Genomic DNA, 68,558 nt, shown 5'->3' on the forward strand with positions numbered 1-68,558 from the left:
ATTCATACACAAGCACCTAGTTAGTACCTGCACGAGCACCCAGATAAGCCATGCCTGGGCAACCAATTAATGCATGCATGAGTGCCTGATTAGCTCACACATGGGCCCCCAATTAATTCACGCATGAGCGCCAAATTAATTTATGCATGAGCACCCAACCAGTTCACGCTTCAGCACTCAAACAGCTCTATATTCAAAAAGGTGATGAGAAGTTTGTGTTAACTGACAATGAGATAAACTATGTCAAAACTCCCTGGGTCAAGATTGTTTTACCTGTAACACTACCGAGCCCTGTTCATGTAGCAGCATTGCAGCACCAAGTAGGACCTGTCACTGGGCCATGGAAGTGGGATAGAAAGAAGGCAGTGGTAGGTTTTGTCCTGATGGTGATGCTGGCATCATTGCCTGGTTTTCTGTGTAAGGGGGATCCCACGGTGCAACAGCTGGGGATGGGACCTTCAGGAGCAGCCCCTTCTTCATGCCTCTTTTTTTCCCCTCTAAGCAGCTCTCAAGATGAGTTTGGTCTCATATCCCATGGTCTGAAAGGTTTTACAAGCCTCCTCAACCTGGGCTTCTGTGGGCGTACAAACTCCAGCTGCAGGCAAATATGTTCTTTACACAACAAGCTCTGGGGTTTTTTGGCTGCCAACCTTTAATTGCTTCACAGTGAGCATATCAATAAGTGATAACCTGTCATTACTCAGTCGCTCAGAAATCAGCCATGGGGCCAAGATCTGTGTTTTGGCTGCTGTGCTTTTTAACTCATGGGGACCAGAGCATCATGACCACAATCACCTCAGCCCCGTGAGCATTATATGAAGTTGGGCTAGTTCACCAGGGGGCTTTCTGCATGGCACAACACAGCACAAGATTCTCCATCAAGGTAGATGTCAAGTCAGATTGTCACTTTCTTGCTCTCCAAAGACATGTGGAAGGTGAAACTGCTGGCTCAAGCAAATGGCAACCCACAACTAACCATTGACACTGGCCTCTGTTTACCTGTTTGGGTGTTACTGCAGTTGCTACTTATTTGATTGTTGGTTTTGTTCCATACTGCATGACCTAGCAAACATAAATAAATTACCATAGCAGGAATGAAATGACAAATAATAACCAGGTAAGCACAGCCATATTTGCACAAGAAAGAGGCAAAGTGGGTGGTGCCAACAGTGGAGGCATTAAACCAAGTTAGGAGCAAACTCAGCGTATAGTCCCATTTGTTTCCTTTACTTCGACATAGACCTGGTTCCCACTGACCTTGGGTAACTGAGAGAACTCAGCTTAAACTTAGCAAAGCAATTACAGAGCTTTACAGGTCCGATTTCAAAATTACAGGTCCACCTTCAAAACCAGGCAGTGCTCAATGCAGACACTGACCCTGGAGGCCAAATCCTGCCTTGGGCTTTGCTGCAGATGCTCCCAGACAAGGAAAACGAGTTTGGTGTGGTTGAGCCTCTGAGTGTCTCTCTGTGCCAGAGTATCCAGCTCAACACAGCAAAGCAATGGGGCTCAGACAGCTCAGGAGGGAGGGGATGTGTGTGCTTCGGTGCTCTAATGGGTGCTGAGGAACCCCAAGGTGTCCCCTTCTGTCAGTCCCTGCCTAGCCACAGATGGAGCTCCCTTGTCTTGGCATGGTCGCTTTGGGGCTGGTGCTCTAGGGGAAGGTCCTCTTGCATCCTTGATCCACCGCCTTGCAGATGATGGCTCTGACTTTGAGGGGTGCAAGGAGGATGGGGTCAAAGCTGTGCTCCTCATCCAGCTCAAATGATACATCATGTCTCATGTTCAGGAAAGGATGCAGTATTCCTCCCTCTCACATCTGCTGCCCACCTGGGATGCTGGAAAAAAAATCCATTTTTCTCTTCCCTTTTCTAATTTTTGTTGTAGGACAAAGATTGCAACTTCAAAACAAAAAGGGATGGGAAAGCCTAACTTCAGGAAATCTTAAAAAATAAATTTGAAAAATATTTTTCTCTTCCCAAAGCCTAAACTAAAAGGTGGTGTTGTGCTGCCTTTGTGGGTTTTTTTTAAAGTTAGGCCACTGCACTGCTATCCCAGATAGGTGTGAGCTGGCCGTAAGGGCTGAACAACCCTTTGCACTGACTGCCTGGCTCCAGGATGGAGCGTGGGGAAGCAGCAGGCAGGCAGCTCTGCTTGCGCAGCAAGATTTGCACGAATGCCCTGCTATCTGCCCTGCTGTCTGCCCTGCTATCTCCTACAGCTGAGGTCAGGGAGAGCTAGCAAAAACTTTCTCTCTTCCCCAGTCCAGATCTGCAACCACTCTGTTCCGGGTTTGCCAAGCACCGTGGCGGTGAGAGCTGGCAAGCCTTTCTCCAGAGGAAAGCTCCGTGGGGGCGGATGAAGATGAGAAGGGTCCTGAATTAATAAATGTAATAGTAAAAGAAACCCACACCAGGGCAGTGACTTTAATGGAAATAAGCTGCTCGACTTCGCCCTTGAAAGTTTATGGTGCTTAAAACAATTGTAAACATGTCAGTGTACATGGATACGGTTTCTATAGCAGCACAGCAACAGTTAAGGGCTTGCTCCCAAACATACCCCAAAGGAAACTAAAAATAGTGTCTGTTGTATCAAAATCTGTATACATATTCAGGAAGACATACAGAAACTAGGAATTTGTGAACCTACATCGGCTTTGGTTTTTTCCCCCTTTTCTCCCCTTTTCTGAAGAGGGACTGAGAGGACAGCAGCAGCGTGTGGGGAGGGATGAGCCTGGTGGTGACACTCCCCTCTCCGGCACTTCCCGGCCAGGGCCAAGCCGGGAAGATGCTGTGTCCTCTCCTCTGTGCCCTGGCATAAACAGACCCACTGGTCAGCAGCTGGAAGAGAAATCCACTTTTTTCCTCTCTACTCTGTCCTTATCATCACTGTGTTGCAAGCGGTGCCTGCGCGTGCCCATTGCTCTGCTGCCTCCGGGACACCAATACAGCTGCTGGTTTTTACTGCCAGCGCCAAAAGGCTCGGGTACACAGCTTACATCATATACCTCACGTACCCTTTCCTTCCCGCAGTGCAGCAGGGTGCAAAGCGCGGTGCAGTCCTGCCAGCCGCTGCAGTGAGGTGGGAAGGGCAGTGGCAACGGGGTGCAGGCTCCTACATGTTTGGGAGTTAAGAGAGTTTTCTCTTGCCTTTGAAACAGCATTTAAACAAGCTCGGGAAGCCGGTTGCTATGCAAAGCTGGACCCTGCCAGGGGTAGAAGTGCCTCCTCTCTTGGCCAGCCTGGCTCAAGGTCTCATGTTCCTTTCTAAGGTGGCTTTTTCCCACCAGACCAATCACCAGCAGCATCTGCTCCAGTAACTAAAAGTCATCTTTGAAGCAGAAGGAACAATGTTCCTGGAGTTTTGCAGCAAGAAAAAGGTAGTGATTTGCCTTCCTGGGAAGGAAGGCATGTGCTCCCCAAGAGGAGCCTTCAGAAACACTCCTGTGGCTACATGGGAGGGTTTTGCAGTGACAGCATCCTTCTTGATTAAGAGTGCAAACGTCCATTGCATTCCTAAGAGACCGTGTGTTGCATGACATAGCAAAAACCAAGACACACAACAGAGAAGCCAGCCAAAATACAGAGCAGATGCAATACATCAGAACCAGTGCCGAGAAATTCAACTTGATGCAAAGCAAGGATTTCCAAGGTAGATATAAGCACTCAGAAACTGCTGTGGGCCATCTCTTCCCCAAAGAACACGGAGGTTACATTACCATTTTTCCATGCACTTCCACAGTCAGGAAAACACCAACTATGAAGATTGAATGAAAGACTGGAATACTTAAATCCCATCCTTCATAGTTAAACCATCTCACTTCTTCCTTAGTTGGTTTTTTGTTTGTTTGGAGTTTTTTGGGAGGTTTGGGGGTTTGTGTGTGTGTGTATGGTTTTGTCTGTTTGTTTGTGGTTTTTTGGGTTTGGTTGGTTGGTTGGTTGGTTTTTGTGAGGCATCAGTTACCTCATAGCAAAGTACAAAAGACAAAATGAGAGTCAAGTGTCCAACTACCCTATGGCAGTGGCATCATACCCAGTGCATCATTCATAAATGCTGCATCTCACCAGGCGTTTGGGAAAGCCACAGGCACAAATAGTTATTCATGCCTGATACCTCGACCAGTTCTATTAATGCCAAAATGATCTTGCTTTTACAATGTAAAACCCCTATGCTTTTTATTTATTCTTAATTATAGATAGATGGCTTCTTAAGTTTTAAACAAGCATGGCATGGTATTTAATGAGTGGCTGGTCTCTGCTAATAGAATCTGCACAAGTGGATTTATTGTGGGCACTAGTTTGCAAAATAATACATTCATAAAAAACATTGCAGCAAAAAGCTTTTGGACTGTGGTCAGTATTGGGGAAAATTGCTTTCTAGCAGGCTGAAATCATCATCCTCTTCAGCCTTTTGCAGATTATAATTTGGATCCCTCAGACAAAAGTGACAAATGGTACTTAGCATTGCTGCAGCATCTTTAACTACACACAAACAGTATCCTACCTCTCTGTCTGCTTTGATTTTGCAGAGCTCAAATTCCTCTGCTTTAACAAATGGCATCACTGAAAGTTTTGTTTCTGTGTTCCCAGGGCAGCATAACCAGTGAAATGGGAATCACAAGCTGCAAACAACACATTAAACCATAAGGAAGGAAAAACAAAGCAGCTGCATCACAGCACCTAATTGTATTCACTATCTGCCTGAGATTTCGTGATGTGTTTTTCTGCATTTCACCCTGGTTTAGGGTGTGTAAAGTGTGTTTCTGGGAAGGGCAATGTGATTCCAACGGTGGCCGTGGTAGCTCTCATGAGGGTGGGACAGGGTCTGGCTTTGTTCTCCAGCCACGCAGCAGTAGTGGCTGTGACATCATGTGTCCTCCCACGCTTTGCTTTACCCTTCCAGCCATCATACCCCCTACTTTTAGGTAACAACTGCTGCCAGTGCAACATGAATTTCTGCTTGTTTGGTGAAAATGGGTGCTGGGGAAAAAAAAAATATCCTTTGGCTGAATATTGTTTATGGCACTAACTGTGTGTTTAAACAACAGGAGGTGTAGCAATGACACTTCGCAAGCCAGCTGGGAAGATGGTGCCATGAACTGATCTTCACCTGGTCCCTCTTGCACCTCATCCCCTATCCCCATTTCCAGTCATCACCCTCAATGCCAAAGAGAGAAGCTCTTCCTACCCCAAGACATCTAGAAAAAGGTCATGCTTAGCTGGGGTTGAGCCACAGCTTTGGCCTTACATTCCCAGCCACCTCCATGCAGGCTATGCCAGAGGAGAGCCCAGACACACTGTCTCCCAGCTGATTTTACTCATGGGTTATTTAAAGCAGACATTGATAGCTCTGAAGTCAAGGCAGCTGAGCACGGCTGCCAGTGGCTAATGAAGGTGAATGTCAGGAGTCATCATCGACATGATTAGTATAATTAAACTGAGCTGTGAAATGCCAGCATGAGCAGCAGAAAAGTCTCTCTGATGGGAGGTTTGCTTTGCTGGATTGAAAATTAGGTGCTTCCTTTGAAACTTCTGATGAGCTATCTATGGGTATGGTGGTTTTCTCTTTTTCCTCTTGCCCTGAGCAGTCCCTGAGTGCTGCCTGCATCTTGGCAGCTGCTCTTGCCATGACCACGGACAACCTGCTTCATTTTTTTTTTTGGTCTAACTTACCCAGGCTGTAAAGCATGGATGAAAATGTTTAGCTGCCTACCTGATAAGGCTGATGTGCAGATTAATTAATATTTCTCAAGTTCCTTGAGAATTGCCGATTATTATTGCTACATAACAACTGTTGCTATGTAGGGAAAAATTCCTGCCACCGGATCCAGGCATGGACACCGCACCTACATTTCCTGGCCTTGCAGAGGTCAAACCTCAGCTTTGCTTTGAGCATGCAGCCAGAAAAATCCTCCTTTTTGCCTCTTCAATGCTTTGCTTGTGTTGCTTCTGCAGCCTTTGTTATTCCCTTTGGTACGCTGGGTGGTGCAAGACAACGCTGTCAGATCCATGTGTGCCCCATCCTAAGGCAACACAAGGGATGATTTCTGCCAGGGTCAGAGCCCAGGTAGCACCTGATCTTGGCACGGCTGGTCTGCATCAGCGCACAGCTTGCTCCTGCTGGGCTGCTGATGCAGGGTGGCCCCACAGCAAACCCATCTTCCTGGGTGATCAGCCGTACCCAGAAACAGCATCAACACCCAGCCCTGAAAAACTGCTTGACTCCCGCCACGGAGGCAGTGAAGCAAGGGTGGACCTGCCGAGCTCTGCAGTCTGTGATACCACACCTTAGTATCTGAGTGACTCATGGAGTGTTCAACAAGCAGATGATTTTGTTTCTCTTCCTCTTTTTGCACAACAAGGGTATGAGATTTTTAAAAACCAGCATGTTTTACCCCTATTTCCTAGTTTTCCTGCTGGGAAAGCCTTGTTTCCTATGGCTATGAACCTTGGCTTGGTGGACATCACGTTGGTTACTCCCACTGAGGAGCATTGGTGTTGCCAGCATGGAGGAAGCAGAGTCAGCTTGGGTTACACCAGTGACTCTCAGAGCATCATTGAGCCTCAAAGACAATAGATACATGAATAAATTGTGTCCTGGTCCTGAGGCCAGCTGGCAACACACTACTGCTGTCAAAGTCTCCTGCAGCCCCAGACAAGGTGGCCCTGTCCAACCACCTTTGAGTGGTCCCCAGCTCACATGTTTTCCTAACCACACCTGGGCAATGCTTGAGCTCGTTGGCCGGGGCCAAAACAATGCTGAGGCCTCTGTGTGGATTATTCTATTGTCACAGGCACAGCCAATATGTTTTAGGAGCTGTTTATCACCAAGCCATTAGAACCCATTAGGTGATGGGGTCCCAGCAAAGACCACCAGTGATGGGTGGAACACGGTCACATCTTCCTCAGGATCAAGCATGACCTGATGGAGCCACCAGAGCCTGGTCTGGTGGGCAGACAGGGCTGAGTGATTGCTAGGAAGGTGGGATGCTGGCTTCTGTTAGTAAGTATGTGCTTTCACAGCTCTGATTCATTCTGGGTTGCAGCAAGCTGCCATAACTCAAGCCTGCATACACCAGACTGGGACACAGTGTTCTTCATTGTCTGAATAATATTCAGAGAAGGCTTTTTCCTCACCAAGATCACAGTGACATGATTGAGGTGAGCCCATGTAAAACTGAGGGGCTGCAGAGGGGGAGTTTTCCCAGGTGAAAGGACAAGATCACATCAAACGAAGTTCAGTGATGATAAATGCAAATTAAAGTGCAGTGGCAGGAAACAACAGGATTTGGTATCAGCTGCATCAGTCCAGGGATGAAATATGGCTATGCATGGCCAAGTGTTGACTCCAAAATTCAGCAGTGACCCTAAAAGCAAAAAGAAACCCCAAACCTGTGATAGGATCCAGAAGCCAACCCCAAGGAAAGGGCAAACACAATAGGTACTGGCTGGTCTAAAGAAGGAGTATCAAGAGCTGCTGCTGGCCCTGTCTCACAGGACCCTACAGTCAAGTGAAGAAAATGAGAGATTTGAAATATTTGCCGTAAAATCCCCAAAGTTCATTGCCCTACACCTCTGAAGTCAGCAGGAGCCTTTCAGTTGCTCCCCCAAACACATCACTCATATCACCAGTGGTGTTCGAACCTCTGTTTGGGTAGACAGTGCTGGAGATCCTGAGAGGAGACCTGATGGATCTGGTCCCAGCCAGGCCACCATTGGTCTTGCTGTAGGCATCTCACCACCCTCAAAATGGATGGAAGGGTTGAAGGTGGCTGTGCTGTGCTGGTCCCAGCGGGCTTTTAATCAGGTCCTGGATGCAAATCCTTCTTGAGCAATGATTAAACAAACCTTGTGTTGACGAAGACCGTGGTGGCTTCCTTCCCTTTAACTTCTTCCTTGGTCTGCTACCTTTCAACCAGCCAGAAGACACCACGTTAATGATCATTTTTGAGTGCAAAAGCTGAGGAAAGAGTACTAGTCTGTTACCACGCAGCCAGCTCATGTGGCTTAAATCATAGCCACAATGTGCGTTCTGGTGTATGAGTTCCCAGGCAGAAAGCACAGGATTTTTTCCATAACATGTGCAGGGGGACCAAAAAAAAAAAGCTTTGGCTGCCTATATTGAAAGCAAACAAAAATATATACACGTCCGTAGTTTTGTGTGTTTTCATGGGATTCAAGGACTCAAAAGCTGCTTTGTTTCTTCAACTAACCCATGGTTAGACAGCATGGACTTGGATGTGATGTGGACTGGTCTCTAGGCAGTAAACCAGTGAGGTGATGGTGGCTGCTCCTCTCAAAGGAGGGTACGAGAAGGCAGTCTGAATCATCTGGGTGGGAGCTGGGTGCTATGGGTGTCCCCACTGCTTGCCAGTCCTTTTAAAATATGGATAAGATACCATCTCTGCATGTCCATCCCTCATGCTTCTGTGCTGGCTGATGATACTCTGGGAAAAGCCCCTTCATTTTTCTCTGCCTTGGTTTCCTCATGTGTAAAAGGGGCTCTGCAGGTCACCTATGAAGTGGACCCATCCTATGGGCACAAGGAGCACTCACAAGCTGATGTTTATGTACTGATTTTCTTATTACATCAACCTCCAGACTGATACAGCAGCTCTAACAAGCGACACGTGGTGTTTTCATTTTGCCTAATCATGCATTTAAATATACCTTGCTAAAGTAACACCTGCCTCCTCTATTTTGCTGTTTGTGTCGTGGGTTGGGTGAGGGGGAGATGCTACCACATTCTTTTCCCCAGAAAAATGCACAGGGCTGATGTCCTTCCAGCCAACATCTTCAGAGATCGTGTTTTAGAGAAGAAAAAAAATAAACAGAAGGGGAGGGAGGTTAATTGCAAAAAACATGTATTAAAAAATATTTTAATTGTGGGAATGGGTGTCCAGAAAAGCTGAGGTGTGTGTTTGCATGGTCCACTTTCTCCCATCTCAGCCACCTGTGAGATACTCCTGAGGTGCTGCTGGTGGAGGGCTGACTACATCTAGCAGGATACAATTGGTGGGGAAATCACTGTAAATGCTAAACAAAGTTTCCCTCTAGACCCATGTGCGAGGAAAAGCAATGAAATACACTCCAGAGCCCGTGGGGTGCAATCCCCTCCGCAGAAGAGGGACAGCAGGAGGCTTCATGTGCTGCTTAAGCTCTCCTTTTATGGTTATCTTCAGAGGGACGTCCCCTAAAAGGACTGAAGGTTTTGTCCTTCATCATTAATAATGTATATCAGTGGGACTGATACCTGTCCATCCAGGTGGCTGACTGCGATGCAACCACCAGCAGCATCCTCGCTAAACACTGTGCTGATGCAACAGCTCCATTTCTCCCTCCTCTCTGCCAATATGGAATGCCCCTTGATTTTACATCTCTGCAAATACGCTTTTAGAGGGTAGACATTTGCTTATTAACTTAAAGCAAATTACATGTCTAAGAACCAGTGGAAGAACATAATTTAATCGTCACAGACGATCGGCCTGTTTGATTGCGAGTGATTGCACAGCCACCCCTGTACTCTGCCTAAGCGCAGCGCAGGTGTGAGTGCACATCCCCGCTGCCAGGCTTGGGAAAGGAGGGACTGGCTGCCAGGCTCAGGGTGGTCTGTTTTTTCTGCTGTGATTGAATGTTGAATCCTTAATGGACCATAATTTGAGTTTGTAATGAGCTGGAGCACATTCCTTCTGAAGAACTCAAAATCCGATGAACAGGGTGATAGCAGCGCTCTGGGTTACAGCATTGAGTCTTAACGTTTGACATACTCTGACCTCCTGTCAGCTGGCACTAAACATTGATCTGCTTAAAACTTCCAAAAAGGAATTCAGCATTGACTTGTAATCTTAAATATTTTCACGCGACTGAAGTCTGACTAATGACTTAATCACACCAAGCCACAGTGATTACCCACGCAGGCACCCACGGCAGCATGTTGTGGCATCAGCAGCCACCCAGTGCCCTGTCATCATGCTCAGTCCCAGCAGCTTTGGTCCCTGAAAAAGTTTATTTGTGTGTAGGTGTGAATCACCCTAAATCCCAGGGGCTGGATGAAAAAGGTGATATCAATCTCCATTTCACAGCCAGGGGAGGCAGCTGCTTTAGAGGGGCTTGAGAATGCTCCTTGGGGACACAGGTTCTCCCCCAGAAACGAGGGGCTTCTCTGAGGTTTTAGGGAGGACTTGGTGAAGTATCCTGGCAGCCTAAGTCTAAAAGATGACCTGAGCATGGCCAGGAGACGTGTTGGAACCAGAGGGGGAGTTTGGACCAGCCACACACTTTTGGGGATACATGGTGTTTAGCAGCATGGCCATTAGCCCAGCCAAACCACTCTGGTTCAGGGTCATTTAATTTAATAATATAGACAGGAGCAGTGTGGTGGGGATGAGCTGTTGGGGCTATATGTGGTTTAGAGCAGTACAGAAACCTGGCCAAGATCCTTTACTGTTTCTTCATTGCTGTGGAGAGATCACAGGACCATACGTGCTCTGATGGGAACATTAAAGGGGACCGTGTGTCATTTTCATTTGCATCTGACTCATGCCTGTTCGACATGAACATTGGAACAGCATGTGGCTGTCAGAAAACAGAAAATAATTGTTTAAATATCAAAGATTATTTCAGAGCTCCGCTTTGCTGGGTGGCAGCTCCAAGTTTCAGTGCCAGGAGGGAAAAAATGGTCTGAAATGAGATGGATCCACAGACGTGTGCTCTACCTACGTACCCTCCTTTCTCCAACTGATTATATGTGGTGCTGGGTCACCTCAGGCCAGCTTGGCTCCCTGAAAAAGACCAAATCTTTTGTATTTCAGCTCCCTGCTGTCTTACCCCTGGTTAGTACAAGCTTATGGGACATGGGGATATGGTGGGATCACAGGGAAAAACAGCCCCTAGGCCTGCTGCCAGCAGGTAGCTGAGTTATGAAGCACCAGCTTCTCCAGACCTCTGGGCATGTCACAGAGGACTGTCAGCCTGGAGTGGCGGTTGCTCTTTTTCCATAGCAAGGGACATGTGTTAAATATAAGGAAATACCAAAAGCTGCAACCAAACTCAGCTGTTTCCTCTTTTTTTTTTTTTTTAAGTGGGAAAGAAAAGCTTTCTGAAATTGTTCCTCCTATAAGAGGAATGCTTTGTACATCTGATTTGTCTCTTAAACTTCCTCTGAACTGTGTTTGAAAAAGAAATGAACCCTGAGGCAGGATGGAGATCAGAAAGGCAACTGCAGGCAGAGCTGCACCAGGGGGTTGTATGAAGGATAAATGCTTGCACAGACTTAAGAAAGGATTGGGCCAGTTAATGAAACAGAAGTCCATCAAAGGCTATTCATCATGAAGGTGCTAATTTAGAGTTGGATAAAAGAGGGTCAGCAATGGGACGTGAGCCCTGGTTGCTGTCCCGGGACAGGGCTGTGCTTGGTTCCTGCATTGCTGGCATCCGGGACTCGTCCTGCAGGCAGGAGGGATGTGGCTGTGGTGGGGATGGTGGGATACTGGAAACTCCTTATCTATGCTTTGAATTCTGCAGGAGGGTTGCATAGTGGGGAGAAATCAGGAAAAAGCCTCCCAAGGGTCGACACAACAAACCCATAAGCTACTACAGAAAAGTGCAGTGAGTGAGAGCAGCCTGGAGCATCTCTTGGTAGCCAAACAGGACCCCATTCAATGTGGCAAGAGGATCATCTGCTGTGTCAGGACACACATGTAATGGGCAAGGCAAACCCTTGTGAGCTATTCCTCTCCCCGCAGGCTTTCTTCAGCATCCTCAGTGGGTGCTTCTGTCAGCTGTGCTTAATTCCTATGTATCTTAGTAAACTGAACATGGGACAGCAGCATGATGTCTCCAGCTATCTAGCCCCAGTACGCCCCAGGCATAATATTCACCTCTCCACGCCCCCGTTTCCTCTAGTAAATTGGATAATAATGAGATCTATTAACACTGTAATGTTACATCACATGTGTGGCAAGTGATTCATTACATGCAATAGTCCCAGCATGTAAGGCAGCACGCAGGGGTCAGGCAGCACCAGGCTCATCCCAGCATGATGCCTGTGACTTTCTGCCTCTCCCCCACCTTCTTCCCCATCCCGGGGAAGGAAGCACCTGGTCCCTGAGAGGAGAGACATGGCTTCTTCCCAGGTGGGACCCAGCAGGATTTCGGTGCCGAGGCTCATGCCAGGAGCTTCTCCACCCACGCCTCAGCAACTCCGTCACCAGCCACCTATCTCCCACGTGCCCATGTGCATGCTTCTTGCTGTGCTGTGGTCAGGTACTGTGTGAAGTGACACCTTGGACAGCTATGGGGACTTGTGGGGTACGCTTCTGCTCGAGGGCAAGTGTGCGACTTGCCCCGTAGCAAAGGATTAGGGGATGCTGGTATCAGTAGCTCAGCAAAGAGGAGATTAAAGGATGCCTTGATCAGAGGGCTATAAATACCTAGGTTGGAAATAAAGCAGAGATAATGGGCTGCCAGGGCAGAGAACAAAGTTACAGCAAATCTAAAGGCAAACCAATAAACACTCGACAGAGCTGTTTTAACACCAGGCTTTGTTTGCAGCAGTCGTCAAAGGCTGGGGGAGGATTTATCATCAGGGCTATTTTTATCTCAGGTGTCAATGCTTCTTTGAAAGAAATACAGCCTTTGAGGCAAAAGCTGTCTTCAGGATGCCCGGGGTTATGCCCTGGAGGTCAGAATAGATGATCATCCTGACCCTTTTGTTTTTGTAATCTCGGAGCTGCCAGTTATATCTCTTAATCTCTCTTTAAAAATCCCAGAGCCAGTGAAACTCAGGTTAAGGACCTGAGTTACACAGCCCAGCACAACTAATTGTTTCTAACCTTGTTAACTCTTCAGCAGCTTTCTGTGTGACGGCAAGGAAAGCATCTTCATTGACTTTGTGTGTCATGCTGGGGCAGGACTGTGTTTTTTTCTGAGCGATGTGGGGGTAAAAGCCCTGGTTCCCCTTACAAATGTGTTTATTTATTTCTCACTGTGTACAAGCTACAGAAAACATAGAACAAAATCAGTTAATGTAGTCTTTCCATTGCTAGAGAAGAGTCTTTCAGCTGAAATAGTATTTCAAGGTATTTATTTCAATAATATGTTTTCTCCAAACAAATTATGATAGTTATCATTGGCAGTACTGCCAGAGCAGCCTATGATACAGAGCAATCTTGCTTAAAATATGTTTTTATATATTTATTTAAGCACCCCCACACACATAGCAAGAGTAACTTGACAGGATCAAGACAGCACACCATAAGTTATAAGATCCAGGATTATTTATTTCACTCTGGCAGAGAAATGAGGCTAAAACCCCAGAGCCAGGTGTGAGCTCGAATGGTGCTGAGCTTTCACGCCACTCTGTAGAGTTTGTATTCAATTCTGAGCCTGTATAACAGCCTTAGAGCATCACTCCTGACTCCTACTGAATGTGTTTATTATTCCACCATGCTTGATGTTGTTATTGAAAAATAGGGAGGCTCTGGTTTGCAGAGATGGGAGTAGATGCGATACATGCATATATACATAGACGTCTTATATAAATACACGTGCGTATTTATCTATAAGTGCATGCATGTACATACATATACACACACAAATATATGCACATATATATGCACAGATGTTAATATATGCACATGCACAGACATATACACCTATACTTATCTATATATACACAAACATATACACACAGCAAGTTGGACGGGGCTTTGGGCAGCCTGGTCGAATGGAAGGTGTCCCGGCCCATGGTGGGGAAGTTGGAACTAGATGAGCTTTAAGGTCCCTTCCAACCCAAACCATTCTGTGACTCGATGATATACAAATACATATACATACATTTATATACACGAGGAGAGACCTTAATGCTGTCTACAACTACCTGAAAGGAGGTTGTAGCATGGAGGGGGTTGGTCTCTTCTCCCAAGTATCAAGTGATAGGACAAGAGGAAACGGCCTCAAGTTGCGCCAGGAGAGGTTTAGATTGGATATTAGGAAAAATTTCTTAATGCAAAGGGATGTCAGGCATTGGAATAGGCTGCTCAGGGAAGTGGTTGAGTCACCATCCCTGGCGGTGTTTAAAAGACATGTAGATGAGGTTCTTAGGGACATGGTTTAGTGCTAGAGTTAGATTATGGTTGGACTCTACAATCCTGAGGGTCTCTTCCAACTGAAATGATTCTGTGATTCTATATGTATACATATATACAGACATACACACAAAAACATGCATGCATACACACATATATATGTACCTGTACGTGTGTATGTATGTACACGTACACGTATAGCCACGCACACGCGCGGGGCCGGAACTACAACTCCCGTCATGCCTCGGGGCGGGGCTCCGTCATGGGTCACGCCCCCCGCTCCTTCCGCCCCGCCCCCGCCGGTGGGGTGCGCGAGCGCGCGGCGGCTGCTGAGCTAGAGGGCGGGCGGCTCGGGGAAGCGAGGGCGGCGGAGCCGAGCGGGGAGGCCCGGGCTCTGGTGAAGGCGGGGGAGTCGGCGTCGATCGGTTTGTTCGTGTCCGGCCTCTTCCCGGCAGCTGCTGCCGTTTCACGGACGGTCTCTCTCTCTCAGCGCGGGCCCGCGGGGGCGGGAGGGAGCGCTGCGGAGGCGCCTTCCCCTCTAGCCCAGCCGGGGCTGTCGTCCTACGGGCGGCCGTGAGGAGACGGGGGCGGAAGCTGAGGCTGCCCCTTCGCCTTCACCTCGCTGCCGGCCTGCCTCTGCCGCCTCGGGGAGCTGCGACTGCCGGCGTGGGGTGCCTCGTCTGCCGCTTCCTTCCTTCCCGGGGTGAGTATCGCGCCTGTCGCGACAGAGCCCGTATCGTGAGGGGGGAGGCGGGCTGCGGGTCTGCCCGCTTCCCTGGGCCGCTTCCCCCTATTCCGCTTCCCCGCCGCCCTGCGCGCTTTGTGCTGCGCCTCCTCAGGGCTCCCTTTTTGTTAATATTTTTAAAAAAGATTTTTTTTTTTTCCCGAAGGTTTGGCCAGTTTATTGTCCTTTTGTTGTTTGGTTGGTTTTTTTAAATCTTTCGCACCCAGTCGGAGTTGGCCGAGCCCCTCTCTCGGGCTGGATGTGCTGGGGAAGCAGCTCTTTGTCATGGAGCGGCTGCCGAGCCGCCTGCCCTCGGGAGAAACATCACTTTAAATAAAAATAGAAAAAAATAAGTAGCTCAGTATTAAAACTCCGAGGTTTTGTTAATTTAGGGAGATATGTGTTTTTGGCGGTGGTGTTGTTATTTATCCTTTTTTTTCGAGGAGGAAAGAGTCCCCCTGAAGTCCAGGCTCCATTTATCCCAGCCCCTGTGCCGGAGCGTTGAATGGGAGCAGCACGCAGGCGGTGAAAACAAAACAAAGGGGGGTTTTGTTTTGCTGGTTTAACGTGCAAAATCTTGGTGGGGGAAAGCTTTATATATTTTTTTTTTCTTTTCCTTCCTCCCTTAACCATAACAAATGCGATGTTGTTTTACCTCGGAAGAATCCAGATAGCTGGTAGATAAGTTGTGTCTTTTTAATTTTAAGCTTCTTTGGGGGAATTGCGAGGTATCTTTCCCATATTCTCAGCCTTGGCTCTTTTGTGAGCAGCCTGCCATCCAGCGCAACTTTCGTCGGGTTTTTCTTTTCACTCTCTTGTTTTTTGTTTTGTTTTTTTCTTTTTGCAAGTAGTTAAATAACGCAATTTCAGGAAGAGCTAATAGCAGGGGAATATTTCTGCCTGTAACAATCATGGAGAAGATTTTTAAAAGGCAATGGAGAGGAGCAGCAGTTGTGTTTTCAGCTGAATACATTTTTTGGTTCTTAAAAGGGATAACTATCTTTTGAAGCGATTATTATATTTTACACTGAAAGCTTTTTTTTTCCGTTGTTTTTGTTTTTACTATCCCCTCAAAAAAATTGAGCTATTTCACCTCTGCAAGATGCAGCTTCTAGAATACATGCACGAAAAAGCAGTCTAGCTGTAACGCTCATGTTTCTGGCCTTATCTTTCAAAGGCCACCCGCTTGTTTTTGCTGGGACTCTTCTGCCTTGAAAACACATACTTGGAAAGTAAATTTAGGAAGCATTTCAGCTAGACAGAGCTGTCGATTCTACATCCGAAGGATGATGGGTTTATTTTTTCCATTTTTTAACGCTTGTGGGGGCTGGGGGGAGAACTGGGGGGGGAAAAAAAGGCTGTTTCCGGTTTCTGTTTAGCAGCTTTTTGTGGTTTTTGTTTTGTGTTTTTATTTTTTTTTTCTTTTTACGAAGAAACAGCCAGATGACCTGTTGATGGTACATCTGCTGTCGCTTTTTGTGCTGAAAGGCACCAGTAGGTTAGCGGAGATGAAAGTTTCAGCCGAACAGACTACACAGATTTTCATTTGCATGTGTTGTCATGTGGCCCGTGTGGCTTTGTAATGTTTTAAGCCCACAGTTTGGGAATGAGTAATGTGGTGCCAAAGTTCAAGCGTCTGCACAGGGCGCTTACCCCTCTTCCCTGCACTCTCCCCCCCAAGAAAAAGCCCAGTTTGTGGAAAATGAGCGCTCATAATTAGACCGGTTTAGTGCCGTGTAAGATAAGTGTCCTAGCTCCTTTTGAAGGTCTATGAATGGGCAGGCAGGAAGCTTTAGGGATACCTTTTAGTTGTGTATAGGTACCTTAAGCTTAAACGTCTCCTGTTTCAAATGAATGAATTAAGCTTGTAGGACAGGGGTGTCAAACTCATTTTCACCTGAGATCATATCAGCCTCGTGGTTGCCTTCAAAGGGCCGTATATAATTTTAGGACTGTATAAATGTAACTACTCCCTGTTGCAGGAGCACCTATGTTATGCTGAGTATAGTCTGTGAAGTGTGCCTAATTAATGTTTCCATTCTTACTAAACACTGTATTTCTCAATGCAGCAGATCACCATGCTAGTATTCGTCTTGGAAATGAAAATTTTGAGTAACTACTAGTATTTCACATAAAGCAGAACTTAGATACTAGTTTAAGCGTAAAATCTGTGTGCTACATCTGTTTTGTATTTTGGCAGCAATACTGGTTTCTATTAAGGAACTAGGCATGGAAAACAGGATCCTTTCACTTCAGGATTTATAACTAGAGACTGTGTGTTTTTAGGTGCAAAATAGATCATCATCTGCTTGGAGCCAGTAGTATTTAAAACTCTTATTCATTTGAAAGGAACTAATTGCAAGTATATTTTGATGTAATGTGTGTTCTCAGACAGAAACTCTGGCATACTGGAGGACAGAAAACCCAAAGGAGTTTGTAATGTTAATCTGTGTCCCAAGTTAAAAAAGGAAGAATTAGGGTGTTTCTTGAGAAATCAAAGTTGCCTTTAAGTGCATACTTGCAAGTGAAATTACACAGTTGATTAGGAATTCCTGCAGGATGCCAGTAATTGGAGGTGCTTCTTGCTAGCTGGTCACTGTGCACCTTGCTGGTTAGATCGTAAAAGTTTTCGCTGCAGGTGGCATCAACAGGAAAAAGTCCAGCTCTTTTGCTTCCCAGACGTTTGCTTCTTAATCTGCAACATTCGCAGGAGTGCTGACAAACTGTCAAAGGAAGTGACAGCAAAGAGATGGTGTAGGAAGTAGGTCGAGCACTACTAAATACTGCTGAGAGAGTTTCAGTGGAAAGAAGTAAGCACGTTTCCATCTGATCTAGTTTCTGGTTCTCATACTCCTACTGTAGCCCGCTGGTTCTAATGAAATTAACAGTGCATCCCATTCAGGCCTGTTTAGGGTACCTGGATGGAGCAATTCATGGGGAAGAAGGGACAATAGCAAAGTAGTTCTGATTCTGTGACGTGCAAATCATGTCAGTTGGGGAAAACTGAAATGAGTCTGTGTCTCCCTGGAGACTGTGGGCAGCTCGTGGGATGGATTTCCATCTCCTTGTGCTGGTGTAGGGTCTTCAGTGGGAGGCTGGAGGTGGGCTAGAGCAACACGGTAGCGTCATGCCATGTTCTTTGTGGCCTAGTTCTGCAGTGGATGTGGCAAAGAACAGTCACAACTGATTTTGTTTTTTGTTTAAAATGTTTGAATTGATGTATTAAAAAAACTGCCTTCCAGGTTAAGAATGAAGGAAGCTCATTGACATGCTGGAAATCATCCTTAAAATACAAAAAACAAATCTCTACCTTGTTGCTGCTGCCTCCTAAAAGCAGGAAAAACTATTGGCAATAACTTGATTTGCAGAAAAATTACAGCTTTGCACTATGAATATGTTCTTTTTCACGCATCCTGTATTTATATTGATTTGGAAAAGAGGTTTTGCTTCAAGTAGATAGAGGTTCTTCGATGCTTCACATGAGTGAGTGCACAGCTTATTGGTTACCTAGGTGAGCCCTGTGCCATGGACTTGTTTTGCTGACCCTTGTCATGTGCTTGGGAGCACAAACTATTGCCAGCTCCTCAAAGTGACCTGTCTAGAATAACTGTGTAGTCCTGAATGGATGTAAAATAGTTGACTGGAAACTACAGGCAAAGTCTGTTGTCCTCTGCTGGTACCCTATGCTAAAGGTAGATGGTCATCAACGCTGATCTTGCTCCAGCCTCATCTCCTGGCTGATGTACCAGGTGTAAATGCTGTGAAAGGTGGTGTTTTGGGACATGGGCTCAAGTGCAAACTAATCAGCAGCTTGTTTGATTTGGACTGAACGTAGTGCCTCAGTGGAAGCATTTGGTTAAAGATTGGTAGAATCCTTCAGTCCCTGCTGTGCAAGAGCACAGTTCAGTTCATGAATAGGTAATAAAATTAATCTGCTGACCTTGTGTCTTAATCCATGCTGCTGAATTCAGTCATAGTGACTTGATTGCCAGCCATGGCATGTACTTACATAAATGCTGAAATTTGTGCTCAAATCTCATGCGCAGAGTAGACTGAACCTTGCAGTGCATTTTTGGCTGTGATTTCAGGATCAGGAGTGTCCTATAATTTTACTGTTCTGATTGAAGGTACATGGTGGTTGTCAGAGTAGGAGCAGTCAAAAGCTCTTCCTCTGGCCCCATAATTATATTCATGTTGGGAAGAGAATTTGTTTGATTCGCACTCACATTGCAGTACCATCCTTGTTCACCGGTAGAGTATGTTGTAGAAGACTTAGGGTATGTTGTGCGGTCTCAAAATGTTCTTGATCTCCCTTGGTATTGGCTATACAGCTGTGTCAGCCAGATCTTTTCCTGTGCCAACCCTGTTTGTAGCGCATTAATTGTGTCAATGTGTTTTTACAAGGGAGAAAAGCATTCCTTTTGGGAGACTTTTTTTTTTTTTTCAGTAGTACAGAGATATTTGGGCCAGATCGGTGCTGGTCTGGCTGTGTTAGATAGAGTGGGCATGTATGTGTTGAGGGGAACAATTGCATCATCTATTTGATAAAAGTGAAGTCCCACGTGTAGGCAAGCTTTTGCCCATGGAGTGCTTTTGTCAGCCTGTTAGTTTACATATTTGATATTCATGGAGGTAAGCATGGTGCTTTTGGTAAAACAGCTTTTTTCACTAAGTGCTGCATTTTCATTGGTGGGCCTATAGCATTTTCCATAGTGGCTGAGGCTCTGTGTTGTAGACAAGCCTATAGTGAAGCACAGAAATTAACAGCAAGGAAGGCAGGAAAAAGCTGAAGTTAAATAGACTTAAACCAGAAATTATCTGCAGAATTATTTTTTTTTTTAATTATTAGAATAGTTGATAAAATGAATAGCCACTAGAGAATGTTGCTTTGTGGATTGATTGAGATTTTGAAGGAGTAGGTTATATAAAAAAATATTTTGTACATGCTTGCAGCATATGGGATTGGAGCAAGTTGATTGAGTAAGATTCTTTTGGGAATAGTTAATTGTAACTAGGACTTGAGGAGAAGATGGAAAGAAAAATCCAACCCAAACCCCCCAAAATAGAAAAACAATACACAAAAAGCAAAACCCTGCATAGCCAAAGTTGTCTTTAAGTGGACCACCATAAATGAATTTTTGCTTCTGTTGCCAATTGATACATGTGCCTGGATGTACTTTGCATACTTGAAATGCAAGCAGCTCTGTTTCTGCAACTATATAACACTTCGGGCTCCATTACAAATACATAAAAGTACTCTTTCCTGAGCTGGGATACCTGTTTTCCGTACTTCATGGGCAAGGTGGGAGGTAGAGATCAAATTTGAAGGGACTGATTTCCACCAACACCACCACCGCCACACACACACCCCGTTATGATGACTTAAGATTTGCCATTGGCATCAGTGGAGCTCAAGGCCTGCAAAAGTGCGTGGAGACATAGTGAGAGCAAACTTAGTGATCTGGTTTGAGCATCTCAGCCTGCCCTGCTTGCCTCTTCAGTGCTCCTGCTTAATTGTCTTGCGGTTTGTCTGAACGGAGCAGCAAGCAACTGGGAAGTAGCAATGGTTGAGGCTGTTTCTCCTTCCCTTCTGCCAGCTTGTCCTCTAGGATGGTAACCCCTTAACTTGGGTGAACAACATGAATGTCTCAATTGTTCTTTGGGTCAGAGCAGCCAAACTGAAATCTCTGGGTTAGATCCAGCTTGAAACATTTCTGTTCTTTGCCCAAGAAGTGATCAGCAATGATGTGGACAGTGCATGAAGCACCTAGGTGGAACTGCAAGCTTTAGGTATGGGAACTAGTGAACCTACATAGCCTGCAAATATGGTCCCCTTAACCATCAAGTCCGTTAGGATGCTGTAAGACAACATTAAACTAGTAGCGATAGTAGGCTTAGGGTATCATGTGTTTGTAATTCCTTTTCTAGTGTTAAGACCATGCCTTTCCTGCCCCAAAGTGCCTGCTTTCCCTGTCCTCAGGTCTTTCTGCTTTTAATGACCTAGCAGTATTAAATAGTAAAAGTTTGATTTTAAAATTATACAGACTTGATTACCTCATCTGTATTTTCTTTAAGACAAATTAATCATGCTGAATGATAAAAGTGGTCCCTGAAGAACTCCTGCGAAGAAGTCTCAAGGCTCCTCTTGAGTGTTCATATGTATACTGAGATTTTGTCTGGTGCTACTTTGATATTCTCTCCACTTATCTGAAGTAGTTGTAGTTCAGTACAATATTTTTTTACACAAATAAATATTGTCTTGATCATGGTTTAACACATAGTTCAACTGGGAAAATAAGTAATGGTTCTTTTGTCATACCAGGTAACTAAACTGTTTATTTGGTATGAGATTAGGGGAAAAAATCCAAAATGCATCACACATGGAGGGTTACTATAAAGTAACTCACTTCCTATTTTAGAGCTTGTTGCTCATTTTCCTTCTGTGATGTACCTCTTGGGATACACTGCTAATTTTAAAAATAAGTCAGTTCTGCCGTTTCCCACTAATATGTTTGGGGTTTTTTTGTTTGGCTTGGTTTGCCTTTTCCCTGAGCCGCTTTAAATGCTCCAAGGAATGCTCAACATGGAAGAAAAGGAACACATGTAGATGTTTCAGTTGCCATATTTCAAAGCTAGCTGAAGATGATTTTGAACTTCTGTTGTACTGTGAGAGTACAGGGACCTCAACCCTGAGCTAATGTCTCAGGTAGGGTATGTACTTTGTCTTGGATCTTCATCCTTTCTGCTGGACAAATGCTCTGCTTTGAATTTAAGTAAGAAAATGCAACATGCTGTTAATGATGTCAGGATCTTCTATAAAAGAAACTGGGAGAGTTTCTTGTGTATAGGAAACCAGAGCTGCTGACTGTGTAGGAAGATCTTCATGACCCAACCTTGATGGCAATTTGGTTTCAGGTTTAGGAATACTGCTTTCAGAACTCCACAAAAAGTGGTACCATGCCTAGAAGTGGTGTGAGTGCACTGTTTGTCCGTGCACTGCTTCCTAAGGGATGTTTTTCCTTAAACTAGATATGCTGTAGTATGATCTTTGTGCTTGAGTGGTGCGTGGCCTGACCCTGACCTTAGGGCACAATGCAGGCTTGAATGGCCAGCACAGATAAGGCTGGTAAACTTGGGGCAGAGAGGAGGAGGAACATCACTTGTACACTTGTTAAAGATTTGGTATGTTCAAGTGCTTTAATCCTCTTTTTCTTCTTTAAAAGGGGGAATTAAAACCACATGTAAAGATCACCTCGATTTTTTTACCTGGAAAATGTTTCTAGCTTGTTCTCACATTGAATGTAGGTTCTGTTTAATTGACATTGTAATGATAAAATATTTGTAATGTTAATAGTGATGATCAGAAGTTGAACAGTTAGGAGAGGATAATCGTCAAACTGTAAAACTTATCATGGTGGTAACACTTAAATATCCCCCTAACACGCACAAATTAGCAGGTGTTTGTTTAATGTACCATCAGCAAAGGGCTGGGAGAGATCCAGCTCAAGTTCTGTGAAACTTATGGGGGAAATCGGTAAAAACTGCTTCTATACAGGGAGAAAATCTAAACATTTTTAGTGCAGACCATCTGAAGGCCCAAAACCTGGCTTGAATGTTTCCTTTGTTCTGTTTTCTTTCTCATGTGATAATGTTTAAGTGAATTTGTGATGGTAGTGCTGACACTATTGATAAGGACTGCTCGTCTGGTCCAGACTGCTGTCCCTGCATCTCTTAGAGTTAAACCATTATATATATTTGCTTATATAGATACATGTACTTCCCACCCCCCCCCATATATAACTGTGCAATTCATACTGTGAGATTAACAGACCAAGTTTAATACAAATTATATGGTAATGCATATTAGTCTGAGGACAGTTGATCACCTCATTGTGCTTAGATGACTTTCACGGACAAATCATCTCTTTTTGATTCCACCATACTAGATCTTTGTTGATTTTTTTTTTTTTGTTTTGTCTTTATAAGGTAATTACTATGCTGCCGATAGCCTACATAATTTGGTTTTGCATTCATTTGGTGCTGTATGTGGTGGGTGTGAAATATCATTCCAGTATAGCTTTCCCTGTTGGTGCAGCATTGGCTGTTGGTTAAGGTTACTGAAATTCTGAAAGCTGTTGCAGTGTATTGTGGTGAGGATGGCAGCTGGGTGTTTTTTTCCTTTTGTTTTCTAAAAGAAGTCATGCGTTATTCTGTGGTGGTCAGCCACCTGCTGAAGTTGAGGAACTCTTCTTGATCTTGCAAACAGATAAATGCACAAGTTACTTTTATTTTTACCTTTTTTTTTTTTTCCTTGCACGTGTCTGCGTATCTGCAGTCAGTACTGTGGCCAGTGTATTAGCTTTGTCTGGGGCTTTCTGAGCAGCAGACATGAATGTAGAGTAGGTCCTTGTACCTCTTGCTGCTGACTGAGAAAGGCAAGGATGCTGTAGTAAAATGAGGGGGCTTATGAACCACATGTGACTTAGGTATAGCAACTGCTTTTGAATTTCTATGCTAATATCTATGTACTTTTTAATTTTTTCCCCTAATTTAAATAACTGTCCGTATTTCACTGTTCTGAGACATGTGTAGTTAGCAAGGGAAACTCCTGCCTCTAGATGTAAAGTGTTAAAAACATTTTTCCTGCAATCTTTCACTTACTGTAACTTTGGGGAGGAGCTTGTTTAAGTTGGCAGTGACGAGATAGGGGCCTGATCCAAAAGATGAGGGAAGAGCTAACCTTTACCTTAAAGCCAAGAGGGACCAGTAGCAGGGAGAAGGGAAAAGCTTATTTATTGTGTCAGTAAGCATGTGTAGCAAGCATCTGGTGTTTTTTAGTCTCCTTGAGCCCACAGTAGCAAGCATTGTGGGCATACTGTTATTATTTCATAGCTATTAATGAGGAGGATTAACATTCAGATTTTTCTGTCCCTTTTGTCATATATTTCAAAACCTCAGTGATGAAGAAATAGCAGTTTTAGAGATCCAGACAGTCCCTGGCTTATGCGTAGAATGAGGTGGCAAGAGACGTTTCTTGCTTTGGTCTGGGCAGATGCCGAGTGTAGCATAGCCTGTTTTCTCTTCTCTTGCTCTCCAGTTTCCCAAGGCAGGGCTGGGGCTGTGATCCTACTGCACCTTATACTGGTCCTAGAGACAGGAGAGGTGTATTCTCTCTTGAATACCCAGGAGATGTGGGGGAGAATGTGTAAGCCCTTGCACCTATAATAGCAGAAAACCAAACAGAGCTGGGATTGCTCTCCACTTTCTTGTCCAACTAGGAGTTCAGTGCATGGGAGATGGCAGGGAGAGGAGCCTGTGTGCTGGGATGATGGATGATGTCTCCAAAGCCCCAGATGCATGTTAAGCTTGTCTCCCTCTTTTTTTTTTTGTCCTCATTTTAATAAAGGTAAGGAACTCACAGGTTTGTTGATGTTTAATTTGCTAATGTTTGGAGGAGGTTGCTGCAGAAATACGAATTAGTATTGAGTTACTGATCAAATCATGCTCTGCTCTGACGTAAGTAAACTGAGTACCAACAAATGTGAAAGTAGGTGAAAAAAAAAATAGTGCAGTGTGGGTTCCCCAAGTTCATGTTTCCCATTTCTTTCTTCTGCTTCCACTGTGTCAGATGTTTAGAAGTGTCAGTGTGACCAAGGACCAGGTACGAAGCTTATCTGAGACACAAGCCTGATGATTTGGAACATGAGGAGGTGTATCTGATCGTAACCTTTGTAACAAGTGAAACAGATTATAAAACGATGAATACTGATTATCTGCCAATCGGCATATGCTCCATTCAGTATTGCACAAAGCACACCAATTGGTTTTAATACAAATGTTCCCTTGGAAAGATCACCTTGATTTAATTTTTTTTCAGATGCATAAAGTAGAAATGGTCCACGGTTCTCTGTTTGTTCTTTAAAGACTAAGTGCTATATTTCTAGCTCTTGGCAGACATTGTCTACAAGTACTTCATGTTCCATTGGGCTTATGCCAGATTTAATGTACTGTGTCTCCTGAAAGCATCAAAACCAGACTTACTTTAATTTTAGATTTTACAGCTACTATTATTGATTTTTCTTAGAGCTGTTCCATCCAATCTGCTATTGTTTTAATTTCTTTTCCCTGCAGGAATTTGCAGAAGGATCTTGAAAGTCTTTATCTCTGTGGCTAGGGACTGTTTATATGAGCAAGAGCTGTAGATCAGACGTCTCTGCAGTACCCAAACTCTGCATTTATAGAAGCTAAATCCCTGAATTATTTGTGAATTCCAGTCTTTAGTACTGACTAGTATGCTGTGACTAAGGGTAGTGTTATAGACAAAGTCCATCAACTGTCTTTCAAGAAACTTGAATTTTATAAAAGCCTAAGGTGGGAGGGTACTGTCAGAATGAGCTAACCGTAGCAAAAGTTCTAAACTTTAATTTTGCAATGCTCGTATGCTGTATGTGTAGAAGTGTGCCCGGAAGAACTTGAGTTCTGAAGAAGCAAGGAAGGAAAGAGATGGGGGAGAGACACAAAGCACAAATAGGAGCTGTTTCCTTCCTCTCTTTATGTACCTGAGGGTAGATACACTATACCCTATTCCTTCCCTTAGTTTAAGACAGCCAACCAACATGGGCTAGAGCGTTTATAACACTACAGTCGTCAGGCCTGCTGATCCCTGCCTGACAGCTGTGTCTGCTGGCCTTGTATTTTGGCTGTTCATCTTTTATTTTCAATACCTCAGGGCCAAGTAGCTGTGCATAAACATGGCTTCTGGCCAGGTGGCTCATAGCCCTCAGAGTAGAGCAGGATTCCCTTCCGTTGTGCATGGCACTTGGTAGAGCCTCTTTTTTTCTACCTCTGTCACTTTTACTCCTCCTGAGCCTCCTTTCATTAGATTACTGTCTGCTTTGGTTTCTGCTTTGCATCTTTACCTTCTGCTAGTGCTGTTAAAATTGCTCAGCTTTTCAAGACGTGCATCTAAGTGAGGAATAGAGCTATCTTCTTGATACAGAGAGGCTTAAAATTCCAAGGAGTTCTACATTCCCTATTATTAGTCACTATTGTAATTGAAGTATGTGGGAATTCCTAGTTAGTCTTCATTGTAGGCTTAACCGCAGTAGTCCGTAGTTTTTGCTAGACCTAACTCTTGCACTGAAGGAGTGAGTGTGGTTTTAAGTCGAACTTCGGTTGTCCAGTCCTCAACTAGAGTTTATAATTCAGACTTTACTCCATTTTAAGGATGGTGATTAGTCTTTGGAACAATCACTTCAGCTTTGACAATCTTCAGACACTATCCCACAGTCTTCAGAGACTGTTCTTCTCTTCTCCTGTCTTTTCATTGTGACTTAGCACACATGTGCTGGAGTCTCTGTTGTGACCTGTTCAGTTTCTGCAGTTTGCCTTTGCCAAGCAATATTAGAAGATGCTTTTGTAGCATGCAGACAAGTGACCAGTTTGGAAGGAATATTGGTAGAAGAGTTTTTGCAACTGGACCTGAAGATGTGTTAATGTTAGTATATCCTGCTTGCAATTTCTGTTTTAGCAATTGGTTATGAAAGTAACTTGCATAAATGTTAGCGGACAAACTGTGCCTCATTTTTGTCTCCCAAAAATGTTCTGGTAATTTATATCTTGATGGTGTTTCTCATTAGAGGAGTTAGTGCTACATCATGCTGCAGAACTGAGTAGCCTAACGGTGCTTGCCTGCCTTTAGTCTCTCAAATTGTCCCAGGTCCTAGGCCCCAAGCATAGCAAAAACAGTAATAGAAAAGTTGTACAGGAAATGACTAAACCTGATGAAGACAAAAGAAAAGGTTGTTGCAAGACTGCTTTTGTAAATGAAGCAGAACTTGGAATTTTTAGTTTATTGCTGTTACTGTACTTTTTTTCAAGCTTAATTTTCAAACATCCTTCACATAAGCTTAGTATTAACTCAATATGCATGCTAATAACATTATTGCTGTACTAAGCTGTCTTTTGGTGATGAATGTAGCTTTTGTTACCTAAAGGAACAAAATAAGTTGAATAGCAGGGTGAGTACAAAGAAAACAGAAATTAGCTCCAAAGTTAAGAATAGGAGTGGTTATGCTCTCTTATTTTTCAAGATTAAACACAGCTTTTAAGTGCTGCTGAGGAATAAAACCCCATTTTCTGTCATCTCACTATTAATTAGTCTATGTATTTTAAAAAATGTAATTTCACTCTTTCACTGGGAATGAACACAGAGATCACTATGTGTAACATAGTCCCAGCCCTCTGTTCCTGTCTTCTGTTCAGGTGCATACATGAAACCTGGTAAATCAAATTGAGGAATATATTGGCACGTGATTCTGTAGACACCATGGTTGTACAAAAACCTTGTGTCATCTAAATGCCAGGGCAGCTGTCAAGGCAGCTGCTTTTGCCAGCAGTGGTATTTTATGCCACATTAAATTTGTTTAACCACGAAACATGCTCCTGCTATATGTTAGTGGTAACAACTAAGCGCAGGCATTCCTGCAGGTTGTGAAAACAGGTGATAGATAATAATTCTGTGAAAACTCGTACCTCTGCACTAGTGGCCAAGTTTGTCAATTAATAGAATAATTTATTTTGGAAGGAAACTCTGGAGATCATGTGGTCCAGCTCACCCTACTCAAAGTAGTCTGAAGTTAAAGCCAGCTCTTTCTTCCCTTTATTTTTATTGCATGGTCTGGAGTAGCATAGTGTATGCTGACAATACTTGCCTAATGCTTACCTGCAACTACCAGTCTTCTGTAAATGTAAAACTTGGACTTATCCTCTATAATTCCAGAACATCTTTTTAAGTTTGGGTGAATCTGGAGCATTCTGAAACCAACTGGCTTACCCTAATAATTTTAAACAGTTATTTGAGTTGCTTTGCATTAGCGATACTCATTGGACGCAGGAGTATATGCTGTGTTTAAACATGTGTAAGTTGAGTTTTTCTCAAGATGCATTTATTCTAGTAGACACCAAGCCAACATTGCTAAACTTCTATGAAACCATTCTTTACAGAGGCTGTGAGCAGCAGGCGGACTTTCCACCTCTGCATCTCCCAGCTGACAGTTCTCAATTGGTGATGCTAGCCATTTGGTGCTAATGTGAATGGATGGGGCTTAACCATATGGTCTCGCTTTCTCTCGCAGTGTTGAAAAGTGTTGTCCTGTCTGCACTAGCAGCTAACTGATCTGAACCCATTGTTGACAGCCACCATCATCAACAGGTCATTTTCGCTTCAAGTGTGGCTTTTGATTATGTATCGTAAATCCAAGTGGAAGTGCGGTTACAATCTCGCGGTTCTTGGACATGGTGAGTTTGTATCTACACAGTTACTCTGAGAGTGCAAACTTTTCTACTTGCACCTTTTCTATAGGAAAAGTTTGAAGAGAGAATTCAGTAATTACGTCTAGAATTCCCTCAAAATACAATAGAACTTTTGTTTACCTCTTTAAGATGTTGATTGAGATTAGTTGCATGAAGTACAAGTGTAGAACAATACAAGCTATTAGTATTCTCTTGCTGGTACTGTCTGTAACTGTTTGTTCTCTAAACATTTTCTTTTTAAGTAGGTAGAGAGGGAATGCTTAAAATTGTTCATTGGACAGCATGTCTCTACAGCAACTACCCCCAGCTTTTATAAAACTGCAGATCATTATATTAGACACATTCCCACTAAGCTGTACCAAAGTGTACTTTCTCATGCTCTAGTGTTGGATTTCTACAGAAGGCTGTTTCCAGAGGCTCTGAGCTGGTGTAATATTTACGGCTGGCTGAGAGCGATGCGTTCTCCCTCTCATTTCCCTGTCCTGTGCACACACGTAACACCCCCTCCCCAGACCTGAGCTGGACAGCCCTGGCCCTTCTGCTCTGCTGACCAGAGTTTGTCTGTGAGCTGACTTTTCTTGCTAACCCAAGCGAAACAAGTTTAGTAATGGGCATTTTCTAAGAGGTTCAAGGAGCTGTCTTAGGTTTTGTTGTTACACTGACTATATAAGCTTCTAATGTGATAGGCTTAAAATTCTTGCATTGCTTTCCATAGCTTTGTCTGTGAATGTATCTGTAGCTTTTTCTTTTTCCTTAGCCCTCTGGTTTGAGGATAACAGGTGCTGCCTTGTCTCGCTATTGCTTCCACCAAAGTGATCGTGTGGTCTTGTAAGAACATCAACTTGCCCTTACTTGGATCAGTTTTCATACCAAATTAATGCTAGTGAAATTGAGAGTATAGCCTCAAGGACAATGGGTGTGATTAATAGTAAGAAGAGTTTTAACATTTAAATTTGAAAATCTTCACAGTTTTGTTTTGCATCTCAAGGGGTTGGAGCAAATAGGCATGAGATGCTAATCATAATAATGTTATTCGTGATCAAAAGTATCAGTACTTAAATGGCTGCTATTTTTTGTGTAAAGTGCCAAAGTCCTAAAACTGGTTAGAGCAGTCAGTATCGGTGGTTAACAGCCTGAAACATCTTAAGTGTAGAAAACTCCATTATTTCTTTCACATGAATTTGCTGAATTGAATTCATGCTGCACATTTCTTTTGGTTTTTCATCAGCTGTATATTCCAGTGTGCCTCTGGGTTTTCTGTGAAGTTTCTATGATTAATGAATTCTTATTTCACAATTACTTAACTCTACCAGTGCATTTCAAGGTGAAGCCAAACAGCACAATATGGTCTGCAGTTTTAATAGTAGTGTAGCTTTTAGACCTTTCTTTTATCAACTCTAGAGTCCCATCTGTTTGGAAGAAGTTTCTGTCTTATAAAATGAATCAGGGAGGACCTACCGTGTTTAAGTACTTGTGTATAAGCCAAAATTCTTGCAACAAGCCTTAGTAAGGGTGTCATTCTGTAAGAGTTGTAGAACACAGTTGAAGCTGGTGGCTTGAAAAAAGGTACCTGGCATTTGAGCGCTTCATCTCTTCAGACAAACAGTACACAGCTTAAATACTGTAGCTGACATGAAGCATTGTCTCTGGCACTGTAATTATTCTGAAGGTCTGGGGCTTATCCAAAATTGGTGTGGTGAAATAATTTGCATGTACAGCCCAGTTCTGCTCTAGTAGAGTCTTGCTTAGGTAGGCTGATAGTGATCTTGCTTATGCTGGCTAATTCAGTTGCCTTCAATGCAGTTGAATCCTTATTTGCACCTGCATAATTGCACTCAGGTATCAGGTTTGGTGAGGTGATCTGGCAAATGAGCAAAAACAGAATTTGGACTTCAGTTTCTTTTCCTTGCTATGCATGCTTTTCCTTTTTGTTTTTTGGGTTTTGTTTTTTTCCTTTTTTTTTTTTTCACAGTATGCCTAGAAACAACAAAGTCCTGCTGCTCAATACAATTGATCATCTGTTAAGCAGATGAGCTACAAACTTCAGTTTTATTTTAGCAAAACCTTGTGAAGGCTTAATATGATAATAAAAAGAGAAAGAGAACTCAGTCTGTTGCTACATTACTGTGCCAGGAAATAATCCTTCCTCCCTGTCCAGTTCCTTAGCTGTTCTAGCCATGGTATGATGTAGTTTTATTTTTTTAATAGTGGCTTTATTTAGATTAGACTTCTAACTAATGTTTTTGGCGTGCTTTACAAAGACGCTTAAGGAAGAGGATCTTGTTGCAGTATTCCAATCTGGGCTGAACTTACAGGCCACGAGGTTTTCTTTTTTAATTATTTAATCAGAGATTCTTCATTTGTGCCACAGTAAAAATAATCTTTGGAGCATGTCGAGTTTTCAAGCAATTATCTGAGAAGCTGAAGTTTTGAAAAAGGATGCAGTCTTCTGTGTGCTGGAGCTGTTTTAGATTAGTCTGTGCATTTCTGGTTGGAAAGAGGTTCCACGTTGCTTTTGATTAACAAGAAAGCTTTTCTTATGATCTTTGATTTCAGTTGGCTACCACTTCACTGACAGTTTCTATTGTAATACTTCAGTGCCCCTTTGTGTTAGATCTTCTGCTATCTTTGCTTTACTTTTGTATTCTAGACCTTTATGTTTGCAAGACAAGTCTTGCTGCTTTAGTGTATATAACTATAGTGGAATTGTTTTCGGGGGGATTGCATCCTTTATTTTTATCCAATTTTGAAGTTTCAGGTAGACTTCTATATCAAAAGCTAAGGAATAAGCACCATGCTCTAACTTTGGGAAGCACAGATATTTAAATCTGTTGTTAAAAAAATTGTAAGTAACATGTGAGGATATTGGGACAAAAATCGCATTTAATGTGATTCTATTAACCTTTTCATTTTGTTGAGAGAGGGAGGGTGAGCTGAATTGACAGGGCTACCTATTAAAAGAAGCCCACTACTTCATAACATCACACCCCTTAATGTCAGGTTCGCTCCTGTTCTTAAAAGAACAAGCTAGGAGAAGTAAAACACACAGTTACTCCCACAGCTGCACTTTTGCAAATCGTGATCCAGCAAATACAAGCATGCTTAGTTTTAATACCAGAAGCAGGAAAAAGCAGATCTCCGTTGCAAAAGTAGGAATGTACAGTTATTCCCAGACGTGGTGCTTTGCTCCACAGGCGCTGAGTTCCAACTCATGGTTCTCGTGTGAGTTTCAGGACTGAAGCCTTGTGTCAGCAGCTGCGTTCCTGCACTTTGGCTATGACATCTCCATCCTTCTCTTGAGTAATTGTTTCTAAATCTTATTTCTAATATGAGATAGGTACTATAGATTTCTTAGATTTTAAAATATGATGAAAGTTAGGTATCTGTATATCTCATTTTACTGATACGTCTTTCCTACCATGTTATTAAGCTATACTTTGAGTTTAGGTCACAGATTGGTTTTAAACTTGACTTTTTTTAGAAGATAGGCTTTTTATATTTGCCTGGGTTTGTTTGTTTGTGTGTCTTTGTGTGGTTTTAAATTTTTCTGCAATTGAAATGAAGTGCCTCACCTCTAGCAAGTAAAAAAGCCTCAGTCAGCCTGGAAATGATTACTAAAAGAAAAATACTTCACCTCAAAAACTAATAAAATTATGTGAGCTGATACGGTCCTCGTTATGTTGGTTTGGTAATGTTCTATCAAAGTGTTGATAGCATTCTGGAGTTGTTTGGCGCTGCCTACCTTGTATCTTTTTGTCCTAGCAGTCTTGTTTACAGACAAGAAATAAGTATGATAAAAGAGAGGCTAGAGGAGGGCAAGCTTGTGACAGTGCTGTGTTTATTTGTATAGTTCAGAGTTTATTTTGGGGACATGTTTTTCACACACTTCCATCTGTGAAATGCTGAAAGTACAGAATGACTTCAGAGTTTTAAAGAGCTTAAGTACAGGAGTGGCTGCGAAGCCAGCAAAAGCCTTTTCTTTCTCTTATGTTTAGAGAATGTGTATTATTTCTATAGCTGGTGTTGAAGTTGCTGAAGTGAGACCAAGCATGCTTGAAGACTTGTTTTTGAAATTCTAACTAAAATGTCTGCCACAAAGTTGCATCAAGGCAGAACATTCTGCTTAATGCAGCAACTTGCTTATTAGTTCTCAGCTGATGAGCCTGATGAACTTGCAGCTTTTGTCCCACTTGCCTGACATTTTGTGAACTCATAGTGGCTGTTTAGTATCAAATTGGCTACACTGACTTTGCCATTTTGATATTTAGTTTTAGTATGTCTGTTGCATAGTTAATTACTTGAATGGGCTTCCTTAATTTTTTTGTTTGTTTTTACTTTGAATTTGCACTGCTACGGGAGCTTGAATGTGGTCAGACATCTCTGCTGAGTCTGGGTAGTAACTCCTTAACATGTGGCAACTTGGTTACCTCGGTTTGTAGCCTCTGCAGCCCTTCTTCTCCACAAACAGATGATATGAGACATCATTAAGCAGGGGAGTAACTAATCACAAACAGCAAATAGGATGTGAGCAGGGCTTCTACAAACCTTTATATGCATGTGGGTGAGGCACCACTGTGCTCAGTATGAACAGCTGTTAGTAATTTGAAGAAATGTTCGTAAACAATGTCAGTCCTGAGAGGGCTTGTCTACCCTTAAAAACTTGCAGCGATTACTTCTGAAGAGCCAGAGTTCTTGAAATGAATCAGTCTGTCCTGAATGACTGACTAAAAAAGGGCAAGTGAAACAGCTCCTCCATACTAGATTATTACTGTTAGCTTTGCTATATTAGAAAAACAGAGCTTAAGGTTTCTGTGGTTCACAGAGGTACATTTGAAGATATCCGGTCATCTGTTGGTAGCCTGTATGGGTATCTGGGGTGCACACTGTGGGTTAAAGTGGAGGCTTCTTTCAACCTCTTTGTCAAGATTCAGACTCTGTAGTACATTAACCAGTCAGTTTGGTTAATAAATAAGTGCATGCTGTAAATCATGTGAAATTCATTTCAAAACTCTGTAAAGTATTACTTTGTTCTGAATCATCTGGTACTATTTAAAAAATTACTCAGTTGTGGTGCTGTCAAAACTGACTTTTTGTAGATATATGCTCTTCTTGGTATGTTTGCCCAACAGAGTTTCTTATTTCCTGAAAGGAAACATTTTTCTATGAGAGAAAATTAGTAATTCTTTACTACTTGAAGCCTGCCTCTCAGTGCATACAGGTACAAGGTGCAAAGCCAAGGTAATTGCTAGAAGTGAGTTTTCAGGTGTAAGATACTTCTGCATTTATCTTTGCATCTCAGAGAAATGCCTAAAATGGAAGAGAGATGTAGATTTTCTTTCATGCATGTGCTAATTCAAATCTAGCCCAAGCTGTAGCTGCTCAACTACACTTGGTTTTCAGGCTTCTTCAGATAACTTTGAAGTGTGAGCACCAGAGTCCTAGCTAGGATACAGTTTTATGTGTTTTATGTGGGTTTTTTTCAGAAGAAATTATTGAGCTGTTTTGCTGGAGAACATTATGTGGAAAATACGTAAACTTGCATTGAACGGTGAGAAATACATTGAGCTCGTTTCTCCAATTTTCAGTTTTAGGACTCATAAATTCCTGGGCCAAATCTTGAAGGTTTGCATTCAGGCAGATTTCTGTTAAGTTTGGTGCATCAAGGAAGAAGGTTTTTGTTTTTTAATAATCAGGAGGACTTTCCTCACTGGTGGAATTACCAATGAATCAAATTGCTTTGTTGCTAATGTAATTTCATTAGGCTTAGTTATGTGACTTAACATCACTGAAAAAACAAGGGCATTCTATGAAACTACCAGCTGAATGTGTTAATGCTGTCTCGCAATGGGTGTACGTTTTGACTATTACTGGAGAAGAGCTCTGCCGCCAGTGACCATCATTATCCCTGTATTCTACCAATTTAAAATTATTTTTCTCTTCGTATGTGAGATTTTCGTCTGATTTTTCTTTCCTCTGTGACATAGTCTGAGAGGCCAAAAAGCCATACAGATTCTGGAGAGCACTGTTATTTTAAAAACAAAACAAAACAAAAATGCCACTGTCTTGGTACAAAACCAGCTGTTGTTGTTTTTAAAAAATCTGTCTTGTATGACCCACGTGCTTGAAAATACTTTTTCCGTCAGGTTCTTCTGACTGTAACTGAAGACTGTGAACTTCTAAAAGTTGCCATATTCAGCTAGATACCTTCACTTATTTGAAAGTAACGTTTTTCTTTATACACAGCAAGTTGAAAACTTGAAACTAGTGACACCTTGAAAACTTGCAACTGTAAGTCAAATGTTAAACATAACAATTTTCTTAGCTCTTAATGAAAACTGGGCCATATGGTCAGATGAAAGTGCTGTGAGTCTCTATAGAAGTAGGACAGCTTCATCTCTGTGGTTGGGGTATTCTGTCCCGTGGCTTTTTTTGGTGAGAATGTATTTGCCACAATGATGCCAAATGTGGGATGTGACAGGAGCCAAGAGTACCTACCAGCTCTATCCTTACACCTGAAGAAGAAGCTGGATTCCTGGCTCAACCAAGGAATAAAATTGAGACATGGCATCCCTAACACGGGCTGCTTTTTGAGGGTGACCTTTCTGTTGTTATGTGTTAGTGCCCACATGTAGGTAGAGAAAAAGTACAGCTGCCTGTTTATTCTTCTAAGCAGCAAACCTCTTATCCAAATTGGATTAGAAGGGTAAGAAGTATTGTTACTCTCTAGATATGCTAAATTATGCATTGCCCATGGGATTATAAAGGAAAGAAAGATATCATTGAATAGCATGGGATTTTTTTTTTCTGAATGGTAACAAACTAGGAACAGGTAAGTGATGAGGAGGTGGAAGAGATATTTGAACTTTGTCCTGTTTGAGTTGCTGGCTGTTAAAGGCAGTCAACTTGGAAACTTAGGTGTGCAAAAGGTTAATTTGTGTTTATGTATAACTTTACTCATGAAGAGCCGGCTTTTAATATATTTTGAGAGAGTTCAGTATACCTCTAATAGAAACCTGTTGCATGTGCAAATAATAAATTATTGTTCTCTTGGGTTTTTGTCTAAACTAACCTTTGTTCTGTACCTGAGTTCATTCAGCAGTGTTTAAAATAGTCATAACAATACATATTTGGATGTCAGAAATATAGGAAACTGAGGTACCAAAACCAGCCATTATGTGTAGGACTGTAATGTATCCTGCCAGGCCACTGTAAAAACCTGACACATGGCTTGCAGAGAGTACACAAAACTTCTGACAGCTATCCAGAGGTATGTAGGTCATATGCTTTTATATGTAAATGCTGGAGGTGATATGTTTAGAAAGGGCCAGGTTTTGCACCTTATATAAAGACAGTCCAAAGTTTGAAGTTAGGAGGAAGAAGAATACAGTAAGATTGTACATTTGTTAGCAGTGACTTACCAAGTATTCATGTATGAACTACAAACTTGGGATGTTCACATGCGAAGGTGAGGAGAGCAGTGTGGAGGTTATCCAGCAATTTTTTACTGGAAATGCTGATGAACTACAGCTGAAAATGTGAGTATCAAGAGTGTAATAACAGTGTGGTCAGGAATTTAGGATAAAGCAGAGGGAAACTCTATTGGATAAATTTTACTTTTGAGCTTCATGACCTCTCCGAGTGAAAAGGTACTTGCCTTATTTTAATATAATCATTTGTGTGATGTGGGAGTTGAATAGAAACTGTACTGAATAGCTTTTTAAACATTGTCCTTCTTAAGAGTGTTTCTCCCCTAGAATGTGAGTGTGGGGAGCCAGTGAATTAAAGCTGAGTTTCTCTAACTGAATACTTCTGTCCTTTTTGCTAGTCTATGTGAAATGTTTTTCAATGCTAAAAGTAAGGTAAAAATGTGTTAATACTTCTAGTGACAGTCTGTCTTAACTTTCTCTGAAGAAGTCCCTGGTCAGATGATCTAGCATTGTGGGAATGAAAACTTGCAGGTAATGCAGGTTCAGCTAGTTCTGCTAGAAGGTACCTTAAAAGTTTTGCAAGCAGGAAAACTACATCTTGGAAATGAATTCAAATTGGGCCTCCCTTCATTTAGGGGAAACAATAATATCTGAAGCTCAGTGAATCTGAATTCAAAGAATACAGAACTACAGCTAAAAAGTTATTTGAGCAAGTGTTTGTGTATTGCCTAGGTTAATTGGACTTGCAGATATAGTATTTGGCTTGCAGAGTTTTCAAGATCCAGAAATGTTCCTAGAGAACTTAAAAAAAAAAAAAGTCTTTCCAGGTACTTGGGCAACTCAAGTTTACTGTTTTGGAAAGAAGCCTGGTGCAGCTACATCTGTGTGTTTCTGACTTAGCAGATGGCTTACACCAGTTTGACCTTTTGGGAAATGAATGTGTTTTCTTCAGAATGATGCCCTGACCTATCATCCATTCAGTCTTGGATTTTTAAAAATCCAGCATGTCTGATGCTTCAGGCCATTCTTGAGAAGCCAGGTGAAGGACCATCGTAAGAGCAGCTTGGTTCCCAAATGTCCTATTTGAGCAACAGTTTCTGTGAATAGTTTTATAGTGTCAGTGCTGAATTGCTTATTGGGACACATTTCTCCTGCAAAGCTGTTGTAAAACACAGGGTATGTGGGTTTCACCCTTTCAAGTGTTTCATCTGCCCAAACAATCTTTGGTGTGGCTACAGCAAGCTCTCTCTAGTAATTTTTGCCAGTTGTTTTATTTTAGGTAAATGTTGAGTCTGACTATCATAGGAAGGCTGTGAACAAACAAGAAGCTCCAGACAGGTCTGAAAGACTGCTTGTCATCTGCAGTTCTTCAGCATTTGGTACACCTTTCCTATTTCCGGAGGGAATGCACATCTCGAGAGGTCATTTCGTACTTAGAGCTCCCAGTCTCTGGCAGTAATAGCTCAATATCTGGGAAACCAACTTCTGCTTTGAGCAGAAGGCTACACTAATGACCTCCTGAATTATCCTGTGATTCCGTGAAATGCCTTAGGAGGAAAGGACTTGACTTGGCCTCTTGGAAACACAGAAGCAGCACTCAGATTCTGGTGAATGACTAAAGTGAAGTGTGAAGGGAGAAAACCTCCAACAGAGCTGCCTTATTTGAAGGAAACCTAAATGTAAAGGCCCTTTGGACTCAGATTGTTAATATCATTGGAGACCTTTGGAATTAACTTTGGGATTTATGCTTCAGATCATATTGCACCATCTAGAATCAACTTAGAATTAGACCTAGGGGCTCTCTTGCTGTTTGTAGTTATTTCTTTATTCCTGTCTTGAATTCCTTCAGCTCATAGAAATATGTTCTCAGTCCAAGGATCGAAAATCTTGCATGCACTTTTGACAGTCTCTCCCAATTGAAAGTACAGAATTGGTACAATGCTAAAAGCCATGTGTTGCCTGCTAAAGCGAAGATCACCCTTGTGACAGAGGGCCAATTGTTTTTTTCAGTCGGCAGAGTGGGATATGCTGAGTTGTAGCTGAGGAGCAGGCACACAAAGATCTAAGGGTGAAATAGGACTTGGTAAGAAGGGCTCATTAGGTTTTTCTGATGGTAAAGGATGGCTCGTGTCATGGGAAGTGCCTCTCTGTAGTGTGATGATTTGTTGCCTCTCTGTAACTAGGCTACTGCAGCTTCAGTGATGAATTGCTCCACAGTTGCCTAAGGATCACCATGGTTGTTGGATGACAGACATTTTCAAGTTGGCACATCTCTTTGAAGGAGAATTTGTTGTGCATTAAGAACTTGAGATTCTACTTTTACTCAGCTGTCCTGCAAATCTAATTAGCCTCTCCCACCCTTTCCAGAAGTGGTCAGTGTGGAAAAGTTCATAAAGTACTGTCTACCCTTCACATTGCAGCAACTTGAGATGCAGCAAAATGTTCTTCTCTGGAAGCTGGAGCCATAACAATGGACCTTTGTTTGCTTGGCCCTTACAAGGATTTTCTTGCTGCTTGCAAAAAGGCACCATGCAGTAGCACAGGGGATTAGGTCATTTCCTTCCCTCCTCCTCTTCCTGCAGATTATTTGATTAAAATTTCTATTGTATACTCTATTTAGTGTGTTCTTGGTTTCTGGCTGCTTCCCCCTTCCCACCCTCCAATCTTCTTAAAACACTATAGTATGGTTTTTTTTAACTGTATAACATGGGAACTCCTTGCACAGAGACTACATGTGGCATAACGCAGTGAAAGATTAATGGGGCTGGCAAGTCAGTAATCTTCCCTTCTTTCTTCTTCTGCTGTGTACCTGGGGTTAGACTTCTGAGAACCCCCTGACAGTGTTCACACTTCCCAGTGCATTAAATATTTGGGGAGTTTGTGTATCATTGACTTTGATCAGAGTTCAACCACTGACTTTGTGGAAAACAGAGTTATAAGTGGTGTATAAGTGTATGTTCAGCCTCCAGTATTGGTGTACAAGTATATTTCCCCTTAGGACCATTACAGATAATATTCTTCCATGTTTTTTGCTCTCTTTTCTCACTGTTTCTTTCAGTCTCCTTTTCTCTGTATTCTGTGTGCAGCAATTTCAAGCACTTATCCTGTGTGGGGTTTTTTTACTCCACTCCCTGCCCATTTTGTTAAATAAAATTATCAGAGACATGTTTAAAATGTCAGTCTTGAAATCTATCAGTAATACATTGATGAGGGGAAGTCTAGTTTGAGGAGTTTGCCATTCAGGCTTCTTGGGTGTCTGCATGCCAGGGGACATAGTGTTACCCTTTGCCCATATCTGCAAGGCTGTCTTTTTAACTGGTAGAGCTAGAAATACATTTCTCTTCAAAGCTCATTTTGAATGTCATGTGAAATCACATAATTATATCAAACTGTACAGCATCTGCTCATGAGTCAGATAGAAGAACATGACGATACAGCCCTTTATTCCTCTAACAACTTCAAGGAAAGAACCTCCCCTGCAGTTAAGCGTCACTTCATGAAATTAGCAATGATATCTTGGGCTACAGATTTTATTGTTTTACTCTGGCATGGTCGACAGCATCTCTGCTCCAGGAAAAATCAGATAGCTTGCCTAGCAACAGCACGCTTGAGGCGTTTGCTTCCAGTCCTCAAGGCAGTGTGTGCTTCTTGTGTGGATGGGAAATCATTGAGCCCTCCTTTTAATAAAAGTGAGAGACAATTTTGACACAGGAAGAGAGAGGAGTAGAACCTGGTAGTTAGTGAAAGTGGGCAGGGAAACAAAGTGGTTCAAACTCTGTAGGGTAGATGTTCAGAGGCAGACACACTGTAGTGTGCCTGGGGCAAAATAAACGCCCAAAAAAAACTGCTTTGAGGTTGGGCACAATTAGCTATGAAAAGAGCACTATGGTGTGTTTTCTGAGAGCAGAGGTCTGACCTCCAGAATCCCCTAAGTCACTAATAGGAAGGCAGGTGGGATGTAGAGATAAGGATTGTTATTTGCAGGAGGCTGGCTTGGGCACTAGAAGGCATATCCATCTGCAGTTGCTCGCTCTGTGACTTCTATTTGCCTGCAGCATAAAGTCATCCACAAGATGATTAACCTGGTCTCTGAACAGTGGCATTTGTAAAATGGGAAAATAAAGGAGCACTAGAAGCAAGTTAGTCTTCTTAAGTTCTGATTTTCAGAATGAACAGCTTTAAAACAGTACAACTTAAGTGTTACAGCTTTTCTGAGGAAACTAACACAACCTTGAAGTACTCATGCCAATATAATTCATCACTACAGTTAAATACTTGAATACAGAACACTTTTTGTACTCTTCTTACCATATCTGTGTGTTAAGTGATCCTAATACAGTCCTGATAGTGGGTGCTTTTGGTTGGTTTTGGTTTTAAACAAAAGAAAAAGAACTTGGCCCTGATTAAAAAAAATTATTAAAGCTACCCACCTTATATAGGCCAGGACAGGGATGTAGTAATAAGGTGATGGGGGAGGTGGGATGAGGTGACACTTCCACCACAGCAAATGTGTAATTTTAAGGTTTTTCAAGTTTCCGGTGGAAAAGCTAGATTCATGTACCAGTAGAGTCAGGGTGTTGATATTTTGGCAGGGAGGAGGGCTCAACTCTAACCTCAAGATGTGGCTTGATGAGCCTCTGGCTTTACTGATGAGATTGGTTCAGAAGGTTCTTATCCCCTCACTTGCCATTGGTATAGCAAGTTTACAGAATAAACCCACAAACAGATTAGCAAATTAATTTGGGTTAAAATATTTGGGGTTTTTGTGTCGTGTTTTATATTTTTCCCTAAGCCTTGTTCCATTTCAGTAATCTAAAAGCTGTGATAATGACTGTGCCATCTCAGATCAGTATTCAGTAGCATGTCATTTTTGTTAGGCAGGAGAGTGGGAACAAGGAAGGACCTGCACATCAATATTTCTCCAAGTACTTCTCAGTGTTCAGCAGTTGTGGCCCAGTCACACCTGTGTAGCAAAGTAGTATCTTTGTGCTTAGTAATCTCTGATAGGAGGCTGTGGCAGGGGTGGGGACATGTCTTTGAGCCTATGTATGTTTTGTTATCCAAAGTACCTTATGGCAAGAGGTTCTGCAGCTGAGTTTTTCAGGTAGGTGACAAGATCCTGTAACAGGACAGCATTATGGTATTACCTAAGGGTAGGCTGGCTGTGGAGTACAGGTCAAGGAGAGAGAAAAAGGGCATGCATTCAGCAGTGAAGCTGACTTCTGTGGAGCTGCAAATCACGCTGTGTCATGGCATTTTGAACAAAAATGTCATTTGACAGTGCTTTGCTTTAGAGTGCTGCTGCGTAATGCAACTTCTCTTCCCCTCACACCTTTGATTCTGCTGGTGCAACTGCACAGCTGTACCATGAGCTGAACACAGATCCAGCTGAAAAACGTTTGAGCAAGTAAACCAGCTTCTGAAAATGTGGACAGATGAGGGAAACCAGTCCACAAAGTTGTGCTTGTGATATTGAGGTGGCAAGCCAAGGAAGGAGCAGCAGAGATAGGAGCAATAGTCACTTGTAGAACTTGGAAATGTCGAATGCCAGCCTCAGGGTAACCATGCACATCGTCTTGTCCCACTACAACTGTGATGTAAAACTTGATGTAAAGGTTTAACTACTGCATCGTGCGATGCTTGTAGCAGCCTCAGAGCATTTGCATGATCAATTTGAAGAGGTGGTAACTTGGAAGTCACCGTTTCATGGCTCAGACATTTAAATGATCCCACCCACTGGCTTGAAGCAGTGATTTCAGTGTTAGTGGAATAAGAAATGAGCTCAGAACCTGGTCTGACACGAGCAGATTTGCCTTTCTAAATGTGCCTCCTACAGGAATGAGCTGTTACAGCATTGCTGGCCATGAGAGTCCAGTGCACACAGGTGTTGTCTGCAGGTGTGTTGTGTGTCCAGTTCTATAGCCTCAGTGAAAACAGGGATGGCAATGCCTGAAGATTTTCTGCTGGTTTAATTCTCATTGTATTAAGAAGTCATTTTTTGTGTGGGAGGTCAGGGAAGCTGGCTGAGCTATTCAGTGATGATTAAAAAAAGAAGAAAAAAAAAAAGGTATAGCATGCAGGGGTACAGTTATGTAAGAGAAGCAGAAAAGGAAATAGATGGGTGTTTCTCCGAGAACCTCGTCCACAGAGCTGCCAGGGAATTGGGCTGCAGGATCATTCTCAACACACCCTCCGCTTCCTTTTTCCCTTTTTGGGGCCGGAGAGGGATGAGTTTATGGGGCGCCAAGCGGGATGCAGGCTCTGGCTCCAGCCAATGGTGCAAGGCGCGGTGGTGTTTACCTCGCTTACGCAAGGCAGAGCCAGCCCCTCTTCAGTCAGGAGGCGCTACCCATGGCTTAAGTAAAAGCACACTGAGCAGAGGCACTCAGTCAGGCAGTTGCTGGGGCTTTAAAGGAGTTGGTGGATTTCAGCTGGTTTTAAACAAGATCAAAGTGTTGTGCCTTTTTTTTTCCCTCTGCTGTGCAGAAATACTCAAAGGACAAAAGATACTGGTAAGTGCTCTGCATGCCATTGCTGTTCCCTTCTAGTGTTGTATTGTTTCAGTCTCTCTTCTAAAAGCCTCCTCAGTTGCAGTGTTTTTCAGTGAGAAGTTGAAAGGTAGTTCAGTGATGCGGTTGAAGGGAAATCCGAGATCAGACAGTGTGTCTGTGGGCTGCCCTTCCACCCAAAATAGGAAGACACATTCAAAGTGTGTAGTATAATAATTGCTGCTTGTTTGTAAGAAGCATCAGTCGCTTCTCATTTTCACAGTGCAGAGCAAGATGCCTTGAAACTGTCCACATTACCTAGCAAAATCATACCAAGAAGAATTTCTTATGCAGCTGCTAGAGATTTGTGGTGTTGAAACGAACAAAAAAAGGTTTTTAAATGTAATTGCAACTCTTATTTTTGTAAGATGGTATAGTGTGCTATGTGAAAAGGCTTTAGTGTAATACAAACACCTATTTAGCTGATATTTTGTACATAAACTGCCTCTTCAGGAAGTCAGAGGCTCGTAAAAAAGCAAAATGGCAACGTTCAGATCTGTAGAACAAGAAGTCGTCGTGGTTTTCTGTGAGCATGGGGCTGTCAGCTGTGTATTCTAGTTCAGGTGCATCAGACAGTAGATTTCTCTCAGCTCAGTCATTAAAGCATAAAAAGCTCTATCGATCTGTTGAACAGCCCTTTTAAAAATAAAATGCTTCTGTTTTGGTATAAACTCTTAGTTTGTACATGGGAGTTGTGCTTCTGTCACCAACTTGCAATGAAAGTTGGGACTGCTTATTTTTAAGGTAATGCTCTGCAATTTGTCTGAAGGCAGTAAAGAGGATAATTTCAAAGGCTTCTGGCTAAAAAATCGTCAGTGTCAGAACCTTACTTTTGCCATGTAGTACCCTTATTGTAATTTTTTTGTTGTTGTTTTCATACTTATACTTTTGCAGGGGACTCTCTGAAGATACAAATAAGCAGTACTATGGCAAATGAACACCTAACATTGTTCGATCAGAATGCCTCTGCTATATTGTTTTATGGTTTCATACATTGCAGGTCATGTAAATAATCTTCATTTATATAAATGTATATAAATATATAAAATCAGAACTGTCCCTTTTTAACAAAACATAGAGTTTCTTGTAACAGCCAAAAGCTTGTGTAGAAAGCTGCAAAACTCATCTTCTGAAGTAGTTCGTGTGAATAACTTCCGCAGGTCGCTCAGCTGATGGAGCAAGTTCCGCCCGTAGTGTTTGTCCCCCATGCTGCAGGGGCGCTCAGCAGAGGAGCTTGGCCTCGTGTTTCGTCACTGGTACACCCGAAAGCTGGCGTGGAGGACGTGGGTGGTAAGGGGCTGCAGACCGCGTGTACATACAGCAGTTTAACTGGTGGAGAATTTTTTCTCAGCTAATTAAGGTTATAGATAATATTGCAGTGACAGCTTTAAAATAGACACCTTGTGCTAAAAGACAAATGTTTTCAGCTTCCCACACGCAGCCTGAATTACATCATTTGTAACCTGTAGGAGGCTATCGTGGTTTCCTCAGGGGAGGATCAGCTGTTACTTTTTCTAACTGAAAAAATGCTGGATTTTTTTTTTCAGGAGAATATTTTCGGAATTTTAGTCAATCTGTCAGCGTGGATTGTTAGCCATTACATAACTCTCCCAGGTTGAGTATGCCCAGCCACATTCTTGTCCAGTCAACGGCAGTTCAGAATAACAGGACAGAAGTTAGCAGAGGTCAATTGAAATGGGGCCCCTGTGCTTAGATGGCTTTTTCCATCTTTGGAACAGGAATGCCATTTTTTCAATGCTGTCATAAGGTACAGATTTTCATATAAGTGCCTATAATAGAAGTCTTGTTCTATGAAACACTTGCCTTGTTAATTGAACAAGGATGCTTGTCCTCACTAGTCTCTTCCCGGCTTTCCTGAAACTGCTGAGAACTGCTCAGGCTTGCTTCTGAGACTGAAACAGAGCTTGAAGCAGGACACTGGCTGCCAACCCAACTAAAACTGCTGTTTCTTAGACCGGAAAAGGTTAACTGTAGTCTTGGTGCAAAGCAGTAGGTTTGCGCTTGTGTTACCAGGTTAATGCTGCCCCTTTGAAAGTGTTCACAGGCGATGTGCCTTAATTTGGCTGTTCGTTTGGGGCTTTTTTGTGCTATGACTCGTGTGTGACTTGTTTTCAGGTTGACTAGCCTACTAATGCCAGATGTCTGTGGTAAAAACGTGTTTTCATTCTGTTTGAGATTTTACAGATGTTGTCAAGGCATAGCAGTGGATAGTTTGCATTGTTTTGTGTGTAGTGTCCTGTGCAGGAGGGATTGTTTGCTCATTTCAGAGCTTGGCCTTGTTGTCATGTTTTCAGTACTTTCATATCAGAAAACATTTATGTGTATAGTGGATTACTAAGCTTATTCGGAGTTTATAAAAGAAAATACAAACAGTATAGACTAAGGAGAGAATAAGCCATGCAAACGGCTGAGCTGATTTTTCCCATTGTTTTTTTTAGTGCTGAGAAACTCCCTTTCCTAGAAAGGAAAATACTATCTTTCCTTAGGTAGAACTACTGATCTAAAGTGACAATGCAATTTGAATACATTGCAACTGCATTAGTATACCTTTCCTGTGCATGTGTAGTGAAGGATACAAGCTGTAGACAGAATCTGGCTGATCTTGAAAGCAGATTATAGAACCTGCTGAAGTTAAAGTTCCAGGTATGTGTGTGAAGGAAATGTGAGTTTGTTGTTAACTGGAAACTGGGAGAAGTGTGAAAACTCCGGCTGATAAACACATACTCTTCTGCGTGTTCCTCTACCCAGGTGATTGCTTCAGTAAAACTATTTTAATAAAAGCTTCCAAAAAGATTGCTAGGAAAAACAGTTGAAAAATAACTTTCCAGTGATGACTTCACCATCATGTAGAAGAAAGTGATTTCCCAATCTTTGCCTCAGCTTTCAGAAACAGTGATGAAACAGATTCCTCGTTGCTAACACCAGTGTAGATCAGCAGTAACATACATCATGTTTCTGAAATCTGGCAACCTGGACTTGATGGAGACTTGTAATCGAACAAGAAGGCAGTCTGCTGGGGATGAGTCAGTTTGGGTTTTTTGGGTTTTGTTTTGTTTTTACTTCTCTATCATTACTTATTGCCTCTTCCTTCTTCTGTGCTTGCAAATACATTAATCTTGTCTAGGACTCCACTTTGTGTTTCACAGTGACTTTAACTTAGGTGTTCTGGTCCTTTAATCTGGAAGCCATTATTTTTACCTTAGATGGGATGAAATGTATCCATAGATGAGGATATGCAGCACTGAAGTGCTGTGCATGCGTTCAGAGGAGTTTAGTTTCTGATCTTGCAGCCGCAAGATTACCTAGTAGAAATCGATAGGAGTATTGGAGGGGCATAAATGTGGCAATGGATGCTGGCAAACTTGGGTCCTGCTTGTGTTTAGTTAGATAACTGCGCTATTCGATGTGAATTCTTTGTTTGAAGAGCAATACGGCGTTTTACATCAAAATAAAGTTCTGTACGGTAACACACAAACCTTGGGAGGGTGAGGATAAAATTTTGGGGCTTTTTGTGATGGACTTGCTCAGAATTTATGTCTGACTGATCAGAAGTGCACCTAAGGTGCATATTTTAGTTGGTTGAAAAAATCATGCCAGGCTTCCTAAAATGAATTCTACTCCTAGAATTATTTGGGCTGGTCCAGGTTGTCTGGTCCGGTTTTCCAGCTCAAAGTGGGACTGGACAGCTTTAGATCAAGTTGTTCAGGATCATGTGCAGTTGAGGTTTGAGTACTTCAAAGAAGAGAGATCCCACAGTCTCCCTGGATTACTTTTTCCTTAATAACTAATCAGGATTTTCTGTGTTGAAGCTTGTTTGTTGCTTCTTGTCCTGTCACTGCATAACTACAAGAAGAGGTGGATTATATTTTGTCCGTATCCCCCTGATTTAACACAGAATTGCCGAGGCAAGAGCTGGGTATGAGAATTGCAAGGGTAGTAGATGGAGGGACTGCAAGTAGCAAATTGTATAAAAATGTCAGTAGGCAAGTTGTCTTGAGCTTTATTTCTATAATTCAAAAAAAATCTAAACCCTAGAACATGTAGATATAGAACATAAAGAAGGTAATATTATAAAATGGAAAAATGTCCCATTTTTGCATCTGAATCAGTGTATTTTTATTTTAATATACTCAGTGACAGAGGACTTCTTTTTATACTGTGAAAGTGGAGTTATTTATGCAGTATTTTAGAAAAGGGCTAGTCTGGCACTAGCTACAGTTGCTAGCAGCCTATAATGCTGGCTCTGTGTTTAGAAAATGATGGTAATTTATTACAAAGAGACTTTTATTCTAGTATTTTTAGCTCACAGCCGACTGTTTAATGAATCTCTGCTTGGGCTCATTGAATTTATGTTCTCCCCTCCCCCGCCCCATTTTAACCGTTAAGATACTGCTGTTCTTGGTCTACTAAACAGCAAACTTAACCACAAAGTGCTGTGCCTTAGTGCAAACAAGATCTGGAGACTTTCTGTAGAAGCCACCAAAGACTGATCATGTTTGTAGTCTCATGATGAGGAAAGGCAGCTGAATGATTGAGGATGGCTGGTGAGCTAAAGCTGATGGTTCAAAACCAACCAAAATTCACTGTATCTCAAGGTCCCCCATTGAAAATGGCATGTTCAGTGAAAGTGGGCAGGCTCTTAAACTCTTCGTTTACTCTGAGGCATGGTTTTCTAGGTCTTCCAGGGAACAGTCTGCCTCCAGATTTGAAGACTCGTATTTGAATGTGACAGGAGAGAGTACAATGCGATACAGCTTTTCTTTCTGCTTGAATGTAATCAGAAGTCTGTGGCTTGTTTTCTGCCATAGCAATCTTGGCCTTCTGTGGCTCAACTGAATATCGAACAAGAAAGCTTGCACAAAACAGGATTTCCATACTTTTCAGTTTAGATGTCATCTCTTTCCAGTCCCTCAAAACAGTTGCACAAGCAAGTATTGTGCAAGTTACCTCCCGTGAGCTTTCTCCCAGCTCCAGAGAGACCAGTGTTAAGAATGAAAATGTATTACTTTTTTGTGCGTTCTTCCTATTCCATTTTCCTGTTCCATTTTCCAGGTGCTAACTGGAAACAGTTGTGCTAACCTCTTACCCAATCAAAGAATACTGTTCTGAGCCTATTTCCTCTGTGTGCAAGCTGCTTTACTCACAAAATCTTTTTCATTCTGTAATACATGACTGTGCGCAGGTGGGAGTTTTCAGGTTTTAGTCTCTGTAGCAGAAGCAGAGATCTTGACACGAAGAATCTGCCACTACCAGTTCTATGATTTTGGAAGGATGTTGGATGGGGTGGGATCTTGTAATGAACACCTTAACATCAGTGTTGAAGGATCTTGGAGAAGCTCAGAACAGTCTGTTGTTCAGAGCCTACTCCAGTGAAGCCTGTTCCACCAGTGGCCAGAGGTGCTGTTGCAAAATTAATGGCCATGGCAAAAAGCTAACTTGCACATATTTTTTTTAAGCAGTCTGTTGCTTAGTTGTATACAGGTGCTACAGGGCTAAGTTGTCTTTTAACATATTTAATTAAACTTTCCTAACACTTTCAAGAAGTCTCCTGTAGTATTCTAGAAATAAAAGCTGGTCAGGTTATACTGCAAGAGAAGGCCCACTATATAAATTAGTTGATCCTCCCTCTCAACTCAAGAGCATTCCCTCCCATAAGTTCTTAAATGCTTTATCAAGCTTTAAATGATCCGTAAGTAAGCCTGCTCTGTTTCAGGACTGGAGATGTTAGCCCATGGCCTGTTAGATTTATCTTCAGTGGGACAACACTTGAGTTTTATTTGCAGACATCAAATTTCGCTTGGACTAGTCTTAGGGACCTCACTGAAAGAATGTGATTAATCTTTGTTACTTCTGGGAAGGAAATGAGTCTTCCTTTTGGGTACAGTGCATCAGGCAGATCATACTGTATGAGAACCAGGGTGTAGGTTGTGCTGATTATTTTTTTTGTAGGGGCACTGAGTTTTGCATGTGCTTGAGTTGAAGTTAGCTGGGTGGTGTTAGTACTTGTGAAAGTGGTGTGTGCAGCCAATAGAGGTTCTGAGATGTAGTTAAAAAGAAGTTCAAACATTCAAGGCATGTTTCTGAAAATGTACAAGCAAGCTGTTCCACTAGTGATAGTTACAGATTTCTAACTTGAACCTTCTTTAAATCAAATAGGAAGTAGATTTCCATCACGTGTACTGATCCCAAAATAAACTTGGCTGGATTTAAATGTGAAACAAAAAAATGTATTGAGGGGGAGCTGAGTTTTAGATGTTGGACACTATTCCATGTATTAGCATTTTTTCAGTTAATGTCTTGCATTGCTGAAGTCTGCCACTTGGAACTGTTGGCCCCTTTCATGGTTTCTGCTCAGTTATCTTTGAAGAGCAGGTGACTGACCACCTGTTTAAGCAATTCTTTAAAGTAGGGTCTTCTTTAACTGCTCATGTGTACTTAATGAAACTCAGAAGCTGACTGATTGGGAGATGGAATTTTTTAGCTTTCCATGAAATTGTTCACTTGGGTGAAACAGAGGAAAAGTTATGCCAAACCTTTTCTTGTACTAATGGCAAAAGTTAAGGTTATTTTTAATGCTTGCCTTCCCACCTTCTCTAAGTGAATGGGTTGGCTCTTTTTCAAAGACCATAGTGTTGGGTGGATACTATTCAAATCTCTTTTCACCCTGTCATGGTATTTACTAGTGCTGTGCTATATCCTAATGGGTGGTGCTACATATTTCATAACAGTGTTTCTTCTGAGTTGTTAAATGTCAAGTCAAAGGACGATTATGTATTCTAGCAAAGAAATGTGAAGCATTACATGTGAAATGCAATGACCAAGATGAAATTAGTTATATGTGGAGAAGACTGAAGTGCAGAGGGGAGACTGCTGAGGAGATCAATATTCAAGTAGAAAATGGGTTAATCATTTGGGGAGGAGAAGAAAATTAGGAGCTGTTTTAAAAGACAATATGTAAGCAACTATGATGCAAGAAGTTTTAACATTAAAAGGAAATACTTAAGTTGATAGTAGAAATACTTCATAATAAGTGTATTTATAACCTTATATCTATATACAGATAAATGCTTAAAATTTATAATCACTTATATAGAAATACTTCAGAAAGGAAATGTAGCTGGAGAACCAAACACTGTTAAACACCAAGAGCTAGATAGTTTACTATTAATGTCAGTAAACCACCCCTGCGGTGTGTCCTAAGGTACGTGGTTTCAGAGAATTGCTGGTGTGGAACTCCAAGGGGATTGTGATGCCAGGAGGCGAGGAAGACTATAGCAAAGGTGAAAATATGGATGGCCATAGCAAACATGAAAACTGTGAACACAGCTAATGCTCTGAGGCTCCATTTCTCAAATGGGATAATCTCTATGACAATATGTTTTGACTACTGGCATGATAGGAGTTGTAGGTCACATTTTCATATAAATTTGCTCTAAATTCTTCCTTTTAGAATTCTAAAGGCAAAATCTTGGGTCCCACTTACAACAGTAAATGCCCTTGCCAGAGCAAACTAGCAGTGCTTTACTCTCTCCTGTGCTGCTGGTGCTGTTCCTGTGCAACAGATGGGGATCCTTGGATCAGTATAAGGCACTGTCTGCATCAGATAAATGATGGATACAGTACAGCATGAACACAGAGAACTGGCCAGTGAAAATGCACACTGGTTCCTATGCAACAGAAATATATTGGTGTAACGGTCATGTAGATGGGATGCAGACACTTCACAGTAGTGTTGTGCACATCGGGTTTATAACAGTGCGCTCACATGTCTAGCAGTGGGTTAGGATACCCTTGTGATAATGTTACACATATGCTAACCACAAAGAGAGTCTTCAGTTAACTTCTTACTTCAAGCACTGTGAAATCCACAGTACACAGATCTGAGAGCAAAGGAGGAAAGTTTTGGAAAATAATGAGAAATGAAAGGAAAAAGGGAAGGCTTCTATTTAGCCTTCTGGTTGTGTTCTGCGGGCATCACAGCCAAAGTTTGTAGGACAGTAAGATGTCTTTGCACGTATTTGTGTGAAGCCCTCCCAGATACATGGGAGAGCATGTAAGAAAGCGTGAAGAAGCATACTAAATTTTTAGAGAGGGCTGCGAGCTGATTGGAGGTGTGGGAATCAACGTATCCGTGCTGAATAAGAAACTGGTAGATTTAGAATAGATGTTGAAGGCCAAGCTTCTCTGCAAAGGAGCAAAGATGACTGGGAGAGGGTAGGTAGAGATCATGTTGGTAAAGGATCTTTGTGTTGTCTTCTAAACAAATGTGAGCAGGGTGTCAAGTGCTGCTACTTCCTTTTCCCTGTTAGGACAGAAGATGGGGTAGATAAAATCTGCATTGAACGTCTTTTCTGCTAATATCTACAGTCTAGTTGAGGTAGAAGAAAACGGAGATACGGCATTGTATTCGTGAGCAAAGCTGATGACAGGACACAAGAAATGTTATGTGGGCCAAAATGTGTATTTGAACAGAAAGCAGAATATTAACCATCAGTACTAAAAAAGCTTTATAGCTTTTTGGGTTGGTATGAAAACTTACTTGGATGAATCAAAGGGATGTTCTTGTTTTAAAAAAACCTCAAACAGGCTAGCATCAGCTTTATTCTTTATTGAGCAAGTGCTCTGCTGGGTAGGCTTTCTCTATACTATAGAGTCTATAAGAAGGTCAGGGATGGGCTGGGTAGGTCAGTGGTGTCTGGAAATGTTACTAATAAGAAGCTGTAAAGAAGTACTAGTGTGTACTATTCATCAAAGCAGAACTATGATGAAAATTGCACTTCAAGGCACTGTTCTCATTAAGAATTATGTGGAATTCCCTCAGAAATCTTAAAATAGCTGGTTTGTATCACTTCTGTATCTGGTTAAACATGACAGTTCACATTGCACACCCCAGAGTTGCATGGTAGACTCGATTTCAAATTTTCACACAACTTCCTTACATCTGCAAATCCAGAATTTATTGGAAAGCTCTGAATCAGATACTTCCTGTGAAAACTTCACCACTCTAGCTAATAGAATGGTCTTGCTTTGGTTTGGTTTTGTTTTGTTTTTTCTATAATCTCTATATGGCTCTACTTCTTGATAGTTGAACCAAACATACTAAATGAAACTATATACCATTTATACTAAAAACTAGCATGAAGGAAAACAACTGTAGATGTTTTATCAAGTCTCTGCTGAAATTTCCTAAATGCACTTGTGTGGCTGTGTGGTCTGGTAGTTCTTCCAGGCAATTCAACCTTTATTGATATGGCTTATATGTATGTTTTTAAAATATCAGGCAAAACCAAATATAGAAAACACAAAATATTGTATCTGCTGTATCAGATAAGTGTGCAGGCTTGTGTAATTGATGGATTTGAGTCTTTTCTCTTACCCTTAATTTTATCTTTGTTTTTACAGGAAATAATGAAAAAGGTGTGCCACAACTCTTGATCAGAGACCTGAAATTTGAGAAGAAGTCATTAGCTAAGCTCATGTTTTCTCCTGATCAAGAAAATCATCCATCAAAAGCACCAGTAAAATATGGTGAATTGATTGTATTAGGGTAAGTGTTTGTGTCTTGGTGCTTAAGGCAGATAAAATGCAGCTTGCTGTGAGAGGTGGTCCCACAACCCCTGGCACTCCCTCTTTTGCAGTGTATCTAGTGAGCGTGCAAGTGAACAGTGAGTTAATCAGTTTCACTTTGGTAGCTGATCTGGTGAGGGGGCGAAGGGAGGGTTAACTTTTCCAGTGGCAAACAGGCATTATACGTGATGTGATATATTGGAAAACAACACTGCAGTACACATACTTTTTTGTGACAGCATGAGCATGGATGTAGGGCTCTAAACACCTGAATAGATGTTGATTTTTTTCAGGTCTTGTGTTCTTCCTGCATAAGCACTTTGTAACAAAAGCAGCCAGTTTGTGAAGGGTTTCCCAGCTGGTTCCAAGTTGGGCTGAGACACGTGACTAAGGTGATAATGTGAAAGGAAAAGGTCCTTAGGACTTCAGGGAAAATTGAAAACCGTAAGAACGTAGTAGCTGACTATAATATCCAAGTACAAACAGCAAGTTTGCCGGCTGGCCCATTTATGTTGACGTGTTCAAAGTGATAGTCTGAGGGTTTTCTGAGGGGTTAAATTGGAGTCTCAGAGGACAGCATATCTATTCTTTATAGGTTTTCATTTCAATCAAAGTTCTATAAAATACTAGCTCTCCACCAGGGTTGGTGAGTATTTAGAATCTTTCATTTACAGTATGAACACATCATTTGGAGATAAAGCTACAGGTAGGCATATAACCACACTTGTTTTCCTGTTTGGGACCCAAGTCCATCTGGGTTTGTCGATAGTAGCTTTGAGATTAATCTGGGTAGCGTTCCTTGCCCTACGAACTTTGTGTATGCTGTAATTCCGTGGGCAGTTTTCAGTATTGTGTTTATCAGTTCTCAGATTTAAATAGGTGTGATTAATTGGAAATCTGTAATTATTAATACCTTACTAATTAAGAAGACTTTGTGTTTAGAATGAAAGTTCTTGCAGCTCTGTATCTCATAAGAAGCTAAGTAATACAGGAAGATGGACGTTGTTCTTTTTCTGTGCTTTTTGATAGGTACAATGGGTCTCTCCCAAATGGAGATAGAGGAAGAAGAAAAAGCCGGTTTGCTTTATTTAAAAGGCCCAAGGCAAATGGGGTGAAACCTAGCACTGTACATATTGCCTGTACCCCTCAGGCAGCAAAGGTAAGACTTAACTAGACAAATTGAGCTTATGTCTCCTGATGCTGTATAAAGAGTTCATTGAAGTCACTGCTGTTACACTGAGATGAAGGGATGTAAAAAGCATGAAGTTCTGTCTGTGAAAAGAATGGTTCATGTTTATCCAAGGTGTTTTGTTACCTGTCAGACTTAGCAAGAAACCATTTAGCAAAAGAAATCTGGTGCCCAGTCCTTGCTGTGTCCAGAAAGAAAAATGTTTGGTTTTGAAATGTGAATGTTCAGGGCATAGGCTAGTCATGTCAAACATTTTCTATTCTGTTTTCCTTCCAAACTCACTGCAGACATCTGTTTTAGCCCTCCTGGTTTTGCGCTTATTCATGTTTTAGGACCAACGTTGCTTCACATCAAGCTGTCTTAAAAGATTTTTGCCAAAGCTCTGTGTGTACTTGCTACTTGGCTGAACGGGTAGGAGTTTCCCAGGCATGAGGACAGGTGGATTTTGCAGTGCAAGTTTTATATGGCTCATAATAAATTTCAGAGCTCCCATTAAGAACCAGTAAAGGGTGGGATTCGGTCCTGAAGTTGAATTGTATTTCATGGCAAAACTATTATAGAGAAAGTATTATCATTAAATACCTCTGCCATTCAAGCATATGTGCACTTATGTTCAATAAGAAATTGAGCATTTCTGCTAAAACCAAGGGAATTGGAGAATGCTTAGTGGGTTTTTAGAGAAGATTTCCAGTGTTGAGATCAGGCCCTTGAACAAATTCAGTAGTAAGTGCCTGGCTTTCTCAATACCTTGTCACTTAGGAATATTGATTCCTAGATTCAGGGAATGGCATTAAATATTCTGAAATCAAAAGCACGTTGCTAACTGAAGTTATTGTATTGGAATTCTATCTGTTGGAGATCTGTAAAGAGAACATTTATTTTTCCTAATTATTTATGATCTTCAAGTGCTATTTGGAAATAATTTTAGACTACTTTTTCAGTTCTTCATAGTTGCAGAATTAAAATCTAGACTAACAAAAGGAAACCTAGATGACTGCTACAACTTCTGCAACCTCTGCTGAGTTTCTCCATATTACCTTGTTTACCACCACTGCTTGTTACATTTTTTTGTCTATGCATCTTATTAATCATCACTAATTTTAGTATGAACTCAGATTCCGTTTCTGGAGTAAAATCCCTAAGTTTTTGTCCTAACTTTGCTGTTGGAGAAGTTCAGACTGAGAAGAGCATGAAGGTCTTATATTCACTTTTAGTCTTTACACTCAGTTGTTTTTGTTCTTTTATGTCAAGGCCAGCATTGCTTTTACATGAAGCATGACTCATAATATGTGTTGGTTACGTGTATTTTGTTGCAGTGTGCAGTAAAGAGACTAGTTTGGTCTGTTGCTGAATCAATCCTGCAGCTTTTTTTAATGGCCAGAACTGGTTTTTGTGAAGTTTAACTACAGGTGTGTCACTAACAACCATCTGCCTTAATGCATGAATTGGGCAGAACAAGAGCCCAGTTAGATACATTGTCTGCTTTGTTGCTGTATTCAGTAGTTATCGTTCCCTGGTTCAATAATATTTGACATTTTTTTTCCATAGGCAATAAGTAATAAGGACCAACACAGCATATCTTACACTTTGTCTCGGGCCCAAACAGTTGTAGTTGAATATACACATGACAGCAACACAGATATGTTCCAGGTATGTGAAGTTAATATGATATATAAAAGTATTCTTTTGGTAATTTTTAACAAGACATCCTCTCAACAGGCTTTTTTTCTCAGACCCAAAAGCTTGGATGTGTCACTTTCTGTGCTTTACTATTCAGAAATATTTAATTCTGTTTGTTCCTAAGGCCATCATTTGAACAAAGCTGTATGTCTGTGTGTCTCTTTGAGGCTTGGTCAGAGGTGAAAGTTGTTCTTTTGTGACTAATGCACAGGATTATAGTTTTGCCTTTGATTGCTGGTCTGCAAGTCACGTAACCTATTTCCTAGTCCCTTCTTTCAAAATGAAGAATAAAGTGCACAGCTCTCTTTAAGCAATTGAAACTTTGCTTCTAGCATTTACAGAGGAATTTGGGATCAGCCAGTTGGAGATCAGGTAGAAGAAATACCGCGTGTAAATACGGGAAAGCTTTTGACACAACTAATATGAAAAGTACTCCTAACTCTTTAAGTGAACCCAGAATTAAGTCTAGAGGTATTGAGAAATGTGGAGAGAGGAGGCCCAAAGTTCAGAGCAACTTTGCAGTTCCTGTATGTGTGAGAAGGAACCACAAACACATTTGCAGCTGCGGTGTGCGCTCGTATCTTGTAGCAGTTTCCTGTTTTTCTCAGAAGGAAGGGTTTTGTTTGTGGGGTCTTGTGTGCTTTGTTCCTTCTGATTCCTGGACTGATCTTTTGTTGATTGTTGTTGTTGTCGTTGTCACTAATTTATGGCAAGGAGTTTTGCTGTCACAGCATTTAGCTGTGACGCCAGTGCACGTTCTAAGGAGGTGGGAAGTGTTGGTGAGTGCTGGAGGAAGCTGCTGTGCAACTGCAAATACCTACAACAGAGCAAAAGGGCTGTAATGAACTGACTGCAGCATAAGCTATTGTTTGTGTGTAAGTGTTCTCTCTCCAGGCGTGCTGTGGCATGTATGCTGCTCTGAAATTGCCAGTGGGAATCCATGTGTACTGATGGGTTATCCTGCTTAAGAAGCAATGGAAAAATACATTGACGTGGCAGTTCAGTCTAATGAAAGCTCTCCAGCCTTTACCAAAAAGCACCTCAGCCTTTTGGGTCTCCTGCCCAGCAGTTAATCAGTCTCTTAATATAACCAGCTATTTTACAAGAGGCTGTAGAGAGCTCCGGAAGTGAGTGAAAGGTAGTAGTGTGCAAGTGGGCTTTAAACCTGGCTACGTGGATGTTTAGGAGAAGGATATAACTTCCTTTTATGCTTTATAAGGGAAAGGACAAGGTGAGTTGCCTGGAAAAGCAGTGAAACCCATGCAATTCTATCAAACCCTGTAGAGCTGTTTGGGACTGCAAAACTCATTCTTCCATGCAACCAGAAAAGAAGGGACAGCTACTAAAAAAACTGGTTACAGTCAGATGTTGCATTCCTGTTGTGTTCTCTGCATGTTGTTATAATATAACCCCTCCCCACCCTAGATGTCTTATACCTGGTCTTTCCTGATGGATTTTCTGCTTCTCAGTGCCCTACCAGAGCTGAAGTGAGCTCACACAGTCTAATTTTCCTACATTTACACCTCAACCTCATCTGGCATTGTTCAGAATATTCTGGGCAGGCAAAGTGACTGAATGTCACTTTTCTTCCATCTAATGTTGTTTACTAGCTGTTTTTGGTGGTGCTGCAGCTGGTCCAGCTGCCCTGGGTGTAACCTTTCTGATGTGGCCTTCAGTGAGAAATTGTCTCAGAACTGACTTAATTGCATCATTTTATTTCCCCTTCGTTCATTTGACTGTGTACTCAGCCTTCAGAATAACTTTGATCACATGGAGGTGGAATAACTTATCGATTCAGATTAGGCTTTAGCAACCTAACTTTAGATTGGTGGAGGGGAATGCTTCCAACTGGAATATCATGTTTGGTTTTATTTCATGATCACTTTTAAATCTATCGAGTTTGGATATTCCTGGACCCAAAAGCGAACTTCTAAACTGGTGTTTTTCTTTTTTAATCCCTTTCCAGATTGGTCGTTCAACAGAGAGTCCTATAGACTTTGTCGTAACAGACACGGTTCCTGGAAGTCAGAGTAATTCAGATACACAGTCTGTGCAGAGCACTATATCAAGGTTTGCCTGCAGAATCATATGTGAACGTAATCCTCCTTTTACAGCAAGGATATACGCTGCAGGATTTGACTCCTCAAAAAACATCTTTCTTGGGGTAAGGGAACTGTTTCTTTTTTCTTCCAAGTTCAGTGCAGGCATACTTACAGTTGAACTAATTCATAGCTCCACTTCAGGCAAATTAAGTTTTCATTGATGTAACTTCTCTTAGGAGAAAGCTGCAAAGTGGAAGACATCAGATGGGCAAATGGATGGACTGACCACAAATGGAGTTCTTGTTATGCACCCCCGTAATGGATTTACAGAAGACTCCAAGCCAGGGGTGTGGAGAGAGATATCTGTGTGTGGTAACGTGTTCAGCCTCCGTGAAACCAGATCAGCTCAGCAGAGGGGAAAAATGGTAAGAAGGGTGACCAGCGCTTAAAATGAGTATAAGCATATGCTTGAGCAGAAACAGAGGCTGGAATCTGCCTCATTCAGTGTAGCTGTCACCTCTGTAATTATTACGCTGACTTCTTACGTGTCTGTGCTCATACACGAAGGTGTCTTGCTCAACCTGAGTAACCGAAAGAGTTTATCTGCAAACTTAATACTTAACTGTAGATCTAGACTGCTCTTCTAAATTGAGTTGCCTGTCCACTCTGCTCTTCTGCAAACTGTCATAGTCATGCACACACTTTAAAGAGTACTTCCCTGATTCTCCCTCTTGAGTTTAAGCCTTCAAGGTTTTCCCATTTCTCCTGTTTTTATAGAATAACAAATAATAGTTACAGTTTTATTGACGCATGCCTATATACCTGGATATCCATTTCTACCTTGGCATTCTGAGTTTTCCCTCTGGTTTCCAGAGCATTGGCAACGTTTCCAGGAGGTGATTGGTTTTGCTATGACTTGGGATCCCTTTGCAACAAGAAATGCTACATGAACACGTAAATAAGTCATGCATTTAGCTAGGAATGCTGACAGCTGACTTTTTCTGGAGGACAGGAAAGCCACATTAACAGTGTGTTTGAAGAAAACAGCCTAAAATGTGATAAAGGACAAAACAAGACTTGGCTTGTGCCATTCCTCCTTGATGTATTTCATGTAACGTAGTTGGGAGTGCTATAGGGATAGAGTTGAGAGAAGTTGTTAAAGTTGAAAAGGAGCTTTTTGGCCTTTTTTTAATGTGAGAAGATTTATGTGTACATTAAAAAAAACAGCAAGAGAGAAGCTGACACTGGACTGCCTATGGGTATCTTGTATAGGACAGTGAGGAGCTGCTTGAGACTTCTGTCTGGATCTTCCAGGCAAATTCATATTATGAAAAAGTACCTTATGTTACTCTTCATATAACATTAGGTGACACCTCTCTTTCTCCTTGTCCATCACAAGGTTGAGAACGAAACAAACCAGCTCCAGGACGGCTCTCTGATAGATCTGTGTGGAGCGACGCTGCTGTGGCGCACCGCAGAAGGGCTCTCGCGCACTCCCACTGTCAAGCACCTGGAGGCACTAAGACAGGAGATAAATGCGGCAAGGCCCCAGTGTCCGGTGGGGTTCAACACCTTGGCATTTCCCAGCATGAAGAGAAAAGATGTTGTAGACGAAAAGCAGCCGTGGGTGTATCTGAACTGTGGCCACGTCCACGGCTATCACAACTGGGGAAACAAAGAGGAGAGAGATGGCAAGGATCGCGAGTGTCCCATGTGCCGCTCTGTCGGCCCCTATGTGCCGCTGTGGCTTGGATGCGAAGCGGGATTTTATGTGGATGCAGGACCTCCAACTCACGCCTTCAGCCCGTGTGGACATGTGTGCTCTGAAAAGACAACTGCATACTGGTCCCAAATTCCTCTTCCTCATGGTACTCACACTTTTCATGCAGCCTGTCCGTTCTGTGCGCATCAGCTGGCTGGTGAGCAAGGTTACATCAGACTTATTTTTCAAGGACCTCTTGACTAACACATGTGCTACCAAGGACTGCAGTAAACTGATAAGCTAAGCGATTCTGATTTTTAAATTGACTGTTTTTTGTATCCTCTGGGCTTTGCTGGTTTGCATTAAGATGAAGAATTTTGGTTTTTTGTTTTTTGGGTTTTCTTTGTTACGACAACTAAATCCCTCTCTATCAAGAAAAGTCTGGAAATGGAAGAAACGGGGGGGAAAGGGAGAAAACTCCTGCTTATATTAGGTAATAACTATTTCTGAAGAGGTGAAGGAAGTATTGTAGAGTGAACTTTGCCTTCAGTTAAATGGTCTTGAATCACATGCCCACAGTGTTTGAAAGTTGTTTCATTCTTTTTGTATATGGAGGGTAAATAGTTCAAAGAACATTAGTTTACAGCTTGGATGCAAACATTGTAAAATATAATGTGTATATTAACTCTTTTCTATTTATCTTTATTATTGAAAATAAGTAGAATGTTTAGGGAGTAGCATGGTCATAGTGTGTTACATCCAGCAATTGGATGTGTAGAGTAGCTCTGGACAGAGAAGAACATGAGATGGAAATGGTAGAAAAATCTTTTTTAATCTAAAATACTGAGTTCTTAGAATAGTTACAACGCTTTTTAAACAAAGCTAATGCAAATTATGGTGGCATAAAGGTGTGCTTTAACCATGTCGAAAGGTAGCTAAGAAGGACTTCTTAAAATGTCTGTTTGGTAGGAGTGTATTATGGTCTAGTTATGAGGAGAATATTTACCAGACTCTTCGAATATGCAACTTAGTCTAGATTAAGGATTTTTTTTTCTCCCTTCATGCTAACACATCTCTTTATTTAGCATTAGTGACATTTGTGAGGGTTTTTCCAATGTTAAACATTAAGAAACCTGAAAGAAGAGACTCGTTTTGTTCCTTGCTCCTTGGCGCAGGGGGTGAGGGGAGAGGCGGGTGCACGTGTGGGAGCAGTTTGTGGGTCGGCCACCATCACAGCTTGTCACAGACTTGTCACTCGGATGTCCTCCTCTCATCTGGCCAGTCACGCTTGCCTTTGCCCTGCTTTGTGGTGCGAATACTCATCGAGGCTGCATGTGGAACAGAGTTGAAGCCTGGTACCCCGGGGATGTGTGTTTGCATCCCCTGCTGGGGAAGAGCCTGAGCTGGGGCTGGGCTGGTAGACCTGGGTGTGGGATGTTGGCTAAGGTCCGCTCACCCTGTGGTGGGCTCTAGTTCGTCGTCTCTCTGCTCCTCCCTCTCTACTCTCCCTTTCCCTTCTGTATCCGCCAGAAAAGGCCAGTGCACTACACCCAGCTTTGCTGCTAACGCACTGTGCTTCATGGCAAATACACAACTTGACCTTTTTTAGGATTGAGTTGAGCTTTTTTGGCCAGCTTCATTTCTTTCTTTTTTTCTTTTTTTTTTTTTTTCAAAATACGTACTGTATAATTGACAGTAGCAAATTTCTGTAGTTTATAGCATAGCTTTATTTTTTCCTTTTGAAGATGTTCTAACATTTTCTTGGTTTAAAGAGAGACCTATGTTGCTTAGTTGTCATGAATTATTTACTTTGACTGTCAATTGTTTCTCCATCTTTAAAAAGAAATTATATATATTGTTTGGTTCACTCAGGAAATGCATGTGTCAGGAAACCTGTACTATAAGTTCAGTTAGCTGTCATGTACAAGTAACTGCTGTTACTCCCTTTCCATAGAAATATAACTGATTTTGACATTTTCCAGATTATATGCATTAAGTAATGCAGCGAGAAACCCATTGTAGTTGTTCTAATCATTTTATTCAAACTATATTATACTGTAGTTTAATTTTTATTTGCAAATTAATTTATTCAAACTACGTGAGTAAACACTTTGCAAAAATAGAAATTCTGAGATTCTCTGTTGCTTTGTTTCCAAGGGTTGGGGATAACCCTTTTGTTGTCACATAAGGTGTCTGTTCTGCACGTGTGGATTAAGATCATAAAAGAACTGTGAAGAATTTGCATGTCATCCAGTCGCGGATCTGAATGGCCCCTTTCAGATGTGACTTTTCAATGTGTTTTATATTTAATCCTACATTAACAAAGGCGAGATTCTTGTTCAAAAGGTACAGTTAAATGATCTCTTCCCTAAATAAGTTACAAATAATGAAATGTAAGCAAAAACTTTTAACCAAGTGGCTGGTCTCTAGTAAAATGTCAAGAGCTCTTGATTCAATCTTCCATGAAATCAGATCGACACTTCTTCTCTGGTCCTGATCTTGTTGGTTGCAGGGGTATGAAAAATCAGAAAAGGACATGAGGAAAGCTGCAAAGCAGTTTGAGTAATATAAAGATGAACTGTGAAAGCAGATTGAGACTCAGATGGCAGCAGACAGATGGAAAGGGCTATTCTTGCCCTGTGTTGGAGGCACAGCTGGATGCTGATGTGGAGGGAGCAGTGCAGCTGAGTACACGGACATCCAACTGCAGAGGGGAAGGAGAGGTTCATGCCCAACACAAAACCATTGTTAAGCTTCTCTCTGATTAAGATGATAGGCTTTCATTATGCTTCTCCACCCCTGGCCCCCCAAAAAGGAAATGCCACAGAAGGTGGTGTAGGATAAGCAGAACCAGCTGTTTCACTGCTTAGCATTATGCCCAGATAACACTTCAGTCTGCCCCGTGCTCTCTGGCTGTTATATACTTTCCTTGGCCCAAACTGGGCTTGTTAATCCCACTTTTAAATGGGCAGAACATGGGCATTCAAAGACCTGAGACACAGAAATCCCACCATCTAAAATGGGATAGCAGTGTTGGTGCAGTTTGAGGAAACAGTTTCCATTCAACATGGTAGGTAAATAAAAGCAGTAGCCTTGACTGTGATTCCCTATTTGAGTTCCCCTGGGCTGCTTTAACAATTCAAATACAAGGTATTTTACTCTGTAAACTGTAAAATGTCATGTCAGATTTAAAGTAAAATGATCCCTTGGACTCAACTAGCTGACTGAAGCACTCTGAACTTAAGACCCTTGGTTCTGAACAAATTTGGGAGCTAGGAGAAGTGCAAGAGGTGGTGCTATGCTGGCTTTGAGACTATTACAGCTTGTGCTGCCTAAATCAGCCTGTTGTACCTGCAAAAAACAGCCCCAAAGGAGATCTGTGGCCTTCACCTGCTTTCAAAGGTTTGTTTGAATGGAAAGAGGCATCAGTGATGCAATCAGTAGATGGGATAGCGCTGTTCCCTGGGAGATCACCACAGGTACATGGGACTGATGACGGAATGCATGTGGAAAATGAGGCAAGTGTAGGCTCTTCTCTAGCCATAAAGTTTTGCGAAGATCTGTGGAAGCGCAACTGGAAATCAACAAGTAGCTTTTTGCAGTTTCTTTGTGTATCACTACTGTGCCCTACACAGTTCTCTGTGTGATGCAGGTGATTTAATGAGATAATTTGCTTCTCAGCTGTAGGAACTTGCATGGATTTAACACTGGTAAAAGGCAGCAGTTTGGCACAGCTGCTGGCTAATGAACCTTCCCCCCCTGCCCAAAGCAGAGGCTGGGCAGCTCTTGGTGAGCTGACTCATGGCAGGGCAGGAGTGGTTGCTGGGGGGTTTCCCGGGAAAGTGAGGGGTAGCCCGGCACCAAAGGAGCACTCTGTGCCCTTTGCTGACTCAGCCACTGGGTTCTAGCCACACCATGAGCGTGTGGTGCGGCTCTCAGACATAGGAACAAGGTTTTCTAATCCCGTCTGCTGGGCTTTTTACACGCACAAGAATAAGACCGGTATCCTGAAAGGTTTAAGGACATGGTGAAGTCACCCCAGCAATCCTGTATTTGAGGAAGGTGCTCTGCAAATCCCATAATGACCCTGGTGTGGCATGCTTTATCTGTTTCGGAAGAGACACTTTCCAGGCCCAATTCTAAAAATACGCTTCCAGTTTTGAAACATAAAGGTATCATGATGACTACAGATACCTGCCTGCATGTTGTCATTCAGCCTGGATTAGTTCTGGTTGCTGTTGAATTAGAACCAATTTCCTGGTCCTAGTCTTGGCTTGTGCAATCCCTGCTTCCTTTTCTGCCAGAACACTGGTAAAGCTCATCTATTTTTAATTGTAGCACTCAGCTTTAATGTAAGGGCTGTGATCATCCTGGAAATGCAGCTTCTAATGCTCTTTGATGACTATGGGAGATTGCTTACACACATGCTATCACACATCCTGTGAGAAAGAACCAGAAGAGCATCTGCGGGAGCTGTGGTGGTTCCTGTGACTTGTGTTGGGGGCTCTTTGGCAAGCGTGGCCTCTGCAAGGGGAGCAGCAAGCTTGCCTGTTCCCAGGTGCAACAGCAAGAGCTCAAGACCCTGTTTTGCTTGCAGCAAACAGCACTGTGCCCAACCAGCTCGGTATGTGCTATCCCACAGTAACATACCCAGTGACACAAGCTGAGCTGGGGAAACACCGGTGTGTGCGATTGCACAACAGCCAGCTGCTTCAGCTGTGCTGGGTGCTGCTCGTTGTCAGTCTGGACCAGTCTCCTCTGAAAGCAAAAGAGTGGCAGATTTAAAGCACAGAAAAAGTGCTTTTATTCCTTCAAGCCTAAGTGTCCTCTTGGGGACACGCATCCCAGACGAAGCCTCGTGGGACTGCAAGGACAGCAGCGGGACTGGTGGCTTTGGATGTGCCTTGGGCTGTGTATCAGTGCAGTCTTAGGGAGCAGCATTAGCCACAAGCCCCTGTGCCTGCATCTTTATGTTCCTGCCTTGATCACCGTGAAAGCTGCTGCCCATATTCCTCCTCCTCTCTCCAGCCCTGGCAGGTACAGTCCTTCCCATGTGAGCAGGCGCTTCGCACAAACCAGCCCTGTTCACCTTGCTCAGCACTGGCTTGTGTGGGATGAGGTCAGGCACTGGCTGCACCCTGCTGAGGCTGAGTAACTGGAGGCCAAGTGCCAGCTCTGGCAGTCAGGAGCTCCCTGCCCACCCCTGACTCCAGAACACCACCAAGATGTCCCTTGTCTCTTGGTTGCTGCTGTGCAGAGCAATGGGGACTTGGCAAAATGAGGGGATGGTCCCAGGTCCTGGTGTGGAAAAGGGAGCTGGACCATCAGTCTGGTGTCTGAACTGTAGAGCAGGAGAGCTGATGCTGGTCTTCCCGCATGAAAAGCATTTGGATCCAGAGTAATCGCTCTTCTGTAAAGCATCCAACCCCACTGTTTGCTTTCCAGTGGTGGATGTGTGTGCCTGGGAGGAATAAGAACAGGACAAGCAGATGTGATGCTGCCCAAGTCTCATACAAGTTGTGTTTCAGAGACTTTATGATTCAGGTGTCATCCTTGGATTTTTCTTCCTTTAACCTATCTGCATTTGAGCTCATATAGGCTTCCACCACCTGAAATTCTTGCGGGAAGGAGACCCAAGGTTCAGTCGCACACTGTGAAGTGCCACATGTTTGTTTTGAGCCTGTTGCCTGATGACTTTATGTGATATTTCTTGTGTCACAAGAGGCAGTGAATTACTATTTCCCATTCAACTTTTCTCTGCTGCTCTTGATTTTGTTGCTCGTGTGCTCAGCTGTCTGTCCTTGTCTTTCTGCCCTGCGGTGTCTGCCTGGCTCTGCTGGCAACAGAGGATGCGTTTGTGGCAGCAGGAAATGCACCAGCAAACACTTGGTTCTGCCACCCCTGCTGAGGGCCCAGCGCTGCTGTGCAGGGGGCTGAGACGTCTCGCATCCTCTGCGTGGGCGCGAATGACCTTACAGATCAACTACAAAAGCACTTTCCTGCTGGCAGAAGCAACTCCTTTGTAATTTGGCAATGCCTGCAACGTTATGATGTTTTCCTTTCGAACGCTTTTGCAGATTTATTGTCACTTAACAGATTTGAGGTAGGAGTAAATTATTAATCTGCTCTGACTTCTTTCCTCTACGCTGTCTACATACATAATAACTCCTCTGTACTGAGATCAATACTGATCTAGTCTTTTGGAGTGATAACTCACACCAGGATCGTCTTATTTTAATTCTTCCTGGTGGAAAGGTCTCATTAAAAGGTGTCCTCTCGGCAGCACTTGCACAGCACACGACGCACTCCTAAGGATTCCTCGTGAGCGTGACGCACGAAGCACGAGCGGCATGGAGAGGGTAGGTAGCAAATGTCTGGAAATGTGAACTATCAGTAGATGAAAGTGCAGTACACAGTTAAATCATTTGCAGCGAAAAGCTTCCTTATGTGTATTCTCTACTAATAACTCCCAAGATCATCCTGTCTGCATATTTATAGCTCATTGTCTTTGTCCTTGTATTTGTTTTTGCTTCAACCCTCCCCCCCAATTTAAAATCAGATTCACTTTTCTCCACAGTTGTTTTATCTGACCATTTCTCAGTCATGTTTGCTGTGGTTATTATTTTTTTTAAGATGTTTCTATTGAAATACATGACTTCTAACACATTGAACCACGTTGGCTGGACTCAGGCCCTACAAAATGTGGTCTGGGGTCTTTTGGTAATCCGTTCTTCAGCCTAGATAGGGTAACCCTTCAGTTTCTCCTGGAAAATGATGAAAATGTGAGCTGGTAAAGGATAAAGGAGGAGCAGTGCTTTCCTGGGATCCTGGGAAACAGCCACAAGAAGGATGATGCTCATATCTCACGAAATCCCAGCACCTCTCACACCTCAGCACTCTGATGCCTGTAAAATAACTTTTTAAATACAACTGCCTCACAAATGGGATCTACCTGTACTGTTGCTTTTGGTCGGCTGCAATTTAGGAGCTGAATGAACACAAAGCCTTTAGTGCTTCAATATCCTCTTCTTTCTAAAACAATAATTTTAGCTGATCCCAGATGATTTTAAACAAAACAAATGCATGCAGCGATATTCTAAACTTGCCTGGATGCAAAGCTAAAAACTGCAGCTCACTGTCATGCGCTGTAGCAAAGGAATTGAGTCAACTCATCCTTTCCAAAAAGCCCATGCTTTTTTTTTTTCCTGTTGTGTGGGAGGAGGAGAGAATTAGTTATTCAGGGGAATGAGGACAATTAAAAGCAAGCACAGCTTCCAGTGATGCCATCATCTGTTCTGTTAGCCCTGAGCAACACAGACATCCTGGCTTATTAATTGGCCTCTTTTTCTCTCTGGCCTGTGCTTCCAGTTGGCACAGTGGCTAACATTTCCAAAAGTCTCTGTGGGGCTGCAATGCAGGCATGCTTGCTTTCATTTTGCCAGGACAACCACCCAAAATGCGACTTTAAAGGGAATGAAAGGCTCCAAATTGCAGGGGATTTGGATGTTATGGTCCTACCTGCCCAGCTGGCCTTTCTGGGGAGCATTGCCCTGGACTGCATGTCCATGGATCCCATCATGGGATGAACCTGTGATGCCACCCTCCACCACTGCTGCAGGACAAGCTTTGTCCAAGATGGGTTGCAGGGATGCGGGCACCTCCCTGCAGGCCGTGGTCACAGCGGCTGGCTGGGCAAAGCCGGTCTCAGGCTCCACAAAGTTGCTGGGGCCTCGGTTCATTTAAGTAGCTTGCTTCGCATCTAAAGGGGAGGTAAATCGATCAGAAGGTCTTTTAAATGCCACAAAATTGCATGGAGCGTGGATATTTAATGCTTTTTCACTTATTTGTGTTAAAAGCGGCTTCAGAGCAGCTTTCCGGAGAGGCAGGGTAAGCGATGCCCAAGACCTCGGCTCCACCGTTGCTCCGGGTGCTTTCAGTGTTACTCAGCACTTCTGCCAGCGTCACTCTTTATCACTTGGAAATCTCACTCAGCCTGTTCTCGAGCAGGGGAAGCAGAAGGTGTGTGCGAGCGCCTTTGGGCGTCGATGAATCAGTGCTCATGTCACACTCCTTGGCAGCTCCTGGCAGCGAAAGCCACCGCCGGAGCTGGGCAAAGCGCCTTTGCAAAAGGGGGGTTTGACTGGAGACCGTGCCAGCCCTGAAGGAAAAAACTCCCCAGCCTCCCTGTCCTTGAGACAATATTGCCAAATACACAGGTTTTCATACTGTGGGGGCCTGGGTTTAGTGCTCCTCACAACAGCATGAATATATTTATAGACCATGTGTGTCTGCGTTTTGTTGTATTTTTATCTTTATGGGGCTAAGGGTTAATAAAGCCAGGCTGTATTTGTGTTTCTGCAGTGAAAGACTTTTGAATAGTATCACGCAAGAGGCTCTGCTGGCCCCAAACAATCTTTCAGACTGTAATTTAGGGGGCTAATTCACACTACAGAAGTATAAACGTGGGATGTCAGAGGTTGGCTTCCCCAGGGCACAGCAGAGGAAGAGAAGAGCAGCTGTGGGAGGCCCCAGGGTAGGAGTGTTTGACCCATGTTTGCTCTTGGTACTCGAAAAAACCAACAGTGCATCGAGCATATTCTCTGCAGTGGCAGTTTCTAAATGACTTTCCAGGGCCCAGCTTGCCACCTGGCTGATCCTTACATCCTGTATCTGTACTGTCAGCGATCACCTCGTGTTTGCTCCCAGATCCTGAGTGGCAATGCGAAGCATTGTCAGGTCCAGGGGCCTCCCGGGCAATTCTGTCCCGTTCATGGCAAAGCCTCAGTTAGCCGTCAGCTAATACATTTAACATGGCCCTTTCTGATAGGGGAGAGTGCTAATCTTTTAATCATAACGTCATTCTGTACTGAGTCAAATGTCTTATGAAACTCCGTTGCCACTGCCTTTTTTCTGCCAAACTTGTTACCTCAGAGGAAAGCAGGTTTGCCAGATGTGAATTTTTCTTCCAAAAATACCCACGTTGATTGGCATTATGTTATTTGTCCTTTACATGTGAGCTCTGATCCGCTTTCTCGTTGTTTTGCTCAGTATAGGTGTCAGATGAGCTAGTCTAAAATTGTAGTTCTGACTCTCTTTTGAGTACCAGATCTCAGTGCCTCTGGAATTTCCCTACTATTTTAAGGGAAAAAAGAAAAGGAAACCAATAAGGTTTCCCACGTCATATCAGACTTGGTTTTCATAACTTCTAGATGCAAGCTTCTTTGTATCGGCTGATTTCAAAATGCATTGCTCATAATGTAATCATGGATCCATGGAAGTCCTCTCCCACCTTAGTTTGCCCTATGGCAGAGTCATTTCTACCCAAACCCTGCTTGTGAGTGTTCATCTCCCTCACCCTTTCAAAATCTGCCGATTAATGGAGAATACACGACCTCTCCGGGTGGCCTGTTCCTACATTCAACTATCTTCCTAGTGAGAAATTGCTCTTCATCTTGAACTTAGAGCCCCTCAGAATGAAAGTTTTAGCAAATTACTGCTTGCTGCCTCCCCAGAGGATGTGGAGACAATAGTTTTTAATTACTCCTCCTAGCAGCCTCTGAAGGCCGTGAGAATGTCTCTTCTCAGCCTTTTCTTCTCTATGCCAATGCAACCTTCTGATCTTTCTTTGTAGGTTGTGCTTGGCAGACTTCTAGGTTCTTGCTTTTGTTCCCTGATCTGTCTTCAACTTTGCCATGTCCTTCTTGAATCCCTCCACTCATTGAGTGAAGTGAGAAGGCTCCTGCCCATGTCCTGCATGCTGTATGCCCCTCCAAAGACTATCCATGTTCTCCAGCGCGGAAAAATATCCTGACAGTTCTTTGTTTCAGTACATTTCTGCCTAATTGAGAAGCATTTCAGTTTGGGGTGCCTGAGCCTCAAACGCTCGACAATTTGGATGTTCCACAGAGTCCTTCTTTCAGGTTTTAACCACAAGGTGAGAGGGATTGCGCACACCAAAACAACCCTATGCAAGCAAATATTAGTCCTGCTGGCAGCGTCACTGCTGCACCTAGGAGTGGAGCTGTGCACCCCTGCAATGGGGGTAGAGCAACTGCTGCCCTCCAAAACATGATGGAGAGGCTCCCTCCCTGCCACAGGCTTCTGTGCTTCTGGAGCATCCTCAATTCACCGCTCTTCAGGGGACAGATTCTGCATTAGGATCGGGCCTACGCAGGCTTTACACAGCCAGACTATTCCTGTCTTCCCTGTGACACCAGCTCACTGATGAAAGAAGCCAGAACTCATCATCTCCCACTCT

The 68,558-nt window shown here is 42.6% G+C and overlaps 1 protein-coding gene across 4 annotated transcripts; it reads left to right on the plus strand.

The window, feature by feature from the left end:
* The first annotated feature begins 14,428 nt into the window (after positions 1-14,428).
* Positions 14,429-60,426, plus strand: PELI1 (pellino E3 ubiquitin protein ligase 1). Of its 4 annotated transcripts, none has more exons than XM_071805730.1 (8): positions 14,671-14,789; positions 43,260-43,389; positions 51,523-51,667; positions 52,717-52,846; positions 54,425-54,526; positions 56,523-56,720; positions 56,835-57,023; positions 57,998-60,426. In XM_071805730.1, exons 2-8 carry the CDS (start codon positions 43,272-43,274, stop codon positions 58,562-58,564), a joined length of 1,449 nt encoding a protein of 482 aa, XP_071661831.1. In that variant the 5' UTR covers positions 14,671-14,789; positions 43,260-43,271; the 3' UTR covers positions 58,565-60,426. The 4 variants fall into 4 exon arrangements, with proteins under 4 accessions (XP_065691251.1, XP_071661831.1, XP_071661832.1 ...); XM_071805731.1 differs by lacking the exon at positions 43,260-43,389 and adding an exon at positions 27,947-28,109 and having other exon boundaries at positions 14,708-14,789; XM_071805729.1 differs by lacking the exon at positions 14,671-14,789 and adding an exon at positions 41,611-42,063.
* Positions 60,427-68,558: the final 8,132 nt, after the last annotated feature.

This window comes from Patagioenas fasciata, chromosome 3, assembly GCF_037038585.1.
Source record: "Patagioenas fasciata isolate bPatFas1 chromosome 3, bPatFas1.hap1, whole genome shotgun sequence".
Lineage (NCBI taxonomy): Eukaryota > Metazoa > Chordata > Aves > Columbiformes > Columbidae > Patagioenas > Patagioenas fasciata.

What these genes read in the sequence shown, in the direction of transcription:
- PELI1 (XM_071805729.1), top strand. Translation starts at nt 41,626, where the DNA reads ATGCAGGGGTACAGTTATGTAAGAGAAGCAGAAAAGGAAATAGATGGG. An exon ending in TCAAAGGACAAAAGATACTG is followed by an intron (nt 42,064 to 43,259) that starts GTAAGTGCTCTG and finishes TAACTTCCGCAG; the next exon opens with GTCGCTCAGCTGATGGAGCA. An exon ending in GGTGAATTGATTGTATTAGG is followed by an intron (nt 51,668 to 52,716) that starts GTAAGTGTTTGT and finishes GCTTTTTGATAG; the next exon opens with GTACAATGGGTCTCTCCCAA.